The sequence below is a fragment of the Eublepharis macularius genome, chromosome 4 (assembly GCF_028583425.1).
Source record: "Eublepharis macularius isolate TG4126 chromosome 4, MPM_Emac_v1.0, whole genome shotgun sequence".
In the NCBI taxonomy this organism is placed as follows: Eukaryota; Metazoa; Chordata; class Lepidosauria; order Squamata; family Eublepharidae; genus Eublepharis; species Eublepharis macularius.
Genome location: NC_072793.1, coordinates 124,987,045 through 125,059,133, shown reverse-complemented (window position 1 = coordinate 125,059,133; position 72,089 = coordinate 124,987,045). Strand labels below are relative to the sequence as shown.

At 42.8% G+C, this 72,089-nt stretch overlaps 1 protein-coding gene across 3 annotated transcripts; it reads left to right on the top strand.

Annotated features, from left to right (window-relative positions):
* The first annotated feature begins 17,211 nt into the window (after positions 1–17,211).
* On the top strand, positions 17,212–44,229 carry KLF15 (KLF transcription factor 15). 3 transcript variants are annotated; one of them, XM_054977312.1, is made up of 3 exons: positions 17,212–17,283; positions 28,801–29,898; positions 41,568–44,229. In XM_054977312.1, exons 2-3 carry the CDS (start codon positions 28,856–28,858, stop codon positions 41,734–41,736), a joined length of 1,212 nt encoding a protein of 403 aa, XP_054833287.1. In that variant the 5' UTR covers positions 17,212–17,283; positions 28,801–28,855; the 3' UTR covers positions 41,737–44,229. The 3 variants fall into 3 exon arrangements, with proteins under 3 accessions (XP_054833287.1, XP_054833284.1, XP_054833285.1); XM_054977309.1 differs by lacking the exon at positions 17,212–17,283 and adding an exon at positions 18,296–18,560; XM_054977310.1 differs by lacking the exon at positions 17,212–17,283 and adding an exon at positions 19,197–20,304.
* The last annotated feature ends 27,860 nt before the right edge of the window (positions 44,230–72,089 follow it).

Sequence of the window (72,089 nt, the reverse complement as noted above, 5' to 3'; positions counted from 1 at the left end):
TCATTTGTAAAGTGAATGCAAGTTGACTGTTTCTTTCAAACATACGTATTCATGTACATGCAGCATGTATGTGCATTCACTGTGTTATGTGAACAGGGCTTATGTAGCATCAAAATACAGAGATATATACCTCTTGTTTCAGCTTTGTTTCTGGCAAAAAAAATATACAGAATGGTTTACTTATTTCCGAGCTCTGAAAAATCCGGCAGTCTCAGCTGAAACAGAACACAGCTACAGAGAATGTTACCGGAGAGTCTCTTGGCTCGATCATCATATAATGCCAGTGCTGGGTGTTGAGGACAATGCAGCAAAAAGAGCTCGAAGAATTTTACTGCCACTTCAGGGGTTAGAAATGTTCAAGTGTTTCCTAAAAGCAAAACTCCTATTACGTGAGTCTCTTCCAGAAGATGCTTGGGATAGTTTCATTTAGAACATTGATTCTCTCTAAGTGTAAGGAAGACTTTCCACAGAGAGGCACATGTAGTTGACAGGGGAGGGGTGAATTCCTCCTTCTTACTCCACAGTGATTGTTTTGATTAAGCCGAAGAGAACAGCCAAACTGGCATCACTCCAAAGCACTATCACAAATGATCTTGTGTTTGCCTCACTTTATTGATTGTCACGGCGGTAAGTTAAGAGGCTCCTACTCAGCCACAAAATTAATTGGATGACCTTGGTTTAGTCACATGCTCTCTCCCCCTCAGTATAATCTACCTTATAGGATTGTTTTGAGGATCAAATGGGAGAAGAAAACCATGAGTAATTCTCCCTGAGTTCCCTGGAGGAAGAGCACAATAGAAATGCAGTAATGAATAAAATGAATTCCCCACCCCCCCATAGAAATGCTTGGTTTCCTCAGGTCTTGTCAGAGATTGTAGGTCTTTGTAGGTCTGTGCCTTGACTTGACCCCTGATCTGGCTGTCACTAGACTGGGTGTAAGTCTGAGCAGAGTCAGTTTTTAGAGGGCAAACTACACATTATGTGAAAATGCCTGTAAGGAACCCTAAGCTGTTTTTTTTTAATTGAAAAGCAGCTTTGGGAAGGTGCAATTTGGTGTGCAGAAATGATGTAATGTCTCAGCGGGCCATTATTTTCATTTTAAACCACTCCCTATGGGGTGCCAGATGCAAGCTAACACTGGACTAGAACCCCACAGGGAAGAAAAGCACCTTGCAGGGGTCAAAGAAGCTGCCCCCAATGTTCCAGTGCCTGCATGCCCAGATTTACAAAACTCACCCAGCCATGTTGCTGAATGCCCAAGAGAAGGGGCATGAGCAGCAGCCACCACATGACAGAGATGGATCACAAATGTGTTGGAAGAAAGAGAGTGGATGAACAATTGTCCCATGGCACTGTGCCTGACCCAGAGTTGCCTAATTTGCTTTCCAGTACTGAACCATGTGGCTGTTTCAGATTTAGAAAGAATTTCAGTGTTTCTCTATTAAACCCATATGCAACAGATTGCTAGAGGGCAAACAAGTGTTCTCTCTCTTCTTTGAGACTTTTTGACATATTCAAAAACTGTACCTTAATCTTTTGTTTAGGCCAAAAATGAATCACAACCTTTCTCCTTTTCTTATAAACCCTTTATCATCTTCATTATCCCAGTGGTTCACCATCTTTCCTGAATGGTATGAAAGCAGTCCTTCAGGAGCATATCAATATTACAACTTGAGGCTGGTTTTATACCAAGTTTAACTGTCATGTCTGCTCTCAAAGAATCCTGGGAACTGTGGTTGTTGTGGATTTTCCGGGTTGTGTAGCTGTGGTCTTGGCATTGTATTTCCTGACGTTTTGCCAGCAGCTGTGACTGGCATCTTCAGAGGTGTAGCACCAAAAGACAGAAATCTCTCAGTGTCACAGTGTGGAGAAGATGTTGGCAGGTAATTTATATCTACTCAGGAAGGTGGGTTTGGGCTGAGTCATCCTGTAAGAGTTTCCCAGGGTGTGGAGTGTCAACACTCTACAATAGCCCTGCAGAGAAGATTAGCATATCAAGCACCAATCCATATGCAAAAGAACCTCCTCAGGATACAGTAAAGCCTCCCTTCATTAGCATTCCACACCCTGGGAAACTCTTACAGGATGACTCAGCCCAAACCCACCTTCCTGAGTAGATATAAATTACCTGCCAACATCTTCTCCACACTGTGACACTGAGAGATTTCTGTCTTTTGGTGCTACACCTCTGAAGATGCCAGTCACAGCTGCTGGTGAAACGTCAGGAACTACAATGCCAAGACCACAGCTATACAGCCCGGAAAATCCACAACAACCATCGTTCTCCGGCCATGAAAGCCTTCGACAATATATAAATCCTGGGAACTGTTAAGTTGATGAAATTTGTAGCATTGATGTGCTCTGAATCCCATGAGAATGGACCCAAGTAGAGTGATACTGCTATTTCTTGAGTAGGACTGAGCCTTCAAAGGTTGCACCACCAGGTTGCCATGAGGTGGGCATGGGCAGGAGCTAGCCTTCGCAGTACAGACACCATGATGGCTTATGGTGATTGTTCAGGTGCATGGTTAGAACTGCTGATCTAGCTAATGTGATCCATTCCCTGCCACTAGCGTGCAGTGGTACCTACTCCCATTATATTTATAAGCATCCGCCTCTTCTCAGTTCTTAATTCTAGCCGAGCAATGCTACCCTGCAAAAGAGACTTCATGTTGTTTGGAGGAACATTCTTTCCCACAAGGCCGTGTCTTTCTCCTTCATCTGTCCTCTGATCCTTTGTCTTTACAAATGTACTACCTTCCCTAAAGCTCACCAGAGGAATTCATGACTCAGCGGCAGAGCATGTGTATTTATTTTTTTAGGATTGTTTACCCTCGATTTCTACCATATATGGTCTTCCAAAGCAACTTATAACATCCATTAAAAACACAACAAAAATGAGCAATGCACACAGACAGCTGGTAGGCAGATGTTGTTTCAAAGTGTCCAGTCCTCAAGATCTTCCTGCTACTTCAGCTTTGGCTGCTGTTTTTCCTTTGAGCCATGGGAAACATGAGGTAAAACTTTCCCCCTGCTCAGGGAACAGGCTGCCAAGCTAAGCCACAACACCCAGATGCTGCCAATCTATGCTGGAAGTGGGGGCACCTTTCCCTGCACCATAGGACCAAAATCTTATTTTCTCAGAGGATAGGTAGAACATCTGCTTTGCAGAAATTTCTGGGTTCAATCCCCAGCATAAAATGATCAGGTTGTAGATGATGCGAAAAACCTCTATAATGTGATGATGTGAAAAACCCTGGACAGCATTTTCCAGTCAGAGTAGACAATAATGATATGACCAGGGCTTTTTTTCTGGAAAAAGAGGTGGTGGAACTCAGTGGGTTGCCCTCAGAGAAAATGGTCACATGGCTGGTGGCCCTGTCCCCTGATCTCCAGACAGAGGGGAGTTTAGATCGCCTCCGGAGGGCAATCTCAACTCCCCTCTGTCTGGAGATCAGGGGGCGGGGCTACCAGCCATGTGACCATTTTCAAGAGGTTCCAGAACTCCGTTCCACCGCGTTTCTGCTGAAAAAAAGCCCTGGATATGACTCTGTCTAAGACAGTTTCATGTGTTCATCATGAGGCAGCAGTGGCCAGACAGCCTAGCAGCTTTTTTCAGGATCCATAAGGTCTCAAGTTTATTTTGTTTTATTTTATTTAAAACATTTGTATTCTTCCTTTCTGCACAGTTAGGACTCAGAGCCATCAAGCAAACAATTAAAAAGGCATTAAAATCAACTTTTTAAACAATACATATATGTAAAACAACAAATAAAATGAACTGGAAGGAGGCTCAATAAGGTAACACCAAATTAAAAAAAAAGTTTTCACTTACTGGCAGGACATAATGATAGAAAAGGATAGATGAATCTCCCTGGAAAGAGAATACCACAATTTTGATTCCATTACTGAAAAGGACCTTTCTTGGGTTGCCTCCTGTCTAGCCTCAGATGATTGCAGCACCCAAAGCAAGCCCCTAGAGATGACCTTAATGGTTGGGTAGGTTCATATGTGAATAGGTGATCCTCAAGACATGCTGGTTCTAAGCCTTATAGGGCTTTAAAGTTCAATGTAATCACCTTAAATTGGGCCCAGAAGCAAACTGAAAGCTAACACAGATGGAACAAGACTGGAGTAGTACAGTCCCTACAACCCACTCCAGCCAGTATTCTCACCACAGCATTCTGTACCAATTGTAGTTTCTGAATACTCTCCACTACCAGCCCCACATAGAGCCAATTGTAGTAATCTAGTCAGGGCTTTTTTTCTGGGAAAAGAGGTGGAGGAACTCAGTGGGTTGCCAGCACAAGGGGCAACTCCTGGTGGGAGGTGGTGCCCCTGGTACCACATGCACACGTGCAAAGTGCAGGCTCCCAGAACTGCACAATGGCATCACTTTGGGTCAACTGGAACAAGGAGGGGGGAGTTTATTAAAGTTTAAATCGCCCTCGGCAAAAATGGTCACATGGTCGGTGGCCCCGACCCCTGATCTCCAGACAGAGGAGAGTTTAGATTGCCCTCCACGCCGCAGCAGCACAGAGGACAATCTAAACTCTCCTCTGTCTGGAGATCAGGGGGTGGGGCCACCAGCCATGTGACCATTTTTAAGAGGTGCCGGAACTCCATTCCACTGCGTTCCAGCTGAAAAAAAGGGCATGCATGACACTGGCAAATCTTTTTTTTACCTAGGAAAAGCTGCAAATGGCTCACCAGCCAAAGCTTCTGGAAGGTGACCCCAACCCCAGCAGCTTTCTGTTTCTCCAGCATTAGGTTGATCTGTTAGCCAGAGTTCTGCCCCTTTCATTTTTTTGTTAAAGATCTTAGCATTGTTAAAAAGAACTCCACCACAGATCCTGTAGAGCTTCAGGCAGTTAGATTATATAGTTATGAACCAGAATAGATGTTAGGTCAAACTTTCAACTCATACCACAAAAGAATGTGGTAGCGATGCAATCGTAGGATAGATTGTAGGTTGTGGGTGATGGGTTTCAGCTTTAGACGTTCCTTCACATAAAAATCTCCATGCAAATAGAAAACTACTACAGCAAAGAGGAACACCCTCTCTGCTTGCTGTGCTTTTCTCCCTATTTCCAGGAATTTTCAACAAGGGGAGCATTGCAAAATGTGATCTTTTACTACTGTTTGAAGTGCTGTCTATTCTACCACCTCATTGATGAGGCCTCAGTGTATAGGTTCCTCACTTCCATGGGGAAGAGCCAGCCCCAGACCAAATGGAGCCTTGGGTGAGGAGCAGCACTCCCTCCTTGGTCAGCTTTTGGATACCTTATTCTTTACAGCACTTGTGGTCCATCTCATGACTTTGATTTACAGTTCAAATGCATCACTTATCTAAACTAAACTTATATAAACTAAATTGTTTCCTCTGTGCACATAGAAGCTTTTAAAAATTTAAGAAGAATTGAAATGTGCTAACATCAAGATACTGAACTGTGCCAATATTGGGTAGATCCTATTAAACAGCATTATGGTTGGTGCTGTCTGCCTATTTGTTTCAGTGGTTGAATAGATAGTTAAGTACATAGCCTGTGATAGGTGCCCACCCCCCAATCCAGCACTCCTACTGCTGGCCTTGTTTCTGAGTGGTGAGACGTTCCAAGGGCAGTGCTATCAGGTTTGATTTTCTTTGGAGGAGTGTGAAGTGAAGGCTTAGGGTATCTTTGATACATGCTTTATTTGCAAATCTACAAGTATAGCACAGGTGGAGGCAAAAAGGCACTCCCTCTGCACATCCCCAATTAGACACTCTGATTTCGAGGTGCTTTTCTTTCTAGCCTACTCTGAGTTAGCTCTCTCTGCTTCTCTCTCTTCCAGAACTGCTGTTTCTTCACACAATGCATGCCAGCCTGCCCCATTCCTCTCAGCATGGAGTGCGGGGGGGGGGGGGTCACCTTCTCCAAGTTCTCCTTCAAGAGCAGAACTATCAGGAAGCCGTTCTCTCTCTCTCTATGGGAAACATCCACAGCCATTACAGATTAATGGCATATTTCCTACCAACTCTACTGAGCAAACTTTGAAACCTTCCTGCAACCTAAGGAGACTTTCTTCAGTTCAAGCGGCTCTTCTTCCAGCAAGAGTCACTTAAGTTGGAGGAATGCTGCTTAGGCTGAAGGAGCTTCCTAGATCTTCCAGCTTAAAGAAGGACACGCACTATTAACATTCTTTGGTCAAGTTCCTGAGTCCCATTATGTGCCATTTCCAGCAAACTTGTAGAGAGAGGCCCATTCATAGTAGTTGGATAGCAATCCTACTGCATCATTGCAATGCAGCTTCTTGTATCCTTATGCATCCCACTTTCATGCTCTCTTTCTTCCTAACTACCATCTCACCAAATTATAATCCTACAAATAGTCTGAATTTTATTACTGGTATAAAACAAGTGCACAGAGTAAAACATTGCCAATTTGAAAACATTCCTTCTTATCTTTCAGTTTGCTATATGTTTGCCCCTTAGGAATGCTAGTGAACATGTTGCTTTCCCAGCATGGAATTCTAGACACTCCGCCTCCCAATTTGTTAATTAGCTTATTGCCAAATTACACAACTGGTAAAAGAAAACATAATAGCCATGTCACTTGAGTGACCTTGGGATGCCTAATAAACGATGGACCCGTGGATTACTGCCGATGTTTCTAACTTGTACTGCAATACGGCAGTGGAGGATAAACATGTTCTTTGTGTCAATAGTCCGGGAGCATTAAGAGGACTTGGAGTTCTTATCTGCTAACATTTCAAGGACTGCAAATTAATGCGGTCAAAACAGCCTGGCTGCCTACGCAAAAATTTGACGGAAGCCCTGCCATTAGTTGTCCATGCTCTTGGACTGAAAATATATTTCAGTGTGCTAAATAAAAATGGGCCACGCAGAGTTTATTCTAGCATGCAGCTGGATGAATGTTGTGCAATAGAGGGGAAATTATGCAGCGTCAACTAAGTATTTGTGCAGTGGGGCATATGGAGTCTAAGGAGGATCAAAGCTATTTCTTCAAAATAAGTTTAAAAAGAAACAGAAAATGATGAGGTATACTGCCTTTGATTCTTTTTAATTAGAAAAAATTCTTGTGTGTATGTTCACATATTGGGAAGGCGCTGCTGTGATGGTTTATGCAGTGGAAGTTGCAAATAAATCAGCTGGTTACTTCCTTTGCACAGGACTGGGCAACTTTTATATGATCAAACCCAATAACCTGATTTGTTATTTTCTAATTAAAAAGGTAGGCTGTGCCTCTTGAATTTCAAGTTTATATCTTAACCAAAGGAAGACTTTTAAAGGTTTTTCTAAGGCCCAAAGCTGCCCACACCTCCAACTTTTTGATTTAGACCACTCTGGGAGTAATGTTTTCCCATGTGTCTTCTAAGCCACCAAGAGCAGGTTCTTGGGAGAGGTGGCATAAAAATGTCCTAAATAAATAAATGACCACTAGGTCTGGATGCATTAGTCATTATTAATCATTGTTATTGGTACAATAAGGCTGCAATTCTAGACACACTAATATCAGAGAAACATAACAGGACAACTTTTGAGAGAAAACACATGGAATCAGGCCGTAGATGCACTCATCATAAACAAGCATACAAGAAAGCAAATGTGATAGAAGAGGCTTCTATTCAATAGTAAAGTCCATACTGCAATCTAGTGAAAGATAGCCTACATAAGAACATCCTTTTTGAATGAGACCAATAGTCCATCTAGTCCTTCATGCTGTTTCCCAGACTAGCCAGCCAGGTACCGTAGAGACCCTTGTGTTACAGATGACAAAGCCTCTTGTGTCAGACTGCATTTTTAAAGGGTTAGAACTGTGCTGAACAAACAGCTGAAGGACTGTTAAGGGCTAATTCTTTACAGAAACAGAGATTCTTGAGTGACAGGCTACTCCAAGGAATCTGATTGGGTAGTAGGAGCTGAACAGAGAAAGACTTCTGAATAGAGATGGGCACGATCCGAAATAAATTAATGATCCAGCTGATTGTGGATCAGCGCCAGCGACGATCCCCAATAAACGATCCACACCGATCATCTCCCGTTCCCGATCCGTGGATCGTGGATCATGGAGGCCAAAGCGGGGCGCCCTGCTATTCGCAGCAATGTGGGAAGCTGGGTGGTGGTGGCTGCCGCCAGGCCCAGCGGGCATGGGGAGACGGTGATGAGCCACCTCCCCTCAGGGGGCGGGTGTGTGTGTGTCTGGCCTGTGTTTGGCCGTCAGAGCTGCTTATTAGGGTTTGCAGGGATGATATTGGAGTGCCCATGGCTACAGAACACCCCCTTCCCCCTCCCTCCCCTGGCTGTCTTCTCCTAACTGGTGACTGCTTTGCTGCTCCGTGGTTGGAAGGAAACCCTGCTGATCAAGGCAAGCTAGGCTTCCATTCAGGTTTCCAGGGCGACAGAAGGAGGGCAAACACAGCTTAGGCATTCCCCTGGCTCTGTTGCCAGGGGAATAGATTGCTGGCGCCTGAGTGTCTGGCTTCCTGATCCGAGCACGATCGCCCCAATCAAACCCTGATCCAGCCCCCCCCCCCCCGATTGCTGCATCGTTGGTCATGGCCAAGCACGATCCGCCGGGTCCCGATCACACGATCACCATTATCATGGGTTTTTTTCGATTGTAATGTGGATCGTGCCCATCTCTACTTCTGAACTGGATGCTGGGGAGAGGAAGATTCTGATTCGAGTCCTAGCTGATTGGAGTCGACTGACAGTTTGGCGATTCAGCCCTGGCTGAAAGCAGTTTAATACAAGTAGGAGAACTGGGGGGAAATTGGCCAGGAAGTTTGGGAAGTAGGCAGAGACTCCCATTCAGGCCAAAGAAAAGGGATAGATCTTCTAATGAGAGGAGGATTTCCCTACCCCGTCAAATAGGGAGTCAGCTCTGAAGAGTGAAGAGATTCTTGATCTAGTGTGGTTAGAAACTGCCTTTGGAAATCTTAAGAGTCGGTTAAAAACTGAAGATGAGTACTGGTGTTTCAAGAGAAGGGGTTTGGGTTCTGGAAAGAGGACACCAGCCTCCTGAGAATACTCTAAGAAAGTGTACTCAAGTGTCTGGGAAAACACTAAAACAAAAGCCTCTCAACATAAAGATTTAAGTAACTGTGAAGACCTTAAGAAACTCTCATTAGTCTGAAACCTAAGAACTAAAATCTGTGTATCTACTGATTTTACCTCAGAGTTATCTATATTGTTACCTCAGAAATTATCAGCCCCTGATTTCACATGACCTTTCCTTGCTATATTAAATAAAATATTTTGTTATTTTTGAATTTTAAAACACCTTTAGTGTCATTTGTTTATGTCAAAAGGGGGGGCATCATAGTTCCCCTTTCTGTGGTCCCCAGAAGATGGTATTCAGAGGATAAACACTTCCTGTCATCTCAGTTCATCTGCCAAAGCACTCCTTTTGGGTGGTCCCATCCATCTGAACGGTGGTGGCAGGTCATCAGAAACCAAGCTTTCTCTGTGGCTCCTCATCTTTGAAATGCCCTCCACTCAGCTCCTCATGGGTTGCCTATCCTGCTTAGTTTCAGTCAACAAATAAAATCAATTTATGGACCTAGGCATTTGGCTGACTATATTTGACCTGTTTGTTTCTCACCCCCCTTGGGAAATGGAGTTTTGTTATGACTTTGTTCCTTGATTTTGTAAAAGTGATCTGTTTTATTAATATACTTTTCAATTGTTTAAATGGACTCTTTTAGGTTTTTATATTGTGAGATATTATATTGTAATATATTATAAATAATTAAGCAGAGGAGTTAGCCGTGTTAGTCTGTAGTGGCAAAAACAAAAAGAGTCCAGTAGCACCTTTAAGACTAACCAACTTTATTGTAGCATAAGCTTTCGAGAATCACAGTTCTCTTCGTCAGATGCAATAATTAAAACAGTCAATAGAACTTTCATCTGTAGGTCTGTTCAAAATCAGGCTGCACATCCATAACAAACAAATTCTGATTCCAATTATAATCAGTTTCTTATCAAAGCCCTTTCAAACACCATTTGGTACTATGCTTTTGTTAAAAACAATCTTGTCATATCTGTTAAGTTAGCTAAAATGCCGGCAATGATTTCCCAAACAATATATGATTCATCTGTGTTAAGTTCACAGAATCCCATATCTAAAGTTCATGGTGGCCCCACTGGGCAGATAAAAAATGTGTGATTGGACTACTAAGAGTTAGAAGAGAAGTTTCTGCAAAGCTTGGGGAATGTCTGGTGACTCAGAGAGATCCTTTGGTAAAGGGACAAGGATTGAAGATGTCTGTTGATGTAGATATGCCCTACAGGATAGTTTGGTAATGCATTCAGATTTATGCTTGTTTTCAAATTTCTGTAACCCCTATTGTATTGTTCATTGAATATCCTAGCTGTTGATCGTATTGACTTGGACTATAGAATCCGCCTCGAGTCTCAATGAGAAAGCAGACTATAAATAACATAAATAAAAAAGAAACACCTCCAAAAGTGGTGTGTTAAAAAACCCCAAACCATAGAAGTGATGTCTTCCCCACCCCTAGGGCTGAATAGGGACACAGGATTCTTATCTCACTACAGATGCTGATTTCCTGCCCCTGAGCATTTTTCTCCTGCTCTAATCAAATGGCATTGTACATTTGCAACCTAATACCCTTCCTTCAACAGCCCTATCATTTTCTGACTGGGATATAAAGGCTCAGGGATTTCCACTCCTACTTGTATTTGAAGAAGAGAGTTTTGACCCTCAAAAATTTATACCCTGAAAATCTTATTGGTGTTTAAGGCTTTCCCAAAGCACTGGGTGAATAATGTCACAAGATGTTAACAACCATTGTCAGGTAAAAAGCCATGTCTGAAGATGCACAGGCGTTGCTGGGGGGAAATACATCTCCCTCCCCTGGTGTCCCCCCCCCCCACTCCCAAAAAACAAGAGGTAAGGAGAGGCAGAGTCAGGGAGTGAATGAAAGAGGGGAAAGGAGTGCTGGAAGAAGATGGGATGGAAAAATAGGGGTAAGCAAATGGGGGGAGGAAGGAAGTGGGAGCAGAAAAGCAGCATGGGGACAGGAGCCAATGAAGGGGGGGGGGTTCTTCTCCTCCATGAGCCCTCATTAGCCCCTTCCTTTTATTATTCTACAAAGTTTCTGTCAGTTTGATTTTTATTTGTTAATCAAAAGCTTTGTGACCTGAGGGTCTAATCAGAAGTGACAGATATCATGGAATATCTCAGCATCTTTTAAGGTTGAATTGCAGCCACACAGGGCTCCAATTTAGAGCAGGGCTGAATAGGAGGGCAAAGGAGACCTAAACCTTCCACTCCCACATGGATTCACTAATGGAAACTGGGTCTTCTGTGTTATTAGCCATTTAATGAAAAAAAGTCAGGCATCTGTCTTTTGCTTGTCTTTTTTCTCTACAGGGCTACAAAAGTGTATATGAGTAGGTTTTGATTAGGAAAAAAACATGAGGAGGACATAAGTATTAAAAAACCCCTCCAACTCCCCACATGATGACCTGAGTCCAAATAACAATATACAGCAAAGGGTTAAAAGCCGCAAGAATGAAAGATTAGCAGGATTAAAATGTATGTGATTGTTCTACTTACAAGGAGTTGTGTGGATAATTTACTTGGGTTACTTACAACCCACATCCCCGGTAAGTCTCTAGGAAGGCACAGAAACAAGGGCCACACCATGCTTTGCTGATGCACGGCTATCACATGCCAGCTACAGATTACAGTATAAGATTCTTCTACCCAGTTTTACTGCTTAACCTTTGAAGCACACAAGAGGGTTTTTTTTGTTGTTGTTGTTGACTTCAGCATACTGGTAAAGGACAAGGATCACTCCCAGGCTCTTGTATGCTGCAGCCTCAGCTGGCTGTCTGCCTCTGAATTCTTTCTCACTGGTTGCCATTCTTCATAAAATGCTGATAACCAAAATCAGACATAATAAACAAGGCCTATTAGATACCAGAAAGAGATTATTATCTTGTGTGTCTTGCAATATAAAATGCTTATTTGAATGAACTTGAGAATATATACTTGCCCTCTCCCACTTCATCACATAATACCACTAAATTGCTAATTTCTTTCAGTAGAACTTAGTCCAAAAGGGGACACAATCTTCTGGAATATAATAGCTCTCATTTACAACTCCTGTTTATTTCATTCAGATTCTGCTGTGGAGGAGAGGGGGGGGGGGGGTCACGCCTAGCCTGGATTGTGCTCTCCATCTCTTTCATGACTTTTTGTAACCAATTAACATTTACATGACCCTAACTCCCTGCACCCTCTACTCCCTCCCCTCACCACCTATATATCTCTGGAGTTTCTTCATACCCTTCATGCATCTGATGAAGAGAGCTGTGGTTCTCGAAAGCTTATGCTACAATAAAGTTGGTTAGTCTTAAAGATGCTGCTGGACTCTTTACGATTTTGCAACTACAGACTAACACGGTTAACTCCTCTGGATCTATGCTTATTTCATTGAGAGTCATACAAGGAGAACTTCCCAATGTGTGCCCAGGTTTTTCTGTTCAGTGAATTGCTAAGTTCCTTGCTGAATTTCAGTATCACATTTTGCACTCAGCGTATTGTAATTTATCAATAATATTGAATGTCAACCCTGTCTTCCATAATGTTTCCAGTTCCTCTCAGTGTTGTGCCTTCTGGAAATCTGATGAATATGTTACCTATTCCATTGTTAAAACAATGAAGATGATAACGCCAGAAACTCCATTCTTTAATAGCAATCTTTTGTCTGGACATGAATATATCTATATCCATACACACATTATTTCCCAAAGTTTGTTGAACTCCATGAATGCTAATTAGCCTGTTGTGTATAGGTGAATGTTCTTACCTATAGAATAAAACCTTTTATCTGCACCCCTAGCCTCTTTCATGAAAGTGAAGAATGTGGGGGAGACATTGTTACAACCGGGGTAGTATAGTATTCAAAGTGCTGGACTAGGACAGAAGACATGGGTTCATATCTCCACTTAGCCATGGAAGCTTGCTGGGTGATCTTGGATAAGTCACTCTCAGCCAGACCTACCTCACAGGTTTATTGTGAGAGGAGCTGAGTGTGTATCTTGCCCTGAGTTTATTTATTGGAAATTTTTTATGTCTTCTCTCCAGAGAACCTGCTCAAGGCCGATTGTATGGTAGAAGGGTGGGATAAAAATGTGATTTGGTAGCTAGTCCTAGGCAGTTGATTGTGCAACAGCTACCAAGGTATTCTGCAAAATTTCAGTCCATCAAACTCCTGCTATTTATGTTGCTTAAATTGACAGCCTAGAACATATGACCCTGAATGAATTATAGCCTAAATCCTGCATTAGAGGTTTAGAATTTTCACAGCCAAAAGGAAGTTTGCCTAAATAAGGTGTGGGTGGGATAGCAAGTAGCTGTCTTGTAAGCCTGAAGAATCGGAAATCTGGCTTCAGGCCAGATGTAGGTTTAGCAGCACTGAGCCTTAGTAAACAGATTCCGACTGGATGGCGGAGCACACTGCAAGTTGTGGTCATGAGTATTCATGAGGGAGAAGGGGAAATGGGAAATTACATGGGGCTTGACTGAAGAAAAGCCATTGCCAAAAAACAAAGCCACACGCATATAAGCACACACAGCCAAACTTGTGACTTAGGGGTTGTGTCCTTTGCAACATGAGTAATTCATAAAAAGTGAATCAGCAAATGTAATTTTCTTTGCTGGATTTGCACAGTCCGCAAACTGCTCTACATTTTGTATTTCTACCAGCAGGGGGAAACAGGAGGAAGAATCCCAGGAGAGAGACTATTTCTTTAATCAGGGACTGTAGAGTGCAAGATGACCTTACTCAACACTGCCCCTTGCACAGGGCAGATGCCAACATTTAGATCATATCTATTTGCCATGCAGGTGGTATATGTTGTTATGCTACAGTGCTTACCTGAAGTACAGCAATCTCATTTTCACAGGGGTGCCCCTGTAATAATGGGACTGCTATTGGCAGCTGACATGATGCAAACAAGAAAAAGGAATGTTTTGTAGTTAAGACAATGGATTACTACCAGGTTAAGGTACTGAAGGGCATGTGTCCCAAGATACAAACTGAAAGGCACCCATGAGCCAGACTTTTCTAGTGCTGAAACTAGAACTATATTCTGGGTTTTTACATTTATCTTTTCCCTGCTTTTCTCCCCAAATTGCCCGGGGAGTTTACATCATCATTCTCACCGCTTCCATTTAGTCTCACAATGACAACCCTGTGAGGCAGGTGAAGAAGGCAGAAAGTGACTGGCCCACGTTCACCCAGTAAGTTTCCATGGCAGAGAGACAATTTGAACTCAGATCTTCTGGGTCCTAGTTTAGCACTCTAGTCACTACATTACACTGACTCTTTGGCTTAAGGTAAGTGTACACGGTATTGTAAATCCTTCTTATTGGTCAGAATCTGCGTCTGACTGAAAATGAGTTACAGAACAGTGATAACAAGGACATATTTTTTGTCTCTGACTATGATGGATAGAATTTTCAACTGGTACATATCTATATACACCTATAGAAAACACATGACGAAGTGGGAAATCTCACCCCACCCCCTCAACATCTCTCTTTTCATATTCTCAAAGATTTCAAGGGCTTGAGCGGGATGATTTTTCTCCCTCCACCTTTTTTTTTTCTGGAGCATTTTCAGTCCTCATCTGGCTATCTTAAAATGTTTTTCTTTTGCTTCATTTACAAAGACATATTTTCCCTCATACCTGGGGAGTCTCATAATATGTAGAGAACCTCTCTTGTCTGTGGGTGCTCCCTTTGTGTAACTTTTGGCACCCATGCAGGGGGCAGCCAGTTCTTATTGAATATAATGCTGAAACTGGCCACTGCGAATCAATAGACTCAGAGAATGGGCCCAGGATAAGATGTTGGTATCCTTAGGCAGAACTGGAGACTCCTGGGCTTGCAGAAAAATTGAATGTTCCAAATGGATGGAGGGTTAAATTAACTCCTCCAAGGGAAGAATGTTGACTGTGTTTGCACAGATGGTGTAATGGAGCAGCTCCTTTGGGAGTGGCTGAGGGACCAGCAAAGAAGCAGGAACCACTACCTAAGCTGGTGGGCTGGTGAGAAAGAGAGAGAGAGAGAGAGTTTCCACACGTGTTGAATAATGCACTTTCAATGCACTTCAGTTATCCTTTAGAAGTGGATTTTGTATTTCACACATGAAAACTCAGTTCCATACGATCACTAAAGAGCATTGAAAGTGCATTATCCAATGTGTGTGGAAGCAGCCAGAGAGACCTCTGCTTCTGCCAGGCAAGTGGGAAAGTGGACAGGAGGAAGGGAAAGCTGAAGTTACTGCTGCATGTGCTAGGAAAGCAGGCAGAGAGGTGGTTGAGGGGGGGAGGGGAGGCGCCATCCCCAGTCACTCTCTAACACGAGACAGGCAGCCGTTGGCACAGCTCTACAGGTGGGTAGGCTGGCCAGCAAGTGGGCAGCCAGTGAGGCTGGACAAAAATGATGGGATCTTCTGCTTGAACATTGCTATTTATATAATAGGGAACTGTTGTTTTGTACTCAGTTTTTTGTACTCAGTTGTTTTGTACTCAGTTTTTTGTTTTACTGATTTGTAAGCCACTTCAAATGTTTAGGGAAGAGGGATAAAAATAAAACAAAAAATAAAAAATTAATAGTAAACATGTAGGTAAACAAAAATATGATACAATTTTCCATTAAAATTTATGTTAGGGTTTCCCAGTGAATCAGCAGAGCGATAATGTGTGCCTGGTAAAGCACAAGGACTGGGATGCAACTGCAAATCAGCCTTCCAGGTGGCTGCCAGTCACTTCAAAAGCCTGCTTTCGATGGGACACAAGCCAGCCCAATTCTTTGCATCTTTACTTGGAAATAAATGCCACTGTGTTGAATGAGATTTACTCTCAGGTAACTGTATGGAGAATGGCCGCATTATATCAGGATTACTTTAGTCAGATTGGGACCCAAATTTCTCAACAGCCTAAACAGCCCTGCTCAATCAATCAATCAATCAATCAATCAATCAATCAATCAATCAATCAATCAATCAATCAATCAATCAATCAATCAAACAAACAAACAAACAAACAAACAAACAAACAAACAAACAAACAAACAAACAAACAAACAAGGCTTAACCTTGAGAGCTCTGCAGCATATCTCTGCATTCCCTTCCCTATTTAATGTAAAAAGCAGGCCCTGTGTTCTATATTTCTACATTTGCCATGCATTCTTCCTTTGATGATGAAATGCTTTCAGTGGAATCACAAAGTCTGAGTTAACCTTCTGTGCATCTTGCATCATTTCCAAGCAGAAGCATTTCAAAGCATTGCTCACAGTGTATGCAGGCAATTAGTCTGCCCTAAAAATGCCTAATGCCGGGGACACCTATTCTACATTGTGTCAGAGCACGCTAGATCAGTTATTCTTGGATAAATAATTAAAATAACCCTATTTATTTATTTGCTTAATCTATACCCTGCCTTTCTTCCTAATAGGGACTCAGGTTGTCCTCCTTGTTTCCATTTTATCCTGTTCATTTTGATCATTTTACTTTCAGATTCAGTACCTCCAGTTAACCCAGAATTTCAGAGGGTTGTTGGGAAAGGAACGGTGCAGAAAGAGCAGAAGGGTTTCTTAATCCCAAACAAATGATTGTGTGAATAACCTGACGCTCCACAAGCCAAATAGCTAGAGACTTACATTTTTTAAAATGATGAAAGCTGTTGATTTGGAGGCGCTAGTGGATCATGGCAATAGATTGTTATAACATTACTAGCAACAATGCTCATTGTGTGAAAAAATACAACGGGCTCTAGAAAACTGATTCAGTTGGCTGACTCCCAGTGGCAAGCGGGCACTTTTTAGTGGCCTGGAGGCCATAGAGGGAAGACGCTGAGAGGAGGTGCGGGGAGGAGTGTTTAGGCCATCAATTTGACGGGCCCCCCTCCTGGCGGCAAGCAGGCGCTTCATAGCGGCCTTGAGACCACAGTTGTTGGCAATGTGCCTGCGCGAGGAGAAAAAATGAATCATCGCCAATACGGTTTGCCTTTCTTATAGTAGAGTTACACTATAACCCTTTGACAACTTCCATTAAAAAAAAAGCTTCAAAAAAGCCCTCTGGTGGCAGTGGGTCAGTGGAGGGCAGCAACAGAGGCTGAGGCAAAGAAAGTGAGGGGGGAACTGCCTTGTGGATACTTCATTGTTGCTGTGAATGCTTTGAGTGGCAAGGAATGCAACGTGGAAAATGTTGCGTGTAGAAGCTGTCAAGGGGTCTTGCATGGTGAGTCTTTATGGGGGCATACATCTCCCCCACTGTGATCTACAAATTGAAGGGGGATTCTGACATTTTGGGTACAAATAAGGGGCATTCAGGATTTTAAGTACTTGGAGTGGAGGAGAGTTGTTTTACATTGATCATTCTGCCTACAGGATAACATCCTATATTCTAAATGTTTCCCTCATGTCTTTAGAGTGGCACAGAAGAATCAAACATAGCTGTCTAATGGCTGCCCAAGACCTGTGTGCCATAGGCACTTGTCATAAATACACCGGTATGGATAAGTTTCCTTGCTAGAGTGCTATTTTTATGTTCTCATTTTTACTGGAGGCATTCCAATAAGACAACGTTTCGGGTGGGTAGCCCTGTTGGGCGGCAGTAAAAGATCAGGATTGGAGTCCAGCGGCACCTTCGAGACCAACTAGATTTCCAGTGGATGAGCTTTCGAGAATGCTGAGCTGTGGAACATGAAAAGCGAAGAAGCCGAGGAGGGGGAGCAAAGAGTTAACCCCGGAAGAGAAGAGCATGCCCTGGAATCCACGAACCGGCGCGCGTCGCCGCTCCGCACTCCTCAAAGGAACGACCTGCGCTTGCCACCCTTGCAGATCTCTGGCAAGCAAATCGGAGGATCGCCCGGAGGGAGTTCGGTCGCGCGGCTCCTTCGCTTCGCCCAGGCCTCTAAGCACACGCCTGGGGGGATTTTTACCTGCTCCTCTGTGTCGTGGTGGCTCAGGAGCCGGAGCCGGCAAAGAGAAGGAGCCAAACATTCCTCCCTGGGCTTTGTTGGCTTCGGTGAGGAATGCGGGAGGGGAAGGAATGGGGGCCACAGACAGAGAACGCGCGAAGGCGAGAGACTCGGGCTGCGGGGGGCCAGATGCTTCCATTGACGACAAACCTCCGGCCGGCCCCTCGCCTCTCCCTCCGCCAATGAGGCGGCCAGCTTGGGTCGAGCCTCCTTCAAGCCTTCCCCTGCTTTTACTGCGATAACCTCCCTGGCAGTCATGTGATGGGGATATAGTACTACGCGAGGAGAGCTAAAGGACACATCACCAGCCGAGTTGCTGGTTGCCAAGCGGGACCCCGTTTGCCTCGAGGCGACTCTCAAGGACAACAGTCGCATCCAGCCCTAGGGGGGAAAATTGGGGGCTTTTAACATCTCCTCGACATTTTTTTTTTTAATATCAAGAGGAGCAGCTGCTTATTGGGAGCCTTTTGTAAACTTAAAAAAACATTGGGGTGCTTTCTCCACCCCCACCGCGGGTATTGGCAGAAAAGTTCAGGTAAGAAGCGAATGGCTCGAATTTAGTGGCGGGAGCCGGGAGGGAACCTGCCGGAGAGCGAGGATCTTGCAAAGGAATGCAACGACACGTCTCTGGGTGTGTGTGTGTGTGCGAGCGCAGCAGCGCCAAGAAGGAACCGGATCAGTGGGCTGCAGATCTCCTGGATCGAGACCTGCGGCCTTTCCTGATCAGGGTTGCTGGACGTAGAATTTTAGCAGGAGAGATCTGGGTTTGCTAAAGAGATGGAGGCAGGCCGGGGGCGGGGGCGGGGGGAGCTTGGGAAGGTATTTACAACGCAAGGGTGTGTTTGAGTGCGAGAGGGGGAATCCTCCTCCCGACCCCTTTTGAAGGACAGGCTCCCTGCCTTTCGGTTCCGATGCCTTCCGATGGCCCGTTTCCGCGGGACGAAACGGGCTTTCGAGGAAGGCTCGGGCCGTTCCTGACCTCCCACCATATGTTAAGGTGCAGGGAGAGCCCTGACTCTTCAGCGTGACAAGCACATTCCTCTGAATGACAACAAGCATGCAGGTGCTGTCCCCACCTCCGAGTTCAGCCGACGGCGTGATTTCTGCCTCTGGAGGAGGATCCGAGGTCTCTGCCTCCCCCCCCCCCCCCCCGCGCCCGGCCGAGGAAAGGGAAAGAGCCCCTTTTCGCCTCTCCCGGCTTGCAGGCTCGATTCCTGCCAGCAGGTTCGAAAGCGGCTGCGTTTTCCCTTCTCCTCTGGCGCTGGGGCTCAAACACGTGGCTTGGGCAAGGGCGCCGCAGAGGGCTGCTGGCTTAGGGCAGGGGTCGAATCGCGCCTGAGTCCAGAGGGGTTTATCAGGCAGCTGTTGCTGCGCTAAAAGTCCCAGGGAACAGACAAAATTGGCACAGAGTTTTTTAAAAATGAACAGGGATTCGTTTTAAGAATGAACCACTTTCTGGGGTGTTTGGCTTTTTTAACAGTATGGGAGTTCTGCATACTAGAAAAGGACCCCTTCATCTGATAAAAATCCTTTGTAACTTCAGAGTGTGCACAATCGGACACCCAAAGGAATAGGGCCCATATAAAGTCTCACCTTCTCTCATTGGGGTGACCCTAGAAATTCCAGTTCATGAGACTGGATACTCAACTGGATACAGATTGAGTTCTTTTTTCCTTTCCACTCTCAGAGGAAAGAGATTTCAGTGCATTTCTAGGAAGGTGTTTTGCACTCTATCAGGGGTGAGAAAAAGCTTGTGGTGTGTATCACAATGTGTGCTGTAACTTCCAAGCACGTGGTAAAATACCTGTGTGGATTTTTTTCACATATGATGGTGAACATAGGTGTTTTCTCCTCCCCTTATACTGTAGAGGGAAAATGTCATATTTAAATCCTCCTTGTGCTATTTCTGAAACTGCAGCTGTCAGAATCAGAAACCCCCATAAATATCTCTCTGTGTATTCAGTCTGTTGCTCCTTGCCCGGGTGCAGAACAGCTGTATTCCTCCTGTAGCTGCAGAGAAATACACTTTCAGAAAGGAAGGAGGTGCTGCAGCAGCAGAGAGCGAGGCTCTGTTGACTGTTTCCCTTGAACAACTTTGGCTTGGACTGTTTTAGAAGGTGGCTGTGGGAAAGCAACTGAAAGCACCGACAGGAGGAGGCAGCTGTGTGTTTGGCTCTGGAAGAGAAAGAAAGAAAGAAAGAAAGAAAGAAAGAAAGAAAGAAAGAAAGAAAGAAAGAAAGAAAGAAAGAAAACCCTCAATTTGCCAGGAAGCTTGCCAGGTGATTTGGGGACAGTTACTGTCCACCTAACCTGCCTCACAGGGTTGTTGTTGTGAGAATAAAATGGAAGAGGGGAGAATGATGTACCCTGAGCTCCATAGAGGAAGGGTCGGATATGTTTTATAAATCAAAGAAAGAAAGACAAGACAGAAAGAAAGAAAGAAAAAAAGGGAGAGATGGTTGCAGGGTTACTATAGGTCATTCCACACTTCAGAGGCCAGGGAGGGTGTGAAGGAAGACAGAGCAACCTCAGTCAGAGAAGCAATTCTCTCCTTCTCTCTCATGGCCAGCCTTGTGAAGCTGAGCTTGCGCTCAACACACTTGGCTATTGAGAGGAAGCAAAACAAATCCTGTGCAAAACCGCTGCCTGCCTCTTGCAGGGCTATGAAATGTATCCCTCCATTCCCCCTCTTCTGCTCCCCCTTTCCTCCATGCCCAGTGCAATGAATCCCAGTGCTTTTCTCCATTCACATCTTGATAGATTAGCATCGACAAGCTTGGGACTGTGTGTGTGTGACTGGCATGAATGCCAAGCGGAATGTACACAATCTAGAGCTGCGGATTAAAGGCTTTGGCCAATCTTGGGGTAAACAAAGTCTTTCCTCCTTCAGAAACCAAAGGAGAATGGCTGTCTTGAAAGAGCAATTGGCTTTGCATAAGAACAAGACTTCTCTTCCCCCTCCTCCATTCCCACAGGAGTTTCAGTCAAAGCTCTGAATCAGGGAAACATTAATTGCAGGACCACGCTGTGATCTTGTAGGGATTCTTCTTAATCGCCTCCCTGTCATTTATTGCTATGGTTTTTCCCTTTATTGCAAGCTTAGAAATAATGGAAATAAAGGGTAAGTTATACCTTCTAAATTTGTAAATGGCAGGAAGGAGTTCTCCTGGGATACTGGAGACAGTGGAGGTGAGGTAGTCTGTGTGGGGAGATGGGATAAAGAATTTAAGCTCATGTGCTGGAAAGTTTTTCTTGGCCCCCTCACTTGCTGATTTTCTATTGGTCTTTTAAATATCCTCTCCAACCATGAGATCTAGAAACTTGCCTAGTATCTTAACATGAAAACAAGAATTTGCAAATGTTGGCCTTTGGACTGTGTATGCGGCTAGCAACACACCCTTAATTAGTAGATATAAAGGTAGCACCATTCTCTGGCAATCTTAAATGCTTAACTTGGCGCAAGACTGATGTGCTATTTTAACCAGGAAAAACTGTGGGGTTTTTTCCCTTTTCTGCAGCATATAAACCAGCATGCTTTTAAATCAGCCTGAGAGCAGATGACAATAAAGGATGATGGTATTATTATGACATGCTTTGTGTGATAATAATTTAGTTCCCTTTATGCCAGCTCAGCATGCACAGCAGCGCATAGGAAGACACATGAAGTTGCTGTATATTAAGTCAAATGCTTAGTCTATCAAAGTCAATATTGTCTGATCTGACTGGCAACAACTTTCTTGTGCCACAGGTCTTTCGTGTCATCTGCTGCCTGATCCTTCTACTGGAGATGCAGGGCATTCAACCTGGGAACTTCTGCATGCAAAGCATGTACTCTATTGCTGAGCCACATCCAGTTCTTTCCCATTCTGTTTTCATAGAATCATAGGGTTGAAAGGGACATCTAGGGTCATCTAGTCCAATTCCTTCATCTTGAATGTTTTCCTTACATCATTTCCATCCACAATGAGCAACTTTCTCACCTTCCTACTCCTGCAGCCGCCAAATGTTGTTCCTGGAGAGTAGCATTCGAAGAGGCACTTGGGGCTGCAGAGGCAGACGGGAGGTGAGAAAGCTGCAGTCTGCAAATGGAAATCTTTCTGTTGGTGGACACATTCTAATGAGTCCTAGCCACTATTATGACTATTAGCAAAATGCCTGTCATTATGATGGGCAGGGTGAAAATGGAGACAAGGCCATGTAAGGGCCATGTAATCCACAGAGATGCTTGTCAGGACTGGCTTTTGCTGTTGTTGCAATGGTGTCCCCACTTGCAGGGAGAAAAATAAATGTTGATATATTCAGGGCCATCCCTGGAGTCTCTGTTTGTGGTCACCCCAGCCTCTGAAACCATCCCTGTGTCTGTTCACATACCTCCACCTCTTTATATGAATATCTGCCTCTTAGCTACTGTTTCTTGGTCACCCTTGAGCGAGATGGAATTTTTCCTGAAGAGAAACTGAGAATGGAACATGTCTTATTCAGTGATTGAACACATGGTTGTGCGGGGAATGGAGCTTTGGGTTCTCCAGTCCAAATTTATCACGCTGGGTGCTAGATCACACTGGTCCTTTAGTTATATGATTTCCCTCCTTAAAAACAATAGCGGTTGTGGCATAAGTGAGCCTGGGTTTTTTGGAATTTCTGGGCCACAGCATTCCATTGAAATTACACAAGGGTTTTAGAAGATACAGCGATTATGTCCCAATATGACTTGCTCGTAATGTAAATAAATATCAACATATATCTGTGCAATCTGGGTTGTAAGGAGAACATAGGTCTATGGGATTGGTTGGTATCAAGGGCTGTTGATGAGCCTCGAGAGTTGTTTGAAAAGCTACAAGGAGTAAAACAGGCAGGTGGTGTCAGCAGCAACATAGCATTCCCTTTTTCCGCTCTAGAGTGACAAGCAGCTCAGTTATTTTCACTCTGCCTTCAAGCTCTTCTGAATGCTAGCTGGGAAACACAGTGATCTATTGGCATGTTTACTGACTTCTAACTGGTGACCTAAGTAGGCAGCTATTGAGAAGAACAAGGCAGCTCTCAACATCAGCAGCAAGACAGCAACATTGTGGTATTACTGCTGCGACTTGGGGTACTACTGTGCGCTGGGAAATAGTTAATGTGCTTCACCCCAGTGTTGGCTGCATTTCAGTTGCAGATGAAAGGAACTTATTCATTGATTAAATGCTGGAAACAGCCATTAATCAATGAAAATTTCTGTTTTTTTTTTTTAACCCGAACTTTATTTATTGTTCTCAGGATTACATGTTCCTTTGAGAATCTCAAGTCAAAGCAAGCATTTGGCCACTAGTGGGTGAATAATTTATCATGTACATTCCTCTGACACTCTGAATTCCCTTTAACATTCGTCAGAGCTTTGATAGGGCAGAGAAAGTGACACAAAATCTCACATCTCTCCATTGATTTTTAAAAAAATATCACTTTTTTCTTATGTTCATGTTTCATTGCAGAGACAGCAATGAATTTGTGCCATATGGGTACAGAGATAGAAAAGGAAGAACAGCTGGCCCTGTTTGGAAAACATACTTGTGATTTGCAGACTCTTTTGTTCTCCCTCCTCTCCCCCCTTAATCCTGGTTTAAGGGCCATATTTTCTGAAATGAAAGGTCCTTTTTAACATGAGTTGAAATGATACGAAGGGGTCACAACTTAGCGGTAGAGCATATTCTTTGCATCAAGAAGATCCCATGTGCAATCTCTGTGACTCTTAAAAATGAAAGGATCTGAGATACTGAGAGCCAAACTACAAGTGACGTCTTACACAGGTTGGACACTAGTCGGCTTCCCTCAAGTTTTGATGGGAAATGTAGGCATCCTGGTCCTGCAGCTGTAATGGAGAGCCAAGCTGTAAAACCTGGGTGCCTACATTTCCCATCAAAACTTGAGGGAAGCCGACTAGTGTCCAACCTGTGTAAGACGTCACTTGTAGTTTGGCTCTCAGAGGGGGGAGGCTTTCTCTTCCTAAAACCCTGGAGAGTTTCTGTGAGCAGAGTGCTGAACTAGCAGTGCAGTCTAGAGCAGAGTTATGCCGTTCTAAAGCCTTTAAGTTGGATTTAGATGAACATCTTCCAGTTGTACAAAGACTTCTGTCCATGGAGTGCAATTCCCCCCTCCCCAACAAATTACACTCTGTGGATAAAAGTCCCTGTGCCTGTGGAGAACATTAGTCTGGATCCAAGGCAGTGACTTCAATGGGTGTAATTCTGCTAAGGATTTTACTGTAGGCGGACCAAGGGTCTGACTAGATGTAAGGTAGCTTCCTTCCTATGATCAGCTGGTACCTTCCAAGCTGGCAAGGACCTTGAATATATCCTAAGAGCGTCTCTTTATTCTTCCTTCTGTCCATCCTGCTGTGGTTCATTTCCCATATATTTTTTACACATCATTCTTTCCTTTGAAAAGCCTGTTTCTCTTCATAATTTATATCAGTGTTTGCACTGGTACATATTTTAGTCACTATCCAAAGAAGAGTTAGGTGAGTTGAAGTTCATGGATATCACTGGGTTTAAGTATACCTAATTTTGTAAGAATGTTTAAAGGAGAGATATTTCCCCCCAAATGTTTCGTAGACACGTGTCAGGGAACTGCTGTTAACCATAACTATTTGGCTTGTCTTCCTTGAATATTGGGTAATGGGCATCTCCGTTTCACATACTAATTGTTTACAACCCATAGTGCTCACTTATGGACCACTGATGTGCCAGGATGGCCATATCAGACAGCTCTTAAAATTGAATATAGGCTGACCGGTTAATAGATTTGAGTTTGAAATTTATATTCTAATACATGGCACAGCTGTGGCCTCAGAGCAGCCAACTCCACAACCACAGAGCAACTGCATGCAAATTTCAAGGTGGAACATAATTCAGTTAAACATCACAGTCTGAAAATTCCAAGAAAAGGGTTAATGCAACAACCAGTAGCGTTAATTATTTTCCTTACCCCTGCACAAACTTGCTGGAAATTTTTTTCTTAAAAAGAGAATTGGCTTATGGGACATATCTAGCAAGGGAATTCCATGAGATGGATGTCACCGTGAAGAAGACCCTTTCCCTTGCTCCCACCAACCTAACAAAGAAAGAACAAAACTTGGAGCAGGGCCTCCACTGAAGATCTTAATGTCAGGGATATATGCGTGTGTGTTGTTAGAGAAGATTCTCACAAGTGTTCCTTGAGACAAGTATATAGAGCTTTAAAACTGAAGATGGACTCCTTGAATTGTGCCTGGAAATTAATTGGGAGCCATGTAATTCTTTCAGTATCAGCATTCATTGCTTACAGCACTTCACTCCTATTAATGCGGGCTATTGCATTTTGAGCTGATTGACGTTTTTGAACTGTTTTCAAATGTACCCTCATGTGGAGTGTGTTGTTGTACTCCATCAAGGTATATAATACTGTGTTTTAATGAGCTCCTTCAATATGTCTTTTATTAGACAATATGTCTTTTATTAGACAAATCGCTAAATGATTTGCAGACTCTTAAGTCTATTCCTTCTCCTCATTCGGTAAAAGGCACTCCTTGCCACAACTGTAACCTGGGATTCCAAGAGTAATGTCTGATCAAGAAACATCCCAATAGATAGATATGGTATTCAAGTGAAGTCTGACCCCATCTAGCACAGCAGCACTGCCTATATACAGATCAATCAGGCCTCTAACATCTCTGTATTATTTGGATTAAGCTATACCCCATCAAGTCTGTCACTGATCCCAATGCCAAGTTCTTCACAACCACATGTAGGTCTCTTAAAAAAGAAATAGAATTTAGTGCCATTAACCATAATGATGATCTTTCACCCCAGATTTCCAGACACTCTTTCCAGTGATTTCATGTAAGTGTTGAAAAGTATGGGGGACGACTGCACCTTACAAAACCCTGTAGAGAGAAGTAGTCTCCCAGCAAAACTTTTGGTGTACTCCCAAGTCTCCTTTGAAAGCCATGTGTCACACGGAAATACCTTGACATTCTGACATGTGTACAAACTGTTGCTATTTGCATTTTTTCCCAGACAAGCAAAAATGAAAGAAGATGCTATTCCATTTTAAAGCCCATCTAAACTGTACTTCATTTCACTAGCAAAAATCTGGAATAAACTAACGAAGTAAAGAATTTTAATCACTTGTTAAGTAATCAATTACCTCAGTGATTAAATATATCTTAATTTGCATATTACAAAAACTTCTGCATAGGTGCCTTTCTGAGAGCTTGAAGCAAGTGTGAGAAAATTTAAAAGTAGATACACAAAGTAACCACTCATCCTGAGACAACATACGCATCATGGAGGTCATCAGCATCCCAGAAGGATTTTAAACTGCATTACAGCTGTGTAGGGCCCCAATTCTGATCAGAACCATGTATAGAGTGGAGGGGGGAGGAGGCTTAACTCTTTCAGCCCTACATGTTTTCACTAATCAAAACTGGGCATCTATGCTGCTTTTAAGTCTCTAAATATAGTATCCATTTTTTGTCAGTCTTTTTTTCTTTAAAGGGTCATAAATGTGTGGGAGATGGTGTTGGTTGTGATTAGCGAAACCATTCAAGGGCAGAAGGGTTACAAACCTTCTAATGGCAATAATCCAAATCGGGGCCCCGCACCGCTGTAATTCAGCTTAAAATGGTGCTTGGAAGATCAGATCAGAAAGTTTCCAGAGCATTGTCTGTGTTGACCCGTGGCTAGCAGTGAAGAACAACTTTAATATTTTTCATTTCTTCTTACATCAACACACCTGAATCAAAACAGCCTCAGCAAATAAATTGTGTCCTTCATTTTAAGTGCTGCTGATTTCCCCACCAGTTAATTAATCAACTAATCTAACAACTAAACTGATTAAATGATCATTAACCTGTGGCTGGTTTCTGTGGAGTAACTCCTGGCTTTCCATTGACAGCAAAATCTAGCCTGCAGTGTTTTAGGCATGTAACTAAAGTATGTGGAATCACTTTTACTACTTGAAGTGATTATAAGCTAAAATTACACATGATGAGCTCTAACCTTTGTTTGAACTTCCTACTATTCAATACATGTGAACATTTCCTAAGCGTTATCAGTTGACAGTAAGAGATGACTGGCATTTATGTGTAAACGAGGAAAATGTGCAACTTGACAGGCCCACACGGCTCCTTTCAAAATCCAGTATCCATGTTCTCTGGTTTGCATCAATCAGGAAGTCTTATCTCGAAGAAATGTACTTTTGCTCATTCTTGTCGCTTCCTGTGGAATGTGAATAGATGGGTGCTGATGGAGCATGTGAGAGAAACTGCATAAATGCTCTTTGCTGCTTCAATCACAGATTGCATGCATGGGTTTTATTTCCTTAAGTGGAACAAAATAAAAATGGGAGGTAAATCTGCAGAACAGGCAGCGAGGATAATAAGCATCCTTTGTTTCCAATATCAACAACTCATGGCAAAGTGGCTGGAGCTACAACAGCAGAGGGACATGTGGAAAATGAGACTGTGCAAAAAACGTGTTTGGTATTTCCTTCATATTAGATCACATGCCTTTTATTACAACACACACACACACACACACAAACCCAGATCAAGTGACTGCCCTCCACAATCCACATACCTTCTGTAGAAAGAGTTGTGAGCTCTGTTTTCAATCAGCCACTTTGACCAGAACAAATAATTGTGGTTTGATGTATACCCCAGACACTTTCTTCTGCCTTTCACAACTGAAGTGCTAGTTGCAAGAGCTGCATTGCCTCTTGGGGGAGAGTTTTACTCAAGCAGTGGGAAAGGATAGGCATGGTTTCTTCTGATGGACTTGAACTGAGAGGTGATGCCTGAGTTTGAGAAATTAATATTTGGTGGTGGGGTGTCATATTGAGACTGTGTTAACGGATGCTTGTTGAAGCCAGAGGTCAGATGCTAATTCTAACAAATTGTCAAGTGATAGGCAGTAATATATGCTGAAGTAAACTCACTGTTGTTTCAGCATGGACTCGTGTGAGCATGGTAAGGTGTTGCATTCAAATTTTGACAATCATGTAGTGATATGCTTTGTGATGGTGGTGATGAGACTGTTGAAATGAGAGGCCTCTCCAGAGTGAACTGAGTTTGGTTACTTCAATAATCGAGCTTGGTTCAAGGCTATATGAGGAGCAACAGTGATGGTCGACAACTTGATTAATTAATCTGAGAGGAAAGTCCTCCCAGTGAAGTTGCTGCTGAAGTGAAACCCGTATTTTTAGCTCCTGCTGCACTGAGCCTTGCATTACGCTGATTAGCCTATATTTGTATAAGTGTGAAAGTTAAAAATAAAGCTGGTGGAAAGCTACTAGGGAAGGAATGGAGGTTTTTTTTTAATGTAGCTCAGTAATAAACACTCTATTTGATACAGAGATTTGGGGATGGTAAACATTTCAGCAGTTTCCCCCTTTCTCTGTCCTCCTGGATCTGGCTCTAAGATGCATTGCTAAGCAAAGGGATGGATAGCAACATATTTCTTCCTGCCAGCAGTCTTTTGGAAAGGAGGCCTGTTGTAAATCTAAAGAACACATAGTTGTGAAATGTTTTTTTTTTCCTGAGAGAATTCTTTTGCAAACATGTGGTGCAATCTTGGGAAAGGCTTCCAAGCACTCAAGAAATCCTCTCGGGTGATACAAGCAATATCAAAGCATGTAGCAACATGTGCACTTAGTGAGGACTCCCAGCCGAGCGGCAGAGCACTTTGTAGTTTTAGCGCATTGAGATGAATTATTAAACCTGACTTCTGACTGTCAATGTTTGTGTTTCCCATATTCAGGCTTTTGCTGTGTTGGTACATGCTGGTGGGATATCCATAAAAAGATTCTCCAGGAATGGTGGATCACTTGCTTCCTGCGGATGAATCTTTCTCATCCACGAGGCCTACTATTGGATACTTTGGGGACATGACTGCTGTTGGGCAGCCCTATCAAATGCTGCCCTCCCCCTTGTCCGAAGATGACAGTGATTCTTCAAGTTTTTGCTCTTGTTCCAGCCCTGAGTCTCAGGTTCTTGGTTCAAGCTATGGGAGCTCATCGAGTGTGGAGAGTCAGGACAGTATCTTGGACTACTTGTTGTCCCAAGCATCTTTGGGGAATGGCCCCTCCTCTTGGTGGGACAAAAGGAGACTTCAGCCCATTGTGAAGGAGGAGCATTTTAGGATGCCTGAGTTCATGGTGGAGATGGAAGATTCTGGACCATTTCAGCCTACCCTTGAGGAGATCGAGGAGTTTCTAGAAGAGAATATGGAAACAGACCTCAAGGAAGGGCCTAAAAGTGAGACCAAAGACATGAGAGCTTGTAGCCAGATTACCATGGCTTCCATACAGCAAAAAGACCACATGGTGCCAAGTATTAGTTTAAAAGATAGTAAAATTGAACAGTCAAGCAGCGCAATGGAAAGTATTCACACATCAAATGGAGCGGTGTCCCTTGATGGAGGGATACCCGTCATGCTCCAAATCCAACCAGTACAAATGAAACAAGTGCCAAACACGAGCCCTAGTTCACCAGGACCAGTGCAAGAGAACATTAAAATTGCACAACTCTTAGTCAACATCCAAGGGCAGACATTTGCACTTGTGCCACAGATTGTTCAATCATCCAACTTGAACTCATCCTCCAAATTTGTTCGCATAGCCCCAGTTCCAATTGCTGCAAAACCTATTGGGCCAGGAGGTACAATCCAGGGTCAAACTGGGGTAATCATGGGTCAAAAGTTTCAAAAGAACCCTGCAGCAGAACTTATTAAAATGCACAAATGTACTTTCCCTGGATGTACCAAGATGTACACCAAAAGCAGCCATTTGAAAGCCCACCTGAGAAGGCACACTGGAGAAAAACCTTTTGCATGTACTTGGCCTGGTTGTGGATGGAGGTTAGTACTGGGATGTGGTGGCAGATTGTATTCCATACATTTTACCATTCATTGTCCTCTATTTGTTAGTCAGCAGTTGCAAACAGAGTTCATTTTCTAACACTCACTGTTCTCTGGAACCTGGTCATTATTCAAGTACCTTCTTTCAAAATTAGATAACAATGAAATCAATGGGCTTAGACTGGAGTAACTCCTCTTAGGATTTCACTGTTAGGAACATTGAGGAATGAACAACACATCCTATTGAAATGCAATTGTGAAAAAGTTTTTTTTTAAGAAGTAAAAGTAACAACATGTTGTATTTCATTTCATAAAATAGAGATTGGACTTTTTGGTTGGAGCAGACAGTGTCTTCTATATACTCTTGATCCAATTGCAATCTTCTTTCTTCAAGTGGAACCAAAGATAGGTACCAAAAATAATTAGTAAAATTATTGTATTAATTACATTATAAAATTGGTGGGTTCAGATTCTTCTTTTGTTTTAGATCAAGATGGGTAGCTGTGTTAGTTTGTCTGTAGCAGTGGAAAAGAGCAATAGTCCAGTAGTACCTATAAGACTAACAAAATTAATGGTAGGGCATGAGCTTTCCTGAACCATAGCTCACTTATCCGAAGAAGTGAGTTGTGGCTCATGAACGCTCATACCCTACCACTAATTTTGTTAGTCTTATAGGTGCTACTGGACTATTGCTCTTTTGTTTTAATTATCTTAAATGGAGGTTCATGGAAACCTTAGTCTTGTGAATGTCTTAACACATCATCTGACTGTGGGCCAATGAAAACTGAGTATACCTTTTCAATCTGCTGAATTTGTAACTAAACTGACCCATGTGTTGAGAACATTTTATATGACTTCCATCCATGTTCATCTCCACTGTGTGTTGACTACAAATTTCACTTTGTCGTGGAAAATATATGATAGCATGCAAGCTGACTGTTATTACATTTGGTTCTTGGGCTTACATACTTCTAGAACCCATGTGATCCTTAGTTAAGTTTTATTTGGGTTAGTTAAGATGCCCCCAAACCTCTGAGTGCTACAGACTCTTAAGAAAAACATTAGATGAGATACTGGGAGCCTGGACAATAGATCTCATGAGCATTTTTATTCATAAATAGCAGCTATGAGGACCCCCCTAAACCACTGTCACTCCACACCTCTGTGCTGTGGCTGAAATCCCCCAGGTCTGTGTTTTCCCATTGATGGAAATATTCCATTTGCCTGCCTGTTGCCTGTATGTTTTCCCATAAAGGGTACAGCAACTCTGATGGTTAAGAAAATAGAACAGGATGGGGGAGGAAGGTCTAACCCTTTCCCCTTTGATGCCATGGCCCTGATCCAAACTGGGCATCCAGCAGCAACTGTTAGAAATAAAAAGGACCAGGAGATCAATTCATTGACCTTGTAGTATCTTATCTAATTTGGGCTTAAGTGAACAAGAGTAAATGGTTCTTAGTTGCTCATTGGCTTCCAATGGAAGACCCATGTTGGCAACCCTGCTGGTGTGATCCTTGGCTGGACATTTGGTCTGATATAGTATGGCAACTTTCATATTCTTGGGTTGCAAAATTTGCAACAATCTCCCAGTTTGTGAGTTTTATGCATTTCTTGCCAATGAGGCATAAGGCCTGGTGTTTTCATTCTTTCTTTCCGCTGCTTTCCAAAGCAAGTTTTGACAGTTAATTAACAACTAGGGTTGCCAGCCTCCAGGTAGTGGCTGGAGATCTCCTGGAATTACAACTGGTCTCCAGGCCACAGAGATCAGTTCATCTGGAGAAAATGGCTACTTTGGGAGGGGGGTGGACTCTATGGAATTGTGCCATGCCAAGGACCTTTCCCTCCTCAAACCCCACTTCCTCCAGATTTCTCCAGGTTTCACCCCCCAGATCTCCAGGAATTAGCCAGCTTGGAGCTGGCAACCCTATTAACAACCCAATCCTGATCTATACATTACCAAAGTTTACTTTCCCTAGCAGTGAAACTTGTTATAAAATTGTCACGGAGAATGCGTTTGTGTGAAGGAAAGTATGAGGAAATCATGTCCAAGTTTTAAAAAGTGCTGGTGAGAAACTGATTTGTAGCACTGGCTGGCATTCTTTAGCACATAAACTATGATTCTGACCTTCAGAAGACTGCAGGAGTATTTTTGTCTGAACATAAGACTCCTTTAAAATCCCATAAAGTTCAGAACATGGTAACTGAATATTTGTCATAGGAGAGTGGACAGGTTCCCAGTGATATGGAAATTTAAAATATAGATAGCCTGCCCAGTATGTGTGAGGAATGAAGAAGTATGCTATACTGTTGTGTGGGATTAGTAGGATAGAGATCTACTTCTCGTTCCTAATACATGGCTGCTGTCAACTGCCTAAATCCATGCTTTTGCTTCCTGCTTGGATTTTAAGTAGCAGGGGTGAAGGTGTGCCCAGTACCTCACAGACCACAATGCTTGACTGGGTGGACTGGACTACATGCATTTGGTTTGGTGGGCCAGCATTGTGTAGGTGTGGTGTAAGAGGTGTAGCGCCAGAGTACTGTTCATCTTTTGTCGTTAACTTTGAGTCACTACCATATATTACTTGAGTAAGGTAATCCAATCTGATCATTTCGTCACTCTCATGAGTGGCTTACTCATATAAGCAGCATGATAATGATGATCTCAGATTACCCTCCCTGAAACCAGAAATCTCTGCTGATCAGTTGTCTTCTCTGAGTGCATGAGAACAGACTGCTGTGTGATCAGCAAAATACACACATTAGGCAGGCAGAAGAAGTAACATATGAATGGGCCATAGGTTAATTACATGACATACAAAGAAGGGTTGTCATTGCCCACAAGCTAGGGTGAGTTTCTCTAGGACTTTGCTCACAGTGAACTTCAGTTAGGAAAATTTAAATATAATCTCACTTTAATTCTGGTATAGTGCTGATCATGGTCCAGACCTTTGCAACTGGGACTTGGTTTATAAAGAGAAGGTGGATGCAAATTTTCCAGGATTCGCTTCCTTCAATTACACCTCTCTTTAGGATAAGTCTAGGATTCCAGCACATGCTGTGTGTTCTTCTTGAACATCAAAGCCAGATCAGCAAGTAGCTCTAGAGCCAACTGAGCCTGGAATTACACAGTCTCCTTTTATCAGTGGAGCATGTTTACTTTTCAGAAGTTCAGAGAGAGCTGGGACCTCATATGACTGGGCTGAGTACATCTGGAGCCTCTGTTCTTTTAAGTTTTTCTTTATCATCCCCAGTGAACATACAAGCCCAAGATACTTCTGGTATTTTTCCTCCAGTCTTTTCTTTTTTTCTTTGTGCCAAGGTGGGTAGGGTTTCTTTCTTTCTTTCTTTCTTTCTTTCTTTCTTTCTTTCTTTCTTTCTTTCTTTCTTTCTTTCTTTCTTTCTTTCTTTCTTTCTTTCTTTCTTTCTTTCTTTCTTTCTCTTTCTTTCTTTCTTTCTTTCTTTCTTTCTTTCTTTCTTTCTTTCTTTCTTTCTTTCTTTCTTTCTTCCTTCCTTCCTTCCTTCCTTCCTTCCTTCCTTCCTTCCTTCCTTCCTTCCTTCCTTCCTTCCCTGAAATCTGCACAAAGAGCAATGAAATAAAATTTCCCTGCTGTAAATGGAAACATTAACTCTTAGCTATGGACAGAGCTAAAGATTTCTTCAGGGAGGGGTAGTGGTGCAGTGGAAGAGCTTCTGCTTTGCATACAGAAGGTCCCAGTTTCAATCCCTGGTATCTCCAGTTAAAAAAGGACCAGGTTGGAGGTAATGTGGAAGACTTCTACATAAGTCTCTGGAGATTTGCTCGCAATCTGAATAGACAATACTGATCTCCATGGACCAACTGTATGATTCAGTATAAGGCACTGAATAAGGTAATCATACACACAAGGCAGCTCCATGCATGTGTCCATTGGGATAGTGAAACGAAAATGATAGTCTTCAAATTGCTTCCTTTGTTGTACCGCCTCTGGTTTCAGTAAGTGGTTGCCATTCTTGAAATTAAACAAAAAAAATTTGGACAGGGCCTCAAGGCAAAACCTAAAGATGGTTCAGAACAGTTGGAGTCAGGGCAGAGTACAGCAAGGTGATTTTGTGGGAAGAACCCAGCACAAGAACTGTGAGTTCATACAGGTATACAGCGTTAAAGAAAAAGCTAAGATGGGGAGGGGGAGGGAATCTGTCTTTACTTTTGGTTCTCTACAACTGGCCTGAAAGCAAATAACAACAACATCAATCATCATCATCCTGGTCAAGATTTTTGTTCTTTCTAGTTGGTTAGTAACCCGGTTCCAATATCTCATCCATTCAAGTTGTCCCTACATTGGGGAGTCCAGTTTTCATAATTCCTGAGGACTTCTTCAAGGAGGTCTGTCTTCAGCAGGACCAAACGAGTAATGGATTTCAGCACCCAACCAAGTTCTCTTTAAGGATTGTTGAGCAAACTCTCTCTTAGGTATTGATATACCCAGGATGGGGCCTTGGCTTTGAGGCTTCCTTTGTTCTGCAGCCCCTTCTACAGAGATCAGAGGAGATACAAAGAACAGGAGCAGTAGGCAGGCAGATGGTGGTAATCCCTACTCTAGAATGACCTGCCATTAGGGTTTGCTTTCCATACTGCTGCTGTCTTACTTAACTCCTCTTCCAGATAAATAAATCTGCTCATTGTTCCTTGAGCCAAGCAACCACCACTTTCTTTTTGCCATGGAGAATGAGGGCAATGGAAGAATGAAGAAAACCTAGAGCTAAAGGGCTCAAGAATACAATAAACAAATGATCAGATTTCCAGTGTGTATCTTGCATCCATGTTTCCCCTGAGAAGAAACTGTTCAGTCAGCAACACTGAAAACAGCAGTTGAGAAGGGCAGCTTTTCTGGAAAGAGGGGTTAAAAAAACTCTCTTTTCTGGATAGGGAACTTTTAAAGGACTAGTTTGCTATTTAAATGATGTTATAGGAGCAGTTTCGTTAGAGAATGAATTTCTCTGGAGCATTGGTCTCAACTGTTTTATTACTGATTAGAGCCAGAGTAGTTTCCCCTGAGGAAGATGAGGAATGCTGGAAATGCACCAGGGGATCTAATACCAGTTTGCTGCTAAACCTTTTTGCACCTATTAACACCGTCATGTCTACTTTCTTCTGCTGTATTCCTTCTGTTTCCAAGAGGATAACAGCAGCGACAGTTACAAGAAGGCAATCTAACTTCATTTTATGTCTTCCATTTGGGGCTGGTTTAGACATTATCTCAGGGATCCATCTAAAATTCTTCTTATCCATATTTCTCTTCAGGCTTTGGAGTTCTGAATTAACTAGACTTGTAACCAAAGTCTTAAGCATTAGGAATCTTTTATAATTTCATTTCAAAAATGTTGTATGGAACATTATATATATGTAATTAAACTCGATTTACAGTTCCTTCATGTCTTCCCCCCTTTCTACATTATAATGTACACATGCTCAGAGGTAGAACAAGTAATGTTGATGCAACCAGACACATGATTGCATCAGTATCCCTTCTGAGCAATGTTTTTTTCAATAAAGGATTAAAAATACTGCAAAAAAAAAAAGAGAGAAGAGCTTGATATGATTGTATGATTGATCATACCAAGACCCGAGTATGGTGTTTCACTGCACAAAAAGAACCTGGATTCAATCATATATACGGTTCTGGCAAAACTACTTTTTGGCAGTGTTTCATTGATACACAGCTCTGCATCAGGAAGAGGAAGAAAAAATGTAAATAAAACAAAATGAATGTTGTTACAAGCTGTGCATGCTCTAGAGGCGGAATTTGTTTTTAAAATCTTCCTAGTTAAACTGGAATTCAGGAGAAGAGGAGCTCTGGAGGACAGAGTGGACCCACAGTGGAAATTCACAGCCTGATGATATCCAATCATGTGAATAGTATCCGTAAATGTGACAATGCAAGCATGGAAAATCACCATTTTAAAAAACACAACTGGAGTGTGGATAAGGCAACATCTAGGTCAGCCTTGAGTCATTTCAATTACATTAAAAGTCCTGCTTCCTATTGTACTGTTAAGACATCCTTCCCCCGCCCCACCCCCAAGCGCAGTGATCTAACTGTTCTACACAGATAGGCGATGCCTGCAGGCAGATGAGAATATCTCTCCCTTTCTTTAACTTGCAGCTAGTCAAAAGGTTACCAACAAAACCTAAGCAGACCATAACTTGGGAAGCAGCAGTAGTTGACAAATATCAAATTTAAGTAGGTCACAGACTTATAATTAGGAAAGAGATCAGTAGAGGAAGTTGCTGCACTGTCATAATTAACTGAAATTAATTCTGCATTCAAAAATCCCCTCTGGAATTATCTACAGTGTTCATATTTGAACTTAAATTTCAGGCTGAAATGAAACTATGTTATTCCAAATTTGTTATTTGACCTATGAAATCAATATTGAGTCCCCGTAATTTATTAGGCAATACCTGCAATTTGATATTGTGTTCTTTAGAACTCAAGATTATCAGGTAATTCTTTAGAAGGATATCTTTTTCATTGAAAAAAAGAACTTTAGATCCTGATACCTCATTTTTTAAAAAAAGATTCTAGTTGATATGCCTGCTAATTTCTTCTGTATGCAGATATAGCAGTACGATCTTGGCCTTTGTTATTGGTATGATTTTCCTGGTATTATACAGCTGCCACTGGAGACCCCTGTCACGAATCTGAAAGCATTCAGAGATTCTTAAATGACACCTCTTGAGTAGAGATGGGCACAATCCAAAAAAAATACCGATTAAGCCGTTTGTGGATCCGGGCTGCTGCCGAACCCAGGCCACCGATTCTAACCGATCAAGTCCCATTTCCGATCCAGAATCGGGAAGGCCAAAGTGGGAGGGCGCCCTGCTGTTTCCAGCGATATAGGAACGGTGGTTGGTGGCAGCGGCCGCCAGGCTTGGCGGGCAGGGGGAGGCAGCGATGAGCCACCTCCCTTCAGGGAGGGAGGGGACATTCACACACACACACACACTTAGAGTAGGGGGGGAGTTTCTAACCCGGCAACAAGCCGCCTCCCCTCAGGGAGGGGACATTCCCAGGGCCGGATCTATGGTTGCCAGCGCCCAGGGCAACTGTAGTCAGGCTCTTGCACGCGCGCGCGCTCCTGGGTCACCCCCCCGCCCCCGCATCAAGCCAGTTGTCCCGGTGCGCTGCAGAGCTGGCAGCAGCACGAGTGGCTCGGCCGCTGCCCGCGCCATTCACCTGCCCCGCAAGAAAAGGGGCACCCGGCTTGCCCGCGCGCCCCTTGTCCTGGGGAAAGACGAACGGCATTGGTGGCCTCCCAGCCTCCCGTGCTGCCTTTTGCCTTTCCCCAGGACAAGGGGCGGCTGGCTTGCCCGCGCACCCCTTGTCCTGGGGAAAGACGAACGGCACGGGCGGCCTCCCAGCCTCCCGCGCTGCCTTTTGCCTTTCCTTTGTGCCCATGGCTTCAGAACACCCCCTTCCCCCTCCCTCCCCTGGGTTGCTGCTCCGTGGTTGGAAGGAAGCCTGCTAATCAAGAAAAGCTGAGCTTCCATTCGTGTTTCGAGGGCGACAGAAGGAGGGCAAACACAGCTCATTCCCCTGGCTCCGTTGCCCCGGGAATAAATTACTGGTGCCAGAGTGTCTGCAATTCCGAACAGAAACCGATACATCTGATCAAGTCCCGAACAAGCAAACCCCCGACTGCTGGATCGGTTGCCATGGACGGAACCGATTAGCTGAGTCATGATGGCACAAACGCCAAAATCGGGGTTTTTTTGAAATCGTAATTCATATCGTGCCCATGTCTACTCTTGAGCAACTATTGGTGCACTTTCAGGTGGTCTATGAGGCTATGGCAAAAGATAATACTGAAGCAAACCATAGTAAAGAGTCCAGTAGCACCTTTAAGACTAACCAACTTTATTGTAGCATAAGCTTTCAAGAACCACAGCTCTCTTCGTCAGATGCATCTGGATATATGACCATGATGACACTGACACTCAACTGTAGAAGTACAGTCCAATGCAACTGTACCAAACATAGAGCTCAAAATGAAAATAATAAGGTTGCTAAGCAGTGGGTGAACCCCATTAGTTTTGCAAATGCTCTGTGTCACTGAGACATTTACTAGTAAAGTTCAGGCAGTGGTTTGAGCAATGAGCGTCTCTGTGGAGAATGTATGGTCCTAGTGTGAATACTTGTTACCTAATAATCCCTTTCCCAGTACTACTGCATTGGAAAGCAGGAGGAAGTTTAATCTGAAAGGCTTTCAAGCAGGGCTTTTTTTCAGGGGGAACGTGGGGGAACGGAGTTCCGGAACCTCTTGAAAATGGTCACATGGCTGGTGGCCCCGCCCCCTGATCTCCAGACAGAGGGGAGATTAGATTGCCGAGCAGCGCGGAGGGCAATCTAAACTCCCCTCTGTCTGGAGATCAGGGGGCGGGGCCACCAGCCATGTGACCATTTTCTACGAGGGCAGCCCACTGAGTTCGACCACCTCTTTTCCCAGAAAAAAAGCCCTGCTTTCAAGTATCTTCCTATGTGGCTGCAATATATATATATTTTTTAAAGGTGGTTGCGGTTGCCTGCAATAACTGAGTCAAGAAACTATGCTGCCACTTTTTGGTTTTTATACAATATAATAAAAAAATGTCTCAATAACTGCATGAACAACTTCAATGAGATGCAAGTAGTATGAAGGGCACTTTCACATGCCCTAATGGGTAATGATATCTAGAAAACGTTATGGTCCTCTTGCTAGAGCTATAGTATTCACAGGCCTTGCGAAGTGGGATTGAATGTTAAACCATTTGAAACGTATGCACAATTATGGTGCTTATTAGATCCCATTGAAATAGTTTGTAGCTTAGACAAGCTGAACAACTAAATAAAAAAAACTCTTTACCCCTTTTGAAACTCAGCTTATGGCTGGCATTCTGCTGAAATCTGGGTGATTTGCTATATAATCCATTCCAGAAATTATTGTGGGTCACTCACCAGGGCTACTGCCTGCTTGCCCAAGCATAATCTATTAGTTTAACTCTTTACCAATAAAGACATTGCATCATTCCATACACTGCAAATTTGCATGGCATAAATGCAAACTAAAATGGGCAAACAGATTAGAAACCACTTAGCACATATTGTTGTGGCAGAGCCTTCCTGGGAGTCTACTTGCTTTGTATGTAATACCTTGGGGGGGGGGGGGTTCGGGATGGGTAGGTGTAAACACACACGGAGAAGAACTTTGACTTTATTTCTGTGGGTACAGTAAGTTGATCTTTCTCAGCAAGAGCATAGTGACATTGTTACCTGATCAACTGAAGGCTTCATTATGACGCAAAGTATATTTTTATCATACGAACTCATATTGCTTTCCATGGGCCAAACAGCACATCTCTGGGCTGTGCAAGCTTATCTTTTAGTCCTGATTTTTTACTTTGCGCTCATGAGAAAGTCAAATTCCAATGGACTTATTGTTCCTAACTTTACACTAAATAAATATCAGTGGATCTACATAGCCAGTGAGAGAGAGCTGTTTTGTTGGGGTGAATGCCTGAAGATGCGTTAGTACCTTTAATGGAACCTTCATTCTAATGAAGAGCATAATTAAAACAGAAACAGAAGCACATCCAAGCATCAGTCCAATATTGGCACCAATTTGGTTCTGACTGCCAACTTGTGGCACAAGGTGATCTTCTTGAACACAAAGGCTTAAATAAGAACTGAATTCCTTTCTCCTCCATAAAAAAGATTGCATTCACCTAAGCACAGGGATGTTCTATCTTTTTTTACAAGCCAATATTAGAGATTCCCCTTCTCTTTTAATTTTCAGTTAGCAAATGACCATGACTTCATTTATTTACTGTAAACAAACAGCTGATAGCAGTTCTTAAGAATATTTTCTCTGCCAATATTTGCTACTGTTCTGGCTGTCACCCACTTTGTGACACCACTATTAAAAGGAGACTATTTTTAGTTGTATATCATTAACTCCTCTTAAACCATGCTAGAAATTAGCACTATTTGTCTGCCTTGATATTTAGATTTTTCTTTCTCCTTTCCTGATTGTTGGCAGGAACTATCTAACAATTCAATCCTAAGGAAAGTTATACCCTTCTAAGTCCATTGACTTTAGTGGACTTAGAAGGGTGCAACTCTCCTTAGGACTGCACAGCAAATTACACTGATTACTCAGTAAAACATAAAGTCCCCGTGGGCTCCTTTTTGAGAGTGATTTCTCATTATTTCTGTATTAACTCCAATTGAACCAGTTTGAGAGTGAGATATTCTTCAATGCACTCCTGTAAGCAAGCAGAACTTGGCTATGAGATAGTGGCACCGTCCTCCTACTTTATATTGGTATTTGTGGATACAAAACAATTTATTTTCAATGCCCTTGATGATACAGCTCCTTCCATATTGCAAGATGCTCAATGGCTCATCAAAAATATGGAGAATTTTCTTGCATGTTCTCACAGTGTTGGTGAAGGTTTCCAGTGGCATGGAGGACAGTTCCATAACAAGCCACAATATGTGAAAGCCTTCCTTACAGTGAGCAGTTTAAATTGGCTGTTTTGTGTCCTCCACCCCACAAATGCTAGCTGTTGAAATGCATCTACTCTCAATTGATTCAGGTCATTGGCAATTTTGGGTAAGCCAAATTAATGTACCCAATGATTTGGTTAAAAAAATACTTGCATTGTTGTTTGTGTTTCTTGCCCAGAGACCTATTAGCACTGCAAGGCTTAATTGTTGATGGTAATGCTTTCTTAGGGGAGGCATGATGCATCAGTCAGATTTTTTCCTGAACAGAGTCAGTGCACGCACATGATATGTATGTGTAAGCTCTGCATACTTTGCAAAAATGAGAGATATGGATTGCACTGAGAACGCCCATGTACCATACTGCTTCTCTGTATTTAAGCTCTGTTCAGAAGACACAATCAAGGCATGGAGCTTGGGGCTAGATTCAGTGAGCAGGATCCCAATGCCCCAATATGGGCTTTGCAGGTATCTCTGTAGGGTTTGCATGGCCACTTACTGGGATAGTCTCTCAGAAAAAGGTGACACCATGATAGATGCATAAACGTTTGAAGTTGGATTGAGAGGGTCAGTGCTAATTTATACGGGTACTCCTTAGAAAAAAGTCAGTCTGTGGTGAGTATGCCAAGTGAAAATGACAAAATATGGGGTGTCATGAACTTTCAGTGGTAGGGAATAATGGACAGCCATTTAAAATAGGGTGTGTTCCTGTAATTCACGAGACCCCTTGTTCAAATCTCACCTCAACTATAAGCTGAGAAAGAATGCATTCACACCAACAGGCAGGCCTGTCTAATTTCAGCCCAACAGCATTTCATCTTGGCAGGTTCAAATACCCTCATGTGAACAGGTGTAATGCATTGACAGTTTGGACAATACAAAAGGGAAAAACTTTACTGCTGAAGTTAATAACTGCTGTTTGAGATGGTACATGGGAACACAACTTAATAGAGCTTTAGGCAAGCTACCATTTCCCAGCCTCGGACCTCCTTCTGTGATATACAATACTGACCTTCCTTAAAATGCTGTTATAATTTTTAAAATCACTTGACAAATGCTAAGCATTGTTGTTTGTGTTGATTGAGGACTCTCCCAGAACCAAAAGCAAGAAACTGATGGTATTCCCCTACCCCCATTTGCTTTCAGATTCTCTCGATCAGATGAGCTTTCTCGACATAGGCGTTCCCACTCTGGAGTGAAGCCTTATCAGTGTCCCGTGTGTGAGAAGAAGTTTGCTCGAAGTGACCACTTGTCCAAGCATGTCAAAGTTCACCGATTCCCTAGAAGCAACCGCTCCATGCGTTCCGTGAACTGATACATCCCGGTCTGCAGCTTTTCACTCATCCAAGAACAGCCGCTGGCAGCACTTTGTTCCATATTGTTCTCGTGATAATTTATTGGTTCCGTGTAACAGGCCATGCCATGACTTCACAGACACCTTTGTATCTTATTTTGCATCGACACCATTTTGCCTTATTGCTTCCATTTTCTTTGCTGCTGCTTCTTCCTTTGAAAATTACAGTGTTTTATTTTTAGCTGTTTTCTCCTGCACCATGATAATTTATGGGCTACTTGCTGCTAGTTAATTATAGTTCTGGCATTCCTGAGGGCTTTGCTCATGTACGGGGCTATTCATTGTGAGTTTTTATTAAGCTAGCCTATTTGTCCAATTTGGAAACAGCAAATTCCTTTTGAAATGAAAACAACTCATTTGTTTTTGTGGGATTTCTTTTTATGCTGCTGGTAGTGGTGGGAGGGGTTCCTTTGCCAGGAATTAGTACGGACTAGTAAAAAAGGATGAGCAGCTGGGACAGGTCTGGGGGAGAGGGGTAAGGTTGCCAATCGGCCATCCTTTTACTAGTTTGCACAATAAAATTATGTTCTCTCCGTAATCAGTTTTGTGGTTTGGAAAGCCAGTAAACTCCAGTTTTTGACAGGTTTTGACCACAGCCTGTCAGCTTCTGCCAAGCTCAATTTACAAGCCCCTTCTCAACCACCTGACAAATTCTGCCCCAACCAGCCAACAAGAGTTCTCGAGGCCATTTCAACCTGTGAAGTTCTTGGCGGTACCCCTGGTTTTACTCAATGGCCACTCTACATCAAATACTGGCAATCCATGGAGAAGGGATAGGAATATCAGCAGTAAGGATGTGTGTCCCTTGCCCAGTCAACCAAACTCATTATTCTTGTTGACAATACTTTTTTTAAAAAAATCTTGAAACAGTTATTGTATCAGAATCCACAGTTCAATTCACCATCATTCAGCCAGTAGTCAATTGCTTTCCTGAAGAGGGCAAAATATGTCAGGAGGGATCCCAAGGTCTGCATCTCCAGGTAACTCAATCATCCTTTCGGAGTCTTTTCCATGGTTCTCTGCTGAGAAGATCTGCAAGAGGCAGGAGATCATGGGACCCTTCTGGACTGTTGCATCTTGTGTCAGAGAGCCACAATCCAGCCACTGTAAGGGCTGCTCTAAGGCAGGTTGAGGGTGAGTTAACAGAGTTTGCTGGTGCTGGGGAGAAGCATGGGCGTTGGCATAAAGAGGATCCCTGCTATAGATCAGATAGTATAGTGGAGAAGGGTGATGCCCACATGTTTGCCAATTGGCCCTTCTCTAGGGCAAAGATACATAACCCAGTGATCATGTCATGAAAGGAACGAATGGAGGGGTGATATCTTGTTTCTGTTTGCCACCATGTTTTCCTGTGTGCTCAGCCTTGGAAAGGCACAGTCCCATGTGCTTCCTGCAGAAAACATGAGCACCGTCATAAAATGGCTTCTAGTGAAACTGGGATTGCTAGTCCCTTCCTGGACTGAGGTGTGATGAAACACTCAGCCCATTTCCCCATGTTTACAAAATGAAATAATATCCATATCCCCAGTAAGCTGGGGTGGGATGACTTAAGACTTAGTGAATGTTTTGCGAAAGCACTTTCAGAGCCATAGGCGGCAAGCGATACCCGTGTGTGGAGTATCTTCATGGGCCACTATTCAGAGAGCAATGCAACTGGGTTATCTCGTGTACTCGCCAGCTTGTGTGGTATCTGTCTTAAGGGCTAAAAAAAAAAAGGGAATATATGCATATATATACATACGTATACATATATAAATGTAATCCAATGCTGGCAGAAAAAGTATTGTTAGGAAATACGTCTTTTAATTTTCTTTTCCTTTTTGTACGCTGCTGAATGTAGGAGGCTTTCTAGCATAATAGATAATTAGAGAATATTTTTTTTTAAAAAAATCAAGGATGTTGTATCTCATCTCCAATCACAGATGTTCTCTGTGGGCACGACTGAGCAAACGGTATGACTCTGTCCCATTGAAAGCAATGAAACAGGAATAGTTATTGCTCACATTCAATGGGTCACTGCTCAACTCTGCAGGATTATGCCCTGCCTGTTTTTTTTTCTTTTTTCTTTTTGTCAGCCAAATGGGAAATAAAACACTGCAATTCTAACATTTTAGCAGGTCAATGTGGAGATGGTGCCACCTTGTCATAGCAATAGCTCCACTATCTTCCTCTAGGAATGCATTCCTTTGTGTCCTCTAGAAATAAATTGAAATGGATCTCTCTCATCTATCAACTGGTTTTTATCTCACATCCTATGAATGTATGTAAATAAAATTGTACATATTGCGTATCTATACAAAATATCTTTTAATAACGTGACAGAAATGATGTAAATTGGAAACAAAGACTATCTTTAAAGCCAGTGTACATAAATTACAATACTGTATATTTTTCTTTTGTTCTTCATAAAATATATTTACTTTGACAATAAAAATAAAATTGAAATTTTACAAATGACATGTATTTTCCTGAATTTTGCACTTGTGTTAGCAGGTTCCCGGGGAGCTGATGACCTTTGCAGGGGATGTGTATAGTAATAAGCTGTAATAGTGTTTGGTGTTTTACATCATGATCCTGTGCAGGGAAATCCATGAATTAAAAATCCAGTTTAATCCATGAATTTCAATGGACTTGGAGTGTAGTAAATCTAAGAACACTTTCCTGGGAGTAAGTCCCATTGAATAAAATAGGACTTATGTCCAAGTAGACCTACTTAGGATTGTTCCCATAGGCACCTTAGACAAAATATTAAATTGATGATACCTGTACATTGCGTTCAGTAACCCAACTTTGCCCATTCTGTTTTGCCTTGCTGAGAGCTGTGCATAAATTGCCATTGTTGAGCATGCACTGTCCACATCTTCTTTGGCTTTTCATGATGTATTTTCTCAAGCCACGGCTGGCAGTTTGGCAACCTCCCATGGAGTGCCTGCATCCCTCTGGAATGTCACACAACTCACCATTTGGAAATCACTGATCTAGGAGAATCTGCATCCCTGCTCATATGAACAAAAAGATGATTTGGGGACATGAATACCCATATCCACAAGCATTGTAACATATGATGTATGTAAGTACTTTGATATAAGCCTTGAAGAGCACCTACCGGTGCATTATTTAAGACTTAAGCAATTCTTCCACTGCAGGAACTTGAACTGGATAATCCTTAACAGGATCATCTCCAACTCTGCAAAGTTCATGACTTGTTCTTATTCCCTTTGAAGCGGGATACATAGATCTCCCTTATCGGATGCTTGAGCTCCACCGTTAATTGAGGACTTACAAACAAAGGAGACCCACAAGCTTCAGGACGATAGAAAAGTGAGGAAAGAACAGCAAAGGTCACTTGCACTTCTGCTCTCCTCATTCTTCAGGTGGGTCATGTGAGAACAGTCTCGTATTCTAGCAGCAAGGACACAAAAGTTCTGTAGCATGACTAAGGACCGGTTTATACAATCCTCATTTTCCTGGACTGTACCACTTTAGGCCATTAGCGTGGAGGCACTGCATGTTTGAACCCCCACCCCATCTGAACATACAAAACTATCGTGCTGTGGAAATGGAGGCAGAGTCACCTTCTCTCATGACCATTCTGAACAGGGAGACATTCAGACCTGCAGTCTCCCAGCAGGCAGCCTGAAATGGTACCGATCAAGACCAGATTTATCACTTGATTCTGTTGATTGTACAAACTGGCCTTCATCCACAGTGCTTTCACCAACAATTGCCTATTTCATTAAACATTTACATAAATGTTGGCCTCTCATTCTGTGACTCCAAGGTAGGGCTGCCAACCTCCAGGTGGGGCCTGGATATCTCTTGGAATCACAACTGATCTCCAGATTTCAGAGATCCATTCCCCTGGAGAAAACGACTGCTTTGGAGGGTGGACTGTATCGTATTATACTCTGCTGAGCTCCCTTCCTTCCTCAAGAGCCAGTTTGGTGTAGTGGTTAAGAGCAGTAGGACTCTAATCTGGAGAACCAGGTTTGATTCCCCACTCCTCTGCTTGAAGCCTGCTGGATGACCTTGAGTCAGGCACAGCTCTCTCAGAGCTCTCTCAGCCCCACCTACCTCGCAGGGTGATTGTTGTGAGGATAATAACACACTTTGTAAACCACTCTGAGTGGGTGCTAAGTTGTCCTGAAGGGCAGTATATAACTCAAATGTTGTTGTTATACCTTCTCCTCCCCAGGCTCCACACCTAGATTTCCTGGAATTTCCCAACCTGGAATTGGCAACCCTACTTGTCTAGCAAAATACAAGAAGGCCCTAAGAAGAGCCTAATAGCACTGTCATTTAAATTTCCCAATAAATCTTTAATAGTGCAATCCTGTGCATTGAAATCAGTTGATTTAGACTGGAATAACCTTGCATAGAATTGCATGGTGGTTTGCCCTGGCTGCTGGGATGTGTCTCCTGCCCCCGCTTCCTCACTATAGCATGGTATCCCGTGCACCTCCTGGGCTTGCATTGTTTTTCCTGTACTCTTTTCCAAACGAGTTTTGTTGCAATGTTTTGGGAAAGCTTGCAGCAAAGTTTTGCACAGGGTGGGGGCTGGGGGAGGGAGCCCATGTGGATGGGAATAAGCCTGCGTCTTCCTTGCCTACCCACATCAGCCTCGTTTCCCCTGCCTCAGCTACCATGATGCCCATTCTCCTGCCACCAGATGGGCTTTTTGCCTTCTATTTTAACATTACAGTTGGCTTATCATTATAGCATTATAAATCTATAATGGTCTGTCTATTGGAATCTCTAAATTCATAGGTTTCATTTTTTTTTAAAGTCAGTATCTAACCCCTTTTGTTTGTAGAGATATGCCTTTCCCCTTATATCTGGAGGGGAGGTAAATGACTACCATGAGGTACTGTGGCAAAGAAAATATGGGGAAATCTGACATGTGGAAATGCCATTGCTGCTTCAGTGTATTAACAGCCACAGCAGCAGTGGGGAACCACAAAGCCCATCCCTGTGTGGGAAACACCTTCTTCACACATTATGGAGTACAAAGGTTGTGTCTGGGTCCATACCCTGCATCAGATGTAACACAACTACACTATGAGTTGTGAGTTTCTGAGTATGAGGGACCCAGTAGGATCAGATCTATAGTGCACAAAGAAGAGTAGCTTCAGTGTTCCTCCTGTGTCATTTTCTCACCTGAAGCAGTCCTGGGGGGACACTGTTGGGCCAGCTGGGGAAATCCACAGGCATCCTTGTGAACATTTGGGTCTCCCCAAATAACATCCCTCTCCAGGCTGTTTCAGGTTTGAAAAATGGCATGGAGGGGAGATTGAAATCCCTTTTCTGCATGCACTGTGGTCCTCATCCTAACTGGGCACTACACTCTCAAGAACTGAGGAAAACTCACAACATGATGCAATTCTGTTACATCTAATATAGAGTAGGGACCTAGATCCAAACCTTGTACTCTGTAATATGTGAAGAGCTGTGTGATATTACTGTCATTGTCTTGAAGGTTAATTAGAGCTTCTTGAAACTATTTGAATGAAAGAAAGTAGAGCCCAGTATTCTCAAAACCAGCTTCCTCAGGAAGGCCTAACCTTTCTTCCCTTCTCCCTTCAGTTTCATGCATCCAGTGGTGGAAATATTTCTTCTCTAACATATTTTTGCTATATGTTTAATCCAAGCAAACAGGTTACTTGAGAACAAAGTGAACTGAAAAGGGGGCAAGGTTAATGATTACTCTGACCCTTTGCTGTGTTAGGTAAGCTGAAGCCTTGATGTTTTATAATGTGGTACACTCCAACATTCAACAGACACACACTTGTTTTATATAAGCAAACCATTGGTTCATTAAATGGCCCTAGACTAACAGCGAAATCCAAAGCATTATATGGCTAAGCATTATATTCTTAGCCCAGCAACTTAACCGCTACGCTACTGCATATGTTGGAGAACATATGCAAAATGTTCCACTTTCTGTAGCTTGATATCCACCATCTTGTGAACATGATGTGCTAATTGAATTAAGTGCAGGCGACTAAAGTGATGATGAGGCTGAGTTAACTGTTTGTACAATGCAGAATTGAATGGATGTCTTAGAGAATGTGCCAAGCTTCATTTACTCCCATAGAACTGCACGATGTCCCTTTTCTGTGGAAAACATTTTCTTGCTGAGATTCTACAATGGTTTCCATGTGGCAGAACACCTTCTTGGTCAGCATCTGGTGCTCCCATTGTCTTTAGTGGCCACTTGGATGAGGCTGTGAAGAGTAATTACAATACCAAACGATTGTGCCAAATGGATGCTAGGAATGTAATAACCCATCCCTTCATAAATGTAAGAGGGACATAAACACCCAGTCCTGGCTGCTTTCAAACTGGCCTTTTTTCAGAATTCTATAAATGGCAGCCAGGTAGTCGCCTAATTTTCTCTCCTGCTCTCTCTGATGAGTGTTATTTTTCCATGGACAGCATGTCCCGGGCCTTACTGAGCGGAAAACAGAGTGATGGTCCCTAGTGGCGGCTAATCCAGCAAAGGGGGCAAAGTGTTTTGCAAATATTATTATGCCAAGGAATGACAAACACAAGTCCACCACTTCAGTCTGAAGACTGGGTTGTGCTGGCTGGAAAGAGAAAAGATCCAGCAGCTGGGATGAGTGCCAACTTCAAGCTTCATTCCTTGTCGTTTACAAGCTGAAAGCACACAGTTGGATCTGTATGTGCTCTGGACCAAAATAACCCCTCCACCCAAATTTCTAGGCTCAGTATAAATCCTGCAAATTAAGGGCATTTGCATAGCCTTGCTCGTGCTACATAATTTGCTCTGCTCTACAAGACCCACTGGCAGAAGCTCGAATTGTTTGGGGCTAAAGTTGCAACAGGAGATAAGGAGGAAAAGAAGGGAAGTGAAGTTGGGCAAGGATTACAAAGGAGCCAGTAGTAAACAAAGGAAACCGGTAGAGAGCTTTGAAGGCCACTAATGCCCACTCTCTTCCTAATGGAAGTTTTGCTCAAGTCTTGCAGTCTTGTATTTTTCAATCCAAACTGTAACCAAGTTAAAGTATGTGCATTTGCTCACATCCCATCTTTATTTTTCTTGTCCTTCCCTCCCCTTCTTTTGTTCATGTCCTCACTCCTAAATTGTATATTCTTTAGGGGCAGGGCCCTCTTTTCTTTTACTTACAAAGCTCTGGAAAATGCCATGAATATTTTTATCTTAAGATGGGTGAAGCTTACTGTGATGAGTACACAGCTAATGGTCATTTGTGGCAACCACACATGTAGTGAGAAGAATTTGACCACAATCCTGCTTGTCTAGGCTGGGGAGGGGACATAGCTCATGCTCCTCAATTAGGGCTGCCAGGTCACCCAGTGGGTGCAGGGGATCCCCTGTTCCTGTCCTTTGCCCCTTCTTACTCACTTGGCTGGCAGGGGGAAAAGGTGGGGGAACGGGTATGCTCCTGGCATGGCGTGATGACATTACCCCCAGGATGTTATCACGCAGAGTCCAGGAGCACTCCTGTGATTCACATCAGGTCGATTTGGACCCCAAATGAAAGCCCCCACCCCCACTGAGGAGGAGAAAAAAGTGAATGTTGTGTTCCACCCCCTCCTGCCAGGAGGGTAAGGGGACTTGGCAACCATATCCCAATCTGATAGAGTATCTGTTTTACATGCAGAAGATTCAAGATTCAGTTCCCAGCATCTCCAGTTAAAAGGGATCAGGTAATATGAAAGACCTCTGTCTGAGGCCCCAGAAAGTCATTACTAGTCAGAGTAGGCCATGCTAACCAAGACAGACCGATGGTCTGACTCAGTATGAGGCAGTTTCATGTATTCATTGTACAAATTTCCTTATAATATTATCAGACAATTTTATCATCATCAATATATCTAATTCTCAAAGAGGTCTGATCTGTGGATACTTAAATCCAGATACTAGGGCCATAGACAAACTGGATCTTTCTACAGACCTGAGAAAAGCCCCAGGTTTGCAGAAAATTCTGAATTCTGCCATGGAAGTTCACTGGGCTAATCACTCAGCCTAACATACCTTACTGGGTTGTTGTGAGGATAAAATGTGGGAGAGGAAAGTAATATGAGTTGCTTTGGGCCCCCATTGTGGACAAAAGTGGGGTGTAAATTAAGTCAATAATAAATATAGGTGAGGAAGCAGATAAAATGTAATCTGTTTTGTGAATAAGAAGATGAGAAGGAAGCAGGGAAAGGTGAGGATATGGGGGCTGCCAGGAGGATGGAAAGAGGAAATACTGTGAGGAGTGGGATACAGGGAAAAATGAGATGCCCTCCTTGCGATTTACCCACTATACAACTGGGCCTGGCTTGATGGCTGGCACTGTGAAACTTGGCCAGACTTTTTCCAGGGAAAGGCTACCAAGGGTAAGGAAGGAGGGAAAACTGAAGATGGGGCGGTGAGTGGCATGGAGATAAGGGAAAGTCAGTTGGTAGCTGAAAGAAGAGAAGGAGGCATGAAAAGGGGAGAGGTGATAGGGGCTTTCAGGGAAGGGAAAGAGGAGAGGAAGGGAAAGAAGAGGGTGAAATGAGTGGTGAGGGGAAAGTGAGATGCTTCCTGCAAGTCCTTGTGGGTCCTCCACTTATAACAGCAACAACAACAACATTTTATTTATATACTGCCCTTCAGGACAATTTAACACCCACTCAGAACGGTTTACAAAGAGAGAGCTCTGAGAGAGCTGTGCCTAACCCAAAGTCACCCAACTGGCTTCAAGTGGAGGAGTGGGGAATCAAACCTAGTTTTTCAGATTAGGGTCCCATTAACTGGTATACCAAACTGGCTCTTATCGTCATCTATTTTCCTGAAATGCTGATGAACACAAAAAATGGCCTTCTTTTTGATTTAATTTCAGATTATTTTGTTTTAATTAATTCTTTCCAGCTCTTCTTGATGGTGCATCTATTCTGATCCTCTTTTTTTCAAAGAATGAGAAAGATTATATGTATCCCAGCCCCTCTGACCTATTTTATGTGGATTGTATTGTCTGTGGAGGATTTCAGAATCATTGTGTAAAGGCTAAAATGTTGAAAGGGATGGATCATGCATTGTTTATCCTGCTAATCCCTTATAACTTCAGCCATCCCTTCTTTCCCTTCTGCCAATCATTTCTAACCTTCTGTCTTTGCAATATTTGGAAATTCTCAAAAACACATTTCTAAAATAAAAGAATGGTAATTCATTTACTACATCAAGTGTCAGAACTGTCATTCATTAAAGTAGGCCGTTTTGTTTTAATAAGGGAGGCTTTCTATTTTTGAAGACTTGCTCAAAAGCGGTCTTGATTTGATCTCTACTGGATTATTTAATCATTCATTTAATTTGATCCAGACCTGTAGAATTAAACTGGGCACGTTAAAATTAACACATTCTGCCCTTTTAGTTGGACGTTATTTGTTTCCCACAAGTTTATTGGATCGGTGCATCACTGAAGACTGAGTAGTAAATATGTGTTATATAAGCTTAGGGAGTCAATAGCTCTTCTATTTATGCAGAATATCATTGATGATTAAGTAAGTCCCCAGTTGAAGAATGAGATCCTAACTTGTTAGATGTTTTAGATATACATAGTATTTTGGCATCTGAGGCATAACGCTCCAAGACTCATTGTACTATTAATTGGTGCTTATTCTGGGCCATACACAGTAAAAAAAAAAAAGCTGTTGTATACTACACCATATTCCGCATTCATTATCATTCCTGTACATCTAATTAACCATGACAGGTAAATAGAACCTCCATATTCAGAGGCTTTATATTTGACTTCCAGATGTTAGGAACAAACAACAGAAGTTTATGTTCTTTGTGCCCTGCCTGTGAGCTTATCAAAAGCATCTGGCTGATCACTGCTGTAAATAGAATATTAGACAAGATGAACTTTACTATGATCTAGCAAGGCAGTTCTAAGTTATGTGTAACACATTTTTTACCAAGGTAGGAACATACTGATGTATAAGTTTACTTCTGTCCACTCCATTAAGCCCTTCAGTAAAATCTTCTGCAGTGCAGAGAAAGAGAATATGCTTTCCTTATGCTGGCCAGGTAGCCATTGATTGGCAGGAATTTGGCTTTGTGATGGGGGGCAAGCCAGTATATTCTCATAAATCTAGTGTTCAGAGCAAAACAGACACACAGAATGGATCACATTAAGTATGTCCAGATAATTAAATGCTCCTGGGGGTCCCAATTGGGCAGAGACCTCAATGTGTAGATTTCTTACCAGAATGGTTAATAAGGAATGTTCTTGTTTGGACCTCTTGGTTTGTCACAGTAACACCAGAAAACAAGAAGTATCTTGTACTGATGTCTTTTTGCCTCTAATATAGGGGGCTCGTACAAGCAACACAAAGAAATAGCTCAGCAGTGGAGTGCATGGTTTGCATCAACAACAACCTGGGAAGGACACGTGGAGCCAGAGGAAAGGAGGAAAAGCCCCTTCCTGCTGTTTCTGCTGGTGAAAAGGGGGAAGGAGGAAAACTGGAAGCTCCTTCTACCCCCTTGCAGTGCTCCTTCACAGTGATGAGTGAACAAGTGTGTTCCCCTGGTGTATGTCTGACTGAGACTCCAGTTGCACACCTATTACCAAACACGTGTTGGGAGCACCATGTATTTGAGCCTTGAGAAGAGGTTCTTTCTCTGCACACCTTGTATGATTTTATAAACCTCATGTCTCCACCCCAGTTGTCTCCCTTCTAAACAAATGTCAAACTCACTGCGGGCAACATTGCCACTGAGGGTCAGGCTGCGGTGAAAGCAGGCATGGTCTGCAGGAGGAAGAGGAGGAGCAAAGTGAGTCATCGCCTGCAAGGATATCCTGACACCATTCCAGCACAGCACTGGCAAGAGCAGGGCACTTTCCCACCCACTGGCTCCAGGCGGCTAGTGGGCCAGTCACAATGTAAGGGGTTCGGTGGGCAGTTTTGAGGCATTGGGCAGGATCCTCAAGGGGGAGCAGGGCATATCGGGTGGCTCACCCCTGTGGAATTGGAAGACAGGGACCGGACAGCATGGCTGGGGCCAAAGCACCACTTGCTCCCAAGGGGCTAGCATTGAACTGGGGCATCATGCATCGAACAGCACTGGTCCTCTGATGCCAGAGGATCTGCTGCCCAGATACCTGGCCAATGCTCCAATCTGGCTGTAATCAATAAAGTTGTGGCCATTCCTACCAAAATGGATATGTCTGTGTATCATTGCTGGAACCTAGCTGAAACTTAGCACATAGGTGGCAATATAAAATCTCAAGGTTCAGGCAGTGGGGACTTACCCAGGATCCTTGGTCTATGCACACAAACCATGTACGTTATCGTTGACCTGTGGGCACACTATGCAACATGCTTAGCATATTGATTAATAGTATACTGCAGTCCCTATCCTTTTTTTCTTCTCATATACTGCCCACAGATTTCCTTATCTCCTATGAATTTTAGGTTATTAGAAATGAAAGCTTTTATCTCTTGCTGGCTGGCGATCTCTCTTTTTAAAAACAATGATTTCATAGTTATATTGCATTTAATGGTTAAGTCAAGTTGATTTGTGTTGCTATGTGAGTTTTGGTGCTCTGCAGGTAAGGAAGGTTTTGCTGGGTGTAGTTTTTAAAAAAAATATCTCAGAGTAAGATAAGAGGTTTCCAGCAGCAAAGGCAAAAGGAACAGAATGTTATTACTGAAGATAATCACTACCTAATTGATAAGCATAGGGAAAGAAACAAACTCCTACTCAAAAGCAAATTTGATATTGAGCCTATCCTAATCAGAGACGCATGTTGATTCCCATACAAAAATTGTCTTCATTTCCAACAGTAGACTCCGCAGGGATTCAGGCATTTGCTTTGCGCTAGAGACTTGGGTTTGTCCCTGTCATGAGCTTTTACATCTCTGAAGCAAGCCAAAAGAGACTGTTCAAAAGTAAGTGGGCAGAGGACTATAGTCATTATCATCTTAGGGTTGCCAGCCTCCAGGTGGTGGCTGGAGATCTCCCGGAATTACAACTGATCTCCAGGTGACAAAGATCAGTTCTCCTGGGGAAAATAGCTGTCTTGGAAGGTGGACTCTATGGCATTATAGCCAGCTGAAGTCCCTCTCCCACCCAAACCCTATCCTCTCCAGGTGCCACCCCCCAAATCTCCAGGAATTTCCCAACCAGGAGCTGGCAACCCTACCATCTTTTCAAGTACCATTCAAGCTTAACACTCATTCATGAAGTTTGGTCATTTGAAAGGCTGATCTAACTTGTTCCTCAATAGTTCTTTGACATTTTCCTTTCCAGAATGACTCTCAACAGAGGAACGCCTGTCATCTGACAGGAAATCTTAGTGCTTTGTAGATGATATTGGGGACACAATTGGTTCCTGTGGACCACTGGCCAGGCCTGTTTGACTTGGCCTGAGAAGGGAAATATATCTTATGCATTTCGCACATATGCATATGGGAGGGGAATGCAGGAAGAGCGGACTTGTTGAGAAACTCGTCTGCCATTACTGCTCTTTTCGCTAATAAGTTTCCAAAGATTCAGGGTTCTCTAGAACATAGTTTGAAAACCACTGACTCTGTACTTAGTAAGAACTATCACTGATATTATACTGGCCTTAGCGGTGCCAACTCTGGTTTGGGAAATTCCTGGAGTTTTGGAGATGGTGCCTGGGAAGGGAGCTGTTGTGGGTGAGGGGACAGAGCTCGGTGGGGATGTTATACTATAGAGTTTACTGTTCAAAGATGTCATTTACTCCAGAATAGTAAAGAGTCCAGTGTGTGTGTGTATGTGCATGTGGTGCCCTCAAGCCATAGCTGACTTATGGCAACCCCTGGTGGGATTTTCATGGCAAGAGACTATCAGAGGTGGTTTGCCATTGCCTGCCTCTGCAGCCCTGGTCTTTGTTAGAGGTCTCCCATCCAATTACTAGCACCTTTAAGACTAACTAACTTTATTGTAGCATAATCTCTGTAGTCTGGGGTGGTGGGCATAGGAAGTGATGTCACATCTCTCTAGGAATTGCTGGAATCTCTGGTGATTCCTGGACAGGACTGATGTCACTTCTGGGTTTTCCCAGTAGGAGGGTTAGGGGATGGAGACATGGAGGGGGCATGTGAAGTTGCCAGTGGTGCCTATATCACTACATCACTTCTGGTAAGAGTTTCTGGTGATTCCTAGAGCTACGCATTGCCACTTCTGGGTTTTACCCGAAAGTGACATATCAGCAAAGTGTAGGGATCCCATTTCCCCCGAACACAAAAGCACAATAGGAGCAGCAAAAAGGTAAGCGCCAGGTCGCCCCTCCCACTGGGAGGGTAAGGGGACCTGGCAACCCTAGCAAAGAGGTCTACAATATTTTTATTTTAGGTAACAGGAACAATTGTTGGGAGATAGCACATGGTAAGCCTACATCATACTATTGCCATGATGGTGATTTTTTTAGCCACTCTATTCTTTGGTGGTGAGAAATAGGAGTCAGGAGTCAGGAACAGAGGTTTGGCAACCTTACTGTAGCCTAGTTGTAATTCTGGGAGAACGTTAGGCCATGCTTGGAGGTTGGCAACCCCAACTGGCTTTCCTGATATTCTTTACCCTCATAACAACCCAGTGAGGTGGGTTGGCCTAAGAAAAGGCAACTAGAAGGATAGTTCAAGTGGGGATGTGAATGTGGGCCTCTCTGGACTCCTTGTCTGTAATGCCATGATACCACATAGGAATAAAATGTCTGCTGTTGCTTTACTCCTACCCTACGGATGACTTTCTATCTGACAGCCAGGCATTTCAGCATACAGTGCCTGTGATACCCATGCTCTTGTTATTAATTTTGGGTATAGTGATAACAACGGTGCATTGGACATAACCAATTGGTCTGCTGTGGCAGTTCTGAACCAGCAGCTTGTGGTTGTTAGAGTATTGATCGGGGTTCAAATCCCCAGTCAGCCATAGAAAATTCATTTTGTGACCTTGGACCAGTTACTCTCTCTTGGCTAACCACCCTCACAGGGTTGTTGTGAGGATAAAATGGAGGAGGGGGGAAATATGTGTGTCATCCTGGACACCTTGGACTAAGGTCTAGATAAATATGTGGTAGATGATTTCATTTTCTCTTTCAGTGATTCGGAGCCAGACCATTTGTTAAAACTACGATGGGAAGGGGTTGCTCCTAACACTGATTGACTTGCTGCATTACATCAGGGGCAGAGTCTGGATTCTTATTTTCTGGATTTCTGGGTATTCTTACTGCGGAGGTTCAGCTGTGCAGCTCTTGTTATAAGAGGTATTCTGTCAGTGGTGGTGCTTGATGTAATGGGCAGAGAGATGTTCCCCAAGACCGTTAAATACAGTTAATTAAAAAGAAAACTAATTTTGGCAAGAAAGCATACTTGGAGTATTAATTCTTGAATTGAAGTCATGATGGTATGATCTATTTCAATCTTCTGTAAAGGGTCTGCTGATGAGCAGAGTAGAGGGAGAAATGGTTGGGAGATTATTTCTTTTGCACCTCCCTGTACTTTGAACTTCATTATTATGTTCAGATCCTGCACTCCCTTTTTTGTAATAGTCCTTTCAATGTTCCTTGTGAAAGGACATGAATGTCTATTATTATTGCATGTGATTTGGCTTTGTTAACAGGAATAATATTCGGTCTATTGAAGTCAATTGTTTTGTCTGAAATTATAGGTTTATCCCAGTGAAATGTGCATTCATCATTTCTTAGAACAGATTTGAGGCATGTTTATAATGTGCGACCAGATTACTTCCAGTGCCATCCTAAGTAGAGCTGCACATTTCTAAGGCCAATACCATAGAAGGGTGTAATTCTGTTTAGGTCTGTGCTGTCAGAAGTCTACAATTTAAATCAATTTACTAGTGTAGTATTTTTGCTACTCATTTCTGGCAGTTATCCAAAGAAGCCATTTGTGTGCATACAAAGGAATCACAAGTAGAGACTGGAAGTTCCCTTGCAGTTTTAATTTCATAAATTCCCACAAGGGTAATCAACTTTTCAGTTCTGAAAGAGGCTTGTCACAGTGTAAGGCAATGGTTAGAATGTTGGAGTAGGGTCTAGGTTCCAATACCCACTCTGCCATGGAAGCTTGCTGTGTGACTTTGGGCCAGTCACACACTCTCAGTTTAACCTGCCTCATTGGGTTGTTGTGAAGATACAGGAGAGGAGAATGATGGGTCCCCATTGCTTAGAAAGGTGGTTAATAATAAAGTAAATATTATCATCCTGTGTTTTGCAAAGTGAGGTCTTTTTGTTCAAATGTACTTTCCATTCCTTGGCCATTCTCTCTCCCCTTCCTTCTGCATTCAAAGCAAGTGTGGGCATCAGTGGAGTGTGATTTACAGTTCTACCAGATCATGTTATTCTGTCACTCACTGGCCATTTCCACATGTCCTTAAAGGGATGGCCCACTCAATTAACACTGGTGGCTTTCCCCCTTCACTCCAGACATCTCCGTTTTCAAAATAGTTGCAAGCTGTTTGGCTTCCATTTTTTTGGTGCCTTTTCTGGAAATGCACTTTCCCACAGTCCCCGAAAAGGCGCCAAAACCCCCCAGAAGCTAAACAGCTTGCAGCTGTTTCGAAAACGGAGAAATCTGGAGTGAAGAAGATAAGGCGCCAGCATTCAGTGAGTAGTCATCCCTTTAAGGACATGTGGAAATGGCCACTGTGTGTCTACTAGGCTTAATTATTATTTATTTGAGTTATAGCCCACTGTCCCCACGAGTGGGCTCAGGGTGGGATACAATAAAAAAGATAAAATACAGGAGTACAGTAAAATCACAGAATCCACAACACAACACAACAATTTAAGAAATTCACTTGCTCACCATATATAGAAAGGGTGAAGGTTTGGATCAATATCTTGTGGCTGCTCATGCGTGGGGGGGGGGCAGGTGGCCATATAGCTCCCCCCCCAGGTAGGAGACCTTTGATAGATTTAATGTTGGCCTCAACCATATGCCTGGCGGAAAATCTCCGTCTTGCAGGCCTGTTGAAAAGATGGAAGATCTTGGCGGGCCTGAGTGTCTTCTGATAGACAGTTCCACCAGGTTGGGGTCAGGACCAAAATGCCCTGGCCCTGGTCAAGGCCAGTCGAGCCTCCCTGGGGCCAGGGACCACCAGTAGGTGTTTATCTGCTGATCTCAGCATCCTCTGAGGCATATACAGGGAGAGGTGGTCCATTAGGTATGCTGGTCCCAGTCCATTTAGGGCTTTATAGGTTAAAACCAACATCTTGAGCCTGATCCAGAACTCCATGGGGAACCAGTGTAGCTGCTGCAAAATTGGAGTTATGTTTACCCTGTATTTATTTTATTTATTTATTTAATTACATTTTTAGACCGCCCTCCCTGTCAGACGGGCGGTATGGTGTACCCACCAGGACATGTGCAGCAGCATTCTGGACCCTCTGCAATTTCTGGGTCAGACCCAAGGGAAGCCTTGCATAGAGCGAGTTGCAGTAGTCCAGTCTAGAGATGACAGTTGCATGGATCATTATCTTGGGTTGAAAGATAGGGGGCAAGCTGCCTGGCCTGCCAAAGGTGGAAAAAAATAGACCAGGCAACTGCCATGACCTGGGCCTCCATTGATAGGGAGGAATCCAGTGTCACGCCAAGACTGGAACAGGCACAAGTGGTGCCCCATCAAAGGCTGGGAGCTGGATCCCACCCCCTCCAACACCCCACGGCCCAAGTATAGGCAATCTCCTGCTCTCAGTGTCAGTCCCCTGCCCTTGATAATTTGAGGAATGGGGGAAAATGATGTGTGTGTGCGGCATTGATGGTGATGCTCTAGGAATTTCTTAGATTCCTACAGCATCACCTGGAAGTGATCCATCCATTGACCCTGCACCTCAAAATGATGTCATATCCTCTGTGCAGCTCTTGGAATTTCCCCCAAACACCATGGTTCCCAGGCATTATCCTCAAATCTTCCAGCATTTGCAGGCTCAAAACTTGCAGCCCTAATGTCTACCCATACTTTGTATGGATTTTGGACTAGGGATTTTTTGTGGCTGCAGGAATGCATGCTGCAGCTGTACTTACTTTCACTATCCTGAGTTGCTACACCAATGCAATATCCAGGACATTTTGTGACACTGGTGATACCAGAACTTACAATACTGCACTGATGCTGTTGCCTTTGCACAGTTTTACTTTTTGCCTTGTACAGCATTTGGCTGCAGGACTCAAAGACTGCTAGTGAGCAACTCAGACTTGTTAAAAAACAAATGATGTCTAGTTAGCCTACTTTATTTCTTCAGTTGGCTATAGCACAAACCAAGAAAAACTTCTTCTACATAAGCTAAATAGAAAACCTAGAGAGGTATATAATTAATTGAAAACACAAACTGAAAATGTAATCATTAATGAATCCATGTCAAAGTAGGAGGAGAGATACCAGGTAGGGCTCAAGAAAGGTCATTTGAAGGACTGGTGCTGCTCAAATATTGCAGTCAATGCTACAAATGTAAAACAATGGAAAACTGAAATGACTGCAAGCCTCAGTCCAAAACTCATGGGGTTGATCTCAGTGATATGCTGGTGGTACAAAGCTGCTACCCATGAAAGCAGTGTAAGCTGGAACCACAAACTTAATTGAAACACCTTCTTAGCTATGATTTTCATTTTTTCAGGAGAGGAGCTGCAATCTCATGTGAGTTCACGTTGACTGCTTTGTGCAAGGGCAACTTTTTTTTGCTTCAAATTGGCCACTAGGCAAATGGTTGGAACCATCTCATAGAATATAAAAACTAGATTTGAATTCAACGTTGGTGAATTTGTCATGTTTGAAGTCCAATTTTAACAGCTGTTTCAGTTCTAAAGGGCCTGTGTAGCAACACTGCCAGTTGGACCACAGGTTTCTTAGCACAAAGCATAAGGCATTTATTTATTTTCTTGCTCTGGAAAAATGCCCAGTAAACAACTCCGATTATGGCTTTCAGTGATATGAGCTGCAAAGCAATAATCCAAAGGCTATCTGTGAGTTGAAATTCATGCAGCATCCAAATGCATTCTTAGTGCTTTACGGGAAAGCCTTCTAGATCAGCAAAATGTTGGCCTACGTGACCCCTTTTATTGGAACCCAGGGACCACCAGAGTGCTGTCGGAGTCCATGTATGAGTACAATGCTATACTCAGAACATTTTGCAGCATAGTGGTGATGGTGCATGTCTGAGGGGGAATTTAGGATTTTTAGTGAGCTCATGTCCATAAGAATCGTCATGCTGGATCAGACCAAAGTCCTTCTAGTCCAGCACTCTGGTTTTTGGCAATGGACACAAAGATCTCCCTGGGAAACTTGCGAGTTTCTCTAGAAGTTGGTATTAAGCAGCAAAGTGCCTCTGCAGAGGGCAATTCCAGTTTTATCTACCTTGCCTATTGAAAGCTTGATTGATTATTTAAAACTATTTATGGGCACTTAATAATTTATGGCTGTAATCCTAAGGACACTTTCCTGGGAATAAGTTCCACTAAATAACATGGAACTTACTCCTGAGTAAACCTGCTTAGTCTTGCTCCCTATGCCTGCAAAATGACTTAATGAACAAATGTTCATTTCACATTAACTTGCAGAAGTGCAGAAAACTGGTGCAGAAAATTGCTCAAGGTGGTTTACAGTGATATGAATCACACATCATAAAGTGTCAATAATAGAACTTAGCCTCCATGAACTTGCATTGTTACTCCTTCTAATAGTTAAGTGCTTGGCCCTCACAATGAACCTGAAAATACCAAAACTGGGACACCCCCAGTCAAGATAAGTGTTTATATATAATGTTGAGAGATCCTGAAAGTCTGCAGATGGGGGGAAAAACAACAGAGGAGCTCTGGGAAAAATAAACCTTCTTAAGACCACTTAGAATCCTGGAGGGAGAGACTTTGGAGGTGGGACTGGTAATTCCACACACACACACACACACACACACACACACACACACACACACACACACACACACACACACACACACACACACACACACACACACACACACACACACACACACACACACACACACACACACACACACACACACACACACAGAGCGAAAAGCCAGCTAAAGGTAGGAGACTGACTCTACTGCGGTTGGTTACCCATGGACTCTGCTTTAGCTCCCATACTACAAAGCTTCTTTTTGCTTTCTAGCAGCATATAATTAGGTCTTCACCTCTACGGAGGGCAAACTAAAGCGCAGAGGCAACCCTTTGTCCAAAGCTGTTCCATGAATCCATGGTTGTGATGGGTTTTTAACCCACATCTCCTGTGTCACATTCCCGTATCCTATCCTATTCCAGCACCAAGGGAACTCAAAATATTATGTGTCCATTAAAAAACTGGGAAGGGTTGGCTTCAGTTTTCTTACGAAAACCCATAATCTATTTTCTCCTCATGAGAAATGATGGCTGGTGCCCTTGGCACCAAAAAGCATAGGGCACCAGACAACACTCCCCCTTTCTTTCCAAACGTGTGGTGTAGTGAGGCAACTCAGTCTGAAGAGCAGCATAACAGCCTGTAGTCCTCCCAACTGGAAAGATGTCTACTGTGTAGCAACCTCCAAAATTTTTCCACCTTGGGGCCCAAGCCCAGACATCACCCTGACAACTTACAATAACATAAATAAAAATAACTTCCAGATGAGAGATGTATGTAATGCTTTGTTTTGTTGGCTGTTGGGATTTGTTGGCTGAAATTCTCCAGCAAATTGGCTTGCTGCAATAGCGTAATAGTAATGACAACAAACAACACTGCCCAGTTAAATCCTCTCTTTCGCCTCCAAAAATATAGGAGCTGCAGGGCCAAAAAAAGAATGATCAGCCATCTCTAGAGAAGAATATGGCTATTGAAATACTACACAGCCTTGCATTGATGAGTGTATCCAGATCATAAGAGGAATCTTACTGAACAGTGGTCCTCAGACTTAAGCACCCCATTTTGATTGTAATATTTGTGGACCTGCCAAAGCCTATTGATTTTTTTTACAGTTGAAGAAAAATAATTGTGTATTCATGAAATGCTCAGTTTTTATTTATAATTTAACAAATCACTAATTGGTCTCCTTGTGAGTAAAAGAATTTGTGGGGTGGAATTAGCAAGCAAGGAAGACAGCTATGCGAGAGGCCATTAACTGCAGGGATCTATCACCAATTTTTATGGGGTTCCTTCCGTTGTAACAAACGAGGCTTGTGCTTAAAGTCAAACAACAACTTTTATTAAAGAACAAGACTTCATGCACACACACACATAATTATGGGATAAAATGGTTACACACAGAGAGAGTCCTAAGAAGTGTAGCCAGAAGTTGGGAACAGAGAGAGGGAATAAGTATTTCTACCTATCCGAAGAGTAGTCTAGTCTGCAGGAGAAGAGAGTAGCTTCAAACGTCCAGCGTTCTTGACCAGAAGAGCAAGAGGCTTAGGGCAAACCTCAAGGGAACAATGCTTTGGATCCGGTAAGCATGTACAATTTGAATGGGGCCTGGACTCTACCTTTATAGGTAAAACATGCCCTGAGGTGGGAGAACCCACCTAGCTGCTAGAACAAAGATTCCAACAGTCAGTTCCTGGGTTTGACAAAGAGTTCAGTTGCCTTGATTGGTAGCTGCCAGGGCCTGTGAAAGCAAATTCAAAACTTGTTCTAGTGCTGTACAAAAGGGATAATTTGTTAATAAAGTCCACTGGAGCTAAAATGATGAGTTTAAGTGGGGACTGTACTTTCCCGGGAACAACTGTACAAACTTATGAATGTCATTTGATTAGCTCCTCAGTCAAAGACAGGAGATCTCATCACGGAAGGAGGGAAAGGAATGTGTTAAGTGGGGATGACTCTGCGATACCTTTGTTGCACTGGATTCCTCAGGGGCTGGAGAGACTGCAAATCCAATCACCTCTAATCCCTCCACATTCCTCTGCGGCATTCCATACACTCTGATGTCTCCCGGGCGGGACTCAGCAACGGTTAGCTGGAGGCCTTCTGGTAGCAATGCAAACTGCCATTTTAAATCCAGCCATGTTAAAATGGCAGCCATGTTAAAATGGCTATTAAAGATGGTGGAGGCTGGGCTGACAGCTTACAGCAGCACTCTAAAGGCAAAGGATTCATTTTTCTTTGCCTGTTCCAGGCTATTGTCTCAGGCATTTCCACTCGACTGCAGTGGGAGCCACCATATAAGCAATGGGCTCATAGATTCTCTGGAGTACCTTTGAGGCATCTCCAGATTCATCACACCCCAATCTGAGAAATGCTGTTAGAGAACCTAAAGCGATGACATTACAAAGCTGCAGGGAATAATATGTGTATCCAAATGTGCATCTATGTCTCTGTATGATTGCCAACTATAGGCTGCGTGTTCCCAGAATAATCTGGGGTGTATTTCCTCAACACAGATTCTCAATGTCTTCATTTCAGTGTTCTGCTAGTTCTAAGGATATGTTTATATGGGAGCTTGAGTCTCAAACTGATCGTGGTGCTGAACATATGAAGGTACTAGTTCAAGTCACTATTATTCTTTCAATGCAATTCATAATTCCATAAATTTCTATTGTGTTAGTGTCCATTTTTAATTTATTTATTGCATGTATATATCATATCACTTTTCTGTCAATGCCTTCAAGGTAGCTAATAATTTAAAATATTAAAACAATTAAAAAATATATAAGCATCATTTCAGGTTGTTGTTTTTTAGAATTATGTATTATATTTTTAACTTATGATCATGTTTGTAAGCTTCCTTGGGCTATCTAGGAAAAACAGAACATAAATATCTGAAAGAAAAGAAAAATTAATAATGAAATAATTTCTTCAGGTTAGGGATTCCACAGTTCTGCTTATCTGAATTTGTCCTCAGATTTTGGAGTCATGACTTACAGCGCAGTTCTATGTATCCTAAGCCAATGGGCGTAGACTGTAGTAACTCTTCTTAGGATTGCACTGTTAGACATATTTCTCAAATGGAACTGAAATGGAATCTGCCATTGTTCTGTTTGTCGTTTCTTAATTTTGTACCGAACACTCTGCATGTGCAGTTTGTTGCTGTTTCCAGTTTCCCCCCAGTTCATTCATGTAATGTCATTTTCTGCCTTCTATATTACTAATGTGTATCTCAAAATAGCTAAGTTGATGTGACTGTATACATTAGTTCATCATGATTCTTTTTGTGCAGTGTTTTACCAATGTATATGCACCCATGCGTTCCCTCCCCAAACAAACTCAATATGCAAAGTCTTTTTTTGCACTGTGTGTTACCAATACGCAGGGGTGTATGTGTATACTAGTAAAATACCACACAAATTGGAATATTGAAGCAATATTCTGCTGTGACATTGAGATTGCTTTTTTTCCCAGTGTTTCATCAATGTGCATGAAGTTTTGATGGAGGAAAATTAGATAAAATGAAAGAAATTAAAGCTGTGGCAATTCCTGAATTGATTTAAAAAATATTCCTTGTTAGACCAAAATTCATGATGAATGGAAAACAGGGTGGAGTGAACCCACTGAATGATTAAGGACAGAAATGGGAAAAACCTGTTCAACTGTATTTCTGGAGCCAGAAGCACAAGCTCCCTGGCCTGGGTGCTTCCCTTTGTAAACTCTACTACAGTATTCTGCATATGCTCACAGTGTTCTAAATGTGAATTAACCATCACAACTGCATTGTGCAGTTACTTGGAGGATTTCTGTTTCATAATATTCTCTACTTAGGAGGTATTCTATAATCCAGAAACCATGTGATGTATACAAAGAGCAGGGGCAGATTCTGGGGAGAAACAGCACTGGAAAAAGATCCTGCCCCACCTTGCCCCCCCATGTCTTTCCAATGAAGGGAGGGAGCACCTACCTAGCCAGCCTCAACCACAAGGTGCCCAGCCAGGCTGGGTGATGGCAAGGTGAGGTCAAGTAAGCCTGTCCCAGACCAAGTGAAGGCTCATCCTTCCCCTTCCCACGGTCAAGGTGGACTGGGAGGTCGCATCCCTTGCGTTGATGAGATCTTCTCTGCACCTCTGGTTCATGCCCACCCCTCTCTTTGGGGTTGCCCTGGTTGAGGTAGGTTGGGCGGCAGCCTCCTAGGCTGTTGGCCCATCAGGACTCTTCCCAGTGACCTTAATGGCCAATCCACCCCTGACAACCATACAGTTCCTCTGATGGAATGGCATTTCCACTTGTGGAAGAGGGGGTGGCAATATACATCAATTCCCCTCCCAGTGCAGACACCCACTTTATCTCCTATGCTGTCCTACTGACCCTCAGGAACAAAATTCCCTGGGGAGGAGCCACAGCAGAAAGGGAATGTAGGCAAGTCCCACTTTCTGAAGTCTGCAGGTGATGCTGTTCTGCATATAACTAATTCCAAAGCTTTAATTCAGCTTCGGAATCAGCAGAGCTTCAAAGCCTTGGTGACCATTATAATAAACAGTGGTCTTGAACTTAAAGATGTTGATTGACAGCACTGAGGTGCTCAGATCCTGGCTTTCTCAGTGCCTGTGGCAGGCAGGGATGTGGCTCACCATCTCTGTGGCTGTGCCATGTGAATTGCACTCTGGTCTGGCTCCTGAGCCTGCTCATTTACATGTCATCTCTCAAACCAATTTAAAAATAGGTGAATAAATCATCCTAGAAAGTCAGTGGTTTCAGATATCCTTCCATCTGCCTTAAAATAAATGCCCTGCATTGCTATCTCGGTCCAAGGATCTGTTCCTTGTGAGGGTATAAAATAGTGGGGGGGGGAGGGGAATCTCCTGGCAGGGCATCGGGTGCAGTGGCCGCAGTGCAAAGTTTCCACAGTAAACATATTTATGTTTGCTGAGTGAGGGTTGCCTTCAAAAGGCGGGGGAGGTGGGAGCAGGTGTTAAGATGGTAGGCTCTACCGCTGTTTCCTCTGCTTCATCTCAGGGTTTCAGCTTACAAAGTGAACAGGTAAATTACTTCTTCATAGTTAAATGGAAGCCTGCAAATGAATTTCTTTGAAAGTAGGATAAACACCAGACTTTCCAACTGGCTTTACAAATATAGTTTTCCCAGGATAAATGTAGGTATAATTTTGAATTTTTCATTCCAGCGGTTCAAGCATGCAAATCCCATTTTTAACTCTTCATTTGAGAATCAAACCTGAGGTTATTTTCTTACCATTTTCTGTTTCCTTGCACTGAATCATTTCCTATAAAGTCTATCTGTTTTTAACACGGTGGTTGCATCAATACGATCAGCATCAAACTTACATTTTCTTATAAATGATACATATTGTATATAAAAATGAAAACCATGCAAAGAAACAAATGTACAAAATCAGCTGCAAAAGTACTGACAAATATAAGCATAATATAAAAATATAAAAAGAAAAAAACTGGGAACATTCAGTCACACCTAGATAAATGCAGATAATCTTTTGCCATGAAGTTACATATTGAGATAGTCTTATGTAAACCTCCGCTGTTGGGTATAGCCTGGTACACAGTACCACCTCGCAGATGAATTGTCACAAATGATGGAAAGGGCCTGCCTTGGCAAACTGTAACTCTCCTTAGAGGAAGGGAATCGCCTTGGCTTTCCTCCCTCCCTGCATTTTGTACAAGAAGGACCCCAGCTTCCCTAGACTCCTTCTGTGCCATGTAGTGGATCTGAAGAGCCCTAGGTGAGAAAACTCCACAGCCCCTGAGTCCCTCCTCTCAGACTACTCATCACACCAGAGATGGCCTTAGTGATTCTGGGACACTAGGAAAAAGTAAAGGATAGACCTTCAGAGTAACTGAGGCTTAGGCGGGGAGCAAACTCCCATGCTGAGTACTACAAGGGGCTATCCTTTTTATTTGTTTGTTTTATTTATACCTGCCTTTTCTCCCCAATGGGGGCTCAAAGTGGCTTACATCATTCGCCTCCATTTTTACCTTACAACAAACACTGTGAGGTCAGTTAGGCTAAGAGTATGTGACTAGGGTTGCCATTCCCCCCCCCGGGAATGGCTGGCAGAGGGCGCGCTCCCTGGGGCGCCCCCTCCCCGGTGCCCCTGGGTGGGGGCGTGGGTGGACTCTGGATGAGGCCCTTTCCATGGCTGAATTTGCTTCCCAGCATGCCCAAGATAGCTAGGCGGGGTGGAAATCAGATGTAGATGTTGGAGGAGGGGCCCACAACTCTGCAGCTGATTTCCCTGGCTGCTACCCTAAAGCCTCCACCACCCCCCATTTTGACTCCAGAGATTGCAGAGAGACTCTCCAGAGTTACCTCCCTCATGATAGGCCCCAGGGCAGCTGCCCCTGCATCATACAGAAGGAGAAAATCATGGAATTTGTTGGGAGAAAAAAAAGAAAAAGAATCAAAATGGAGTAACATAAACAAATCTTGAAAAGAGTTGAGGCAAAGAAAGCACTGGCTGAATAATACAATGATACAAAAAGATACAATATAATAAAATTGTTTCTAACTACTACATCTGTTATGATTTATATTGCCTTCCTTCCTCTCCTTGAAGAGGATAGAAACTTAAAACCAACCATGGCTCCTCCAATCAAGCATCCAGCAACTGACCTACTAAACCAGCTGCTTGACCCTTTACCATGTTGGTGTGGTGGTGAAGAGATTGTCCCCACCCGTCACCCCCACTGTCTTGCTAGGTTGCCAGCTATGGCCACCTATGGCAGTAGGGATATAGGCCCTGTGACTATTTTGGAGTTTTAGTCTGCTGCATAAATCAGCCATGAGTGGACACCAGGCCACTTAATTTTCTGTTTCTTTCACAGTTGTCCCTGTGATTATAATGGGATCCTTTGAGAGTCAGTGTGGTGTGTTGGTTAGTTTTTGACAGGAACAAGAGAGCCCATGGTTCAAACCTACACTCTTTTATGAAATTCACTTTGTATTCTTGTGCCAGTCACTATCTCTAAGACTAACTTACCTCACAGAGTTAAGACAAAATGGGGGGGGGGGATATATTCTGTCCCAAAAGAAAGGCAAGAAATTTGAGTAATAATATCTAACACCTCCACTAAACTTGTTTCTAGAGATATCACAAGTTTTATCCATATTCCACAATGCAAGAATGATGGTTGTGAAATGCGGGGGAGCAGGAAGATGAGAAAATATTTTGGTTTGGGAATGCCAACATGTGATAGGTAGCTACATTAATTAAAAATATCTGGATTCTCCATCAAAAATGTTTGAGTTCTGCATCCACTGTATCTGTTAAGATTGGTTTGGAAAGATTCTTATAGTTGGTACACTTTTTTCCTTGAATTCTGTGGATGATGGCAATATTTGGCTACAGTCGGTCTATTAACTGTTTTATAAAACTGAACAACATGAGGTCATGTTCTTGTTTTTGCCCCTTGACTGCATGTCTGAAGCATTCCTTTAGAGAAGAGATGGAGGTGTAAAGAGCAAAAAGCAAATAGTGTCTAGCGAACAATGCTAGATCTGTGTTTCACCTGTGAAACATTTCGGATTCACAGAACTGTAAATGCAGTCATTCAAATCATCATGGGAAATAAATAATGGCATGTTACCAGTCATAGCTACTTTATTTGTGAACATACTCTTTTTTTTAAAAAACCCTCCATATTCGCTGCCAGATTGGAACGGAAAGGCACAGAGTTCTAGGAGTTTCTGTTCTTTTTCTTTAACCCCCCCCCCCCCCCCCGAAATGGAAATCCTGGTAAACAGTGATGTATCCCTTGATTCTATTCCCTTCTGGCTACTTAAAAAAAAAAACCTGATTATTTTAGATCCTGAACAGAAATGGAAAGCTGGACGAGGAAGCCAAATCTAGAAGCCCTTAAATGTGAATAGTGGATTATAGTGATATTCTTTTCCTTTGTGGTAATCACCTGAGAGCTGTATAGGAAAGCTGAGCTCACGGCAGAGCCGAGGTTCCCCTTACCTCAGAGGATGCAAATATTGTTCCTAACATAATGGAACGTTGTTTGCAGAAAGAGCAGACAATTTGTGTGAAGAAGCCATTCTGACTAGGGATGTTCAGTGGGAATTTTACTGATCAAGATCAGCCCCAAAGAGCACCCGTTCTTAAATGTAGTATCACTCTAGATTTGAACAGCTTCTAGACATTTGTGAGTAGCAGCCATTCCTCTTGGAGGTGTCTGTGCAATCCAGTTCATTCTGAGAACTGTAGTTCCCTGAAATCTAATAGCATTTCCCAGAATGCACTCGATGCCATAGGCATATTTCTAAGGCACCTAGCAGGCAGGGAAGAGAATGAGGAAGAAAAGAGGGAGGAAGGCAAGAAGAATTTTCCGTAATAGGGGCAAACAGGTATGAGCATTACAAAGGATGGGGCTGTTCTGTCCTTTCTTAACAAACATGTCAGGTGCATAGCCAAACCACAAAGAAAACTAGATGTATGGCGCTTGCTGTCATGTCATAAGCTCCCCAGCAGCGGGAAAATTGGTGGCGAGGAGGGTGGGGAAGGGAGTTCATTTCTAGGTTTGGATTTACCATTTGCACTGGAGAAGAATTTGACAGAATGGATGCTCACCTCGCTTTGAAGGCATCTCTTGTGAAAAAGCATCCCTCCCAGCTGCATGCAAAACCAACATCTCCATAGGGATATAGTAACAGTAGTTAAATTCACAGTAATGCACTACATCTGCAGTTTTGACTTGCACCATCATAGGACAGGCATATACAATAAAAGCAAGAAGTGCTCTGTTGGAATTTTTCTTTAGCTGCTCATAACAACATTCGATTTATATACCAAAAAGACCAAAAGAAATCTTGACCAACATATGGAATTCTCAGCTTCATAAAAAACAAATGCCCTTGTGACTCAGCATGCTGTATAGGATAAAATATGTATGCTCAGTGGATATGGGACTGTGATGGACAGCTCCACCCCCCCCCCCCAAATCCATGTGCTCTTTGAAAGTGTGTGTATATAAATCCTTTATGTATGTGGCTTTCTCTCTGCATTTGGGAGCCCTGTTTTGAACAGGGTCTCAGATTGCACACAAAATGCCAATATGTATATAATTGTATGTGCATAGGACTTGTATGTTCCTCAGTACATCTTCCAATGAATGTGCATAAGTCAGAGATGGAGCTTGCTGCTACAAGCTTGCTCCTTCCAAATCCTGCCTTGAGTGCCATAAAGGAGAAAGATGGTTAATAAATGCTTCAAATAAATAAAAATAAATTTTCCATGGAATGTCATGTGAACAATACTGGAGGGTTAACAAAGGGGTGTGGTAGCTGAAAGTGACCTGCAATGCCCTGTTTATGTATATAGATATGTGCTGGTAATAACTACCCACAGATAGCAGTGAGTAAATGGTCTCTGACGCTCAGTAAGAAAACAAGCCCAATAATTATCCTGACCTGTCTGCTGCTGTATTCTCCAATTCCACCATGTAGTAATTGCCATATTGTGGTTGCCATTTTCACTATTTATTTTAATACAGCTTTAGTAGTGCTTTCCATAACCCCCTTTGTCAGGTTCTGGCAGTTAGATCCCCATAGTACTCCACTGCACACACTCCAGTGTATGAGTTAAAGTTACTTTATTAGAGATCCATCAGTATCAGCAAACACAGACAAGGGTATTGGCAGAAGTGACGTGTGTAAGGTTGGAAGAGTTAGTTATAGGGAAAGTTCCCGCCTTTTGGATATGGACGGTTAGGATTCTGGCGCGAAGGAGCCCGAAGGGCGGGGAGGGGGTTTGAGACAGGAGGAGAGAAGAACTGTAGGAGAGATGAAGTTATTTTCAGTTCCCAGGAAGAAGCCAGCACTCAATGACACATTCTCAAGCGGCAGTGAAAAAGAAAGTAGACCTCACAGCAGGCACCTGTAAGATAAGCAGCTCCCAGCTAAATAGGCCCCCAATATGCAACTTCACATACTCTCAGAGGATACAATACAGAGCACAGAGCATACTCATGGCAGATATGTAGACAGACATATATGACAGCCTGTCTCTGAGTAGGATCCACAGCAGGTTCTCAGGAGATACAAGGCCTACATACAAGATAAGCAAGAGATTATTTTTCTCTATACAGGTTTCATTTGCTAATCCCTCACAGAAACTCTTTAAGACAGAGTATTATGAAATGCCTGCAATATGGGGCATTGATCTGACTGTCATATATCATGTTATTGCATAAGAGCTCACTGTGGTTATTTTTGTACCTTGCCATGAGGTATCTGGTTACTGTCACAGACAAGATACTTGAGTAAAATAGGTCAGTGGTTAGTCATTTATATAAAAATTCCAATGGTCATGTTTTCTACCACTTTTTCCAAAGCGGTTCTGCCATACAATTGATAATTAAATGAAGCTTTTTTTAAAAAAAGCAAACAGCATGTTGAAGTTAACATTTAACTTTTGGCCATTTCAACTCTGATAGCTTTGGCATTGGTGTTGATCATTTAATGCATGCACCTCGTGTTGCTATGACAACTGCTGCTCTGGAAGACCTTGACGTTCAGTCAGCGAAAAATAATAAAGTTAATTTGTTTAGGCCTCTATTGATAAGTGTCTGTGCTCAGAGTCAATTGTTCAGGCAAACAAGAGTTGGAGCTATCAGAAATGTACTGGATGTTTTAGTGCAACTGTTGCACAATATTACCTCCTAGGCTCTTCAGGCAGCAGGCAAACAAATAAAATATCTGCTAACTTGCATGTTTAATAGAAAAGTAACACCTCTTGCCAAGTGACTTAGCATTTCAGGATCATTACGAAATGAAGTGCAATTGTTGGTTCACTTTAGCCGCTAAAGTCCATTACATATTTAGTTTTATACACAAGGCTCAATGAATTCTGTCAATCAATCAGTCTGTCCACACCATATAGAAAAGGCGACTACATTTCATTTTCCTTCAAAATATAGCTTCAAACCAAGCACTCTGGAATTCCAGAAACTCATGTGGCTGCATAAGCAGTACACTGTGAAGCATACATACATATTGCAGAATCTATAAATCCCAAACTGCTCACTTTGGGAGAAGAGATAAGGCACTTTAGTTGGACTCATGCACCAAAAAGCATGGGAATAGCAAGTTAAGGCTGTTACATTACACTTCCATGCTGGACAATCTGATTGTTTGGGCTTGCCTGCAGCTGAGGTGCTATTTCTGTGTATAAACTGAAGAAGATACCATTGTATCAAAATGAGTCATAACTGGACCTCATCTTTTTTGGACAATGTGAATATTTATGTTGTTCTCTTGGCTTCGATTCTTGTATAAATGTTAATATTTTTCTCTTATTTATTATCAATTCATTGGTATAGTTATTATTATTCTGTAATTATACTGACTGGTTTTTTTGCACATTTTCATTGTCATATTATTTATGCTACCACACAATTTTGAGGGGAAAGGATCCAACATGGCATCTGAA

Excerpts from the sequence above, each read along its gene's own strand:
- KLF15 (XM_054977312.1), top strand. The coding sequence starts at position 28,856 with ATGGTGGATCACTTGCTTCCTGCGGATGAATCTTTCTCATCCACGAGG. Across the intron at positions 29,899-41,567 it reads TGGCCTGGTTGTGGATGGAG|ATTCTCTCGATCAGATGAGC; the intron begins GTTAGTACTGGG and ends ATTTGCTTTCAG.